A 71,478-nucleotide genomic window follows, 5' to 3' on the forward strand; every position below is an offset into this window, starting at 1 on the left:
TCCAGTGTACAGCTTATGGATTACAATGGCTTCCCCCCCCCATAACTTCCCTCCCACCCGCAACCCTCCCCCCTCCCGCTCCCTCTCCCCTTCCATTTGCATCAAGATTCATTTTCAATTCTCTTTATATACAGAAGATCAATTTAGTATAAAGATTTCAACAGTTTGCACCCACATAGAAACACAAAGTGAAACATACTGTTTGAGTACTAGTTATAGCATTAAATCACAATGTACGGCACTCAATCTTACTTCAAGAATGGCAAGGAAATGCCACTCTGAGCTTAAAGGTAATTATAATTTATTTATTTTCTAATTATTTGTGGAACCTTTATAAAGAGAGTATATTAGAAAATATTTAGAGGCGAGTTGTGGCACAGCAGGTGAAGCTACCGCTTCTGGTGTCATCCTCTCATATCAAAGTGGTGGTTCATGTCCTGGTGGCTCTGCTTCTGATCCAACTTCCTGCTGAGGTAACTGGGAAAGCAGCACAGAATGGCTCAAGTGCTTGAGTCCCTGCCACCCACATGGGAGACCTGGATGGAGTTTCTGGCTCCTGGCTTTGGCCTGGCTCAGATCTGGCTGTTGCAGTGAATGGAAGCATTCTCTTTTTTTCTGCCATCCTTTCAAGTGAATAATTCTTTTTTTTTTTTTTTTTTTTTTTAATTTGAGAGAGTTATAGACAGGAGGGAGAGAAAGGTCTTCTATCTGCTGGTTCACTCCCCAGATGGCTGCAGTGGCTGTAACTGAGCCAGGAGCCAGAAACTTCCTCTAGATATCCGACATGGGTACAGGGCCCCAAGCACTTGGGCCATCTTGCATTGCTTTCCTAGGCCATAGTAGAGAGCCGGATCAGAGGAGGAGCAGCTGGACATGAACGGGCACCCATTCAGGACACTGGCGCCACGGGTAGAGGCTTAACGCTGCAGTGCCGGTCCCATAAATAATTTTTTTTTTTTTGACAGGCAGAGTGGATAGTGAGAGAGACAGAGAGAAAGGTCTTCCTTTTTGCCGTTGGTTCACCCTCCAACGGCCGCTGCGGCCGGCGCATCTCGCTGATCCGAAGCCAGGAGCCAGGTGCTTCTCCTGGTCTCCCACATGGGTGCAGGGCCCAAGCACTTGGGCCATCCTCCACTGCCTTCCCGGGCCATAGCAGAGAGCTGGCCTGGAAGAGGGGCAACCGGGATAGAATCCGGCGCCCCAACCGGGAATAGAACCCGGTGTACCGGCGCCGCAAGGCAGAGGATTAGCCTGTTAAGCCACGGCGCCAGCCCCGTAAATAATTATTTAAAAAATAATTTTATAGGGACTGGCGTTGTGGCACAGCAGGGTAAGCCTGTGATGCCGGCATCCCACATGGTGCCAATCTGAGTCTCAGCTGCTCTACTTCTGACCCAGCTCCCTGCTAATGTACCTGGGAAAGCAGCAAAGACTGGCCCAAAGTACTAGGGCCTCTGCCCCAAGAACTTTCAGGATCCTGGCACAGCCCCTGCCATTGTGGCCATTTGGGAAGTGGACCAGCAAATGGAAGATCTCTCCTTCCCTTCCTCCCTCTCTCTACCTTTCAAATGAAAAATTTTTTAAATTTAAGAAAAACATAATTTGCTAAAATGCAATATTCCTTGCAAAACTGTATTTAAAAAAAGTATACTGTGCATGGATTTATAAGCATTCTCAAAGGCTTGTTAAAAAGCAAAAATGGTGGGGCCGGTGCTGTGGTGCAGCAGGTTAAAGTCCGACCTGCAGTGCCGGCATCCCACGTGGGTACCGGTTCAAGTCCTGGCTGCTCCACTTCTGATCCAGCTCCCTGCTAATGTGCCTAGGGAAGCAGCGGAGGATGGCGCAAGTACTTGGGCCCCTGCACTCACATGGGAGACCTGGAAGAAGCTCCTGGCTTTGGATCGGCTCAGCTCTGGCCATTACAGGCATTTGGGGAGTGACCAGTGGATGGAAAACCTTTCTCTGTCTCTACTTCTCCCTGTAACTCTTTCAAATAAATAAAATAAATTAAAAAAGAAAAAGTATAATGGCTTATGCACATAAGGTCCCTCACCAGAAGAGGGATGTGGTAGCCTTCCCAACAGCATGGGTGACACACAGTGCGTCTGTGACCCATTCCACTTCCAACTCTGACAGACTCTCCAGCATTCCCAAAACTCAAAAGGCATGATGCATCATTACAGCTCCAGAAGAGCCTGAGATAGCAGTCCAAAGAAGGAACCCATTCTCTAACAGCGGAGTCCCCTGAACCTGAGCTTTGTTCTTGACCACGGCCTACGGGCCTGTGGCAGGCCAGCCTCCTCCTCAAGCTGCATGGAGATCCTGGCAGCCCACTAGAGTAGCAGTGGTCCCAAAGGTGCTGGGCACTAGGCTGACATACAGCAGCCTTTCCTGAGCTCTACACAGAAGGATCTTCAAGGGCATCGTGGCTCACGGCCAGTCAGTGCGGCTGGGCTAGGATGAGGTTCTGTATGCCTGATCCATAGACACACTTCTGAACACAAGTCAGGTGAAACACTGTATCTTAACAATGCTAGGGAAACTTCTAGAACCATATAGATGCCCAGGCCTCACTCCTTACTAAACACAGACTGGAAGGGGAGTGGTTTGCTGGAGCCCAAGCATCAGTTTTTTTTAATAAATATTTTTTGTAGATTTCTTTTATTTATTTGAAAGATTTAGAGAGAGAGGTCTTCCATCCACTGGTTCACTCCCCAGATGGCCGCAAACGGCCGGAGCTGTGCTGATCCAAAGCCAGGAGCTTCTTCTGGGTCTCCCACATGGGTGCAGGGGCCCAAGGACCTGGGCCATCTTCCACTGCTTTCCCAGGCCACAGCAGAGAGCTGGATTGGAAGATCAGCATCTGGGACTCAAAACAGCACCCATATGGGATGCCGGCACTGCAAATCGTGGCTTTACCCACCACGCCACAGTGCCGCCCCCCCAATTTTTTTTTCTAAAAGCTCTCCCAAATGATCTTTAATGTGGTCAGAGTAGAGAACAGCTGAACTAAGTGCTCAGCCCATTGTTCTACAGGGTGCAGACTCAAAGGAACAGGTTCCTGCCCGTGACCAGACTCAACATGGTCTTAACAGCTTTCAATTTGCTTGTCCCCCAAACAGCTGTCAAATGCCAAAGACCATTTATTTCCACCCCTCATTTTAACTACTTTCAACAAAAGAAATAAGCAAGAATGCTCTTCTCTATTTCTCACTCTTGCTTCAAACACAAAGTGGTATACAGGACAGTAATACTCACTGGTTCACGATGGCTAGGTGGGGGCCGGTTCTGTGGTGTAGTGGTTTAATCATCCACCTGTGGCGCTGGCATCCCATACGGCCCTGGTTCAAGTCCTGGCTGCTCCACTTCTGATCCAGCTCCCTGCTGATGGCCTGGGAAAGCAGATGGCCCAAGTGCTAGGGCCCCCACACCTGTGTAGGAGACCCAGAAGAAGCTTCTAGCTCCTGGCTTCAAATGGACTCAGCTCTGGCTGTTGCGGCTGTTTGGGGAGTGAACCGGTAGATGGAAGACCTCTCTCCCTGTCTGTAACTCGGCCTCTCAAGTAAATAAATAAATCTGTTTTAAAAAAAAATGGCAAAGTTTGATTCCTTTCTCCAACCTGAAAGAGGCACTAATGAGCAATTATGGCATTGTAGGAAAGAACAAGGGATCTTTGAGTATTCAGACAGCATGGCACTAAGATCTGGGCATTCATGGTCTACTCTTGGTAAAATGACGGGTTAAACTCAACAGATGAGTAAAGCTTCTTTCTTTTTTAAAGACTTATTTTTATTTATTTGAAAGAGTTACAGAGAGAGGTAGAGACAGAGAGGTCTTCCTATCCACTGGTTCACTCCCCAGGTGGCCACAACGGTCGGAGCTGAGCCAATCTGAAGCCAGGAGCCAGGAGCTTCTACCGAGTCTCCGACATGGGTGCAGGGGCCCAAAGAATTGGGCTGTCCTCTGCTGCTTTCCCAGGTGCATTAGCAGGAACCTGGATTGGAAGTGGAGCAGCCAAGACTCAAACCGCCGACCATATGGGATGATGGCACTGCAGGCCAGGGCTTTAACCTGCTATGCCACAGCACTGCCCCAGCTTATTTCAAGTCATTTGATGGCAAGAAATAAACTAGTTTTCTTCCAGTATTTGATTTTATTCAATACATTCAGGTTGTAGAAACTGATGATTCTGAATTCAGAAAAAAATAGCACATGACAACAGGCAGTTGAACATTTTATCTGTATTTTTAACCTACAAAATGTAAAGTTTTCATAAAATACTTTAATAAATATATTAAGGCTTAAGGTAATCACTGTTTTGAGGGGAGGGTGTTTGCTTCCTAACCTACTAGTTTACATTCAGAATCTTTAAAAACAAAAATGTTTCCCATTTTACAGTGAATGATACAAAACATTAGCTTGTTCCAGTTTTGTTTTGTCATTTTACTCAACATATCTTCCTATTAGCTTCTTTCCTCCTGTATCTGATTAACAAAGAATGATATAAAGTTTTGGAAGGCTGAGAGTAAGCAGTTGGTTGGTGTGACCAGAAGTGCTTATTTTTTCAGTAAAAAGTGTTCACCAAGTCACCTGACCAGTTAGTAACGCAGCTTATAAATAAATAAAGCCAACATAAGAGGCTTAAAGGCTCAAGAACCAGCAAAAGCTGCAGAGGCAGGGAACGGTGCAGTGCTGGTGTTCACACATCACAAACCCCAAAACAAAGAGGGTACAAATAATCAGCCACCTGTAAGGAAGTAACTAACCCCAAGTCACCCCACACGAAATACCCTCCAAGGCCTCCTACAGGGATCCTCTCCTCACATCCTTGTGAGTGCTCAGCAGGTGCATCTCAGGAGAAGGCTGTCAAGGATATTCCTGAACACCTCTAGGTCACCCAAGCAGAACTGCAGCCGACCAGGTGGAATGCCACCCCATATCAATGGAGAGTCTCCTGCTACAAACTGATCTGGCAACGTTCGTCCCTCAGGCCTGAGCACTGTCCACCACGGAGGAGCACAGGAGCTTTCTCACAAGAGAAGCAAATGCTGACGGCGTGTCCAGTAGGAAGCGTAGACCCCGTGGCCCTCTACAGGGACTCCAGGACCCAGCTGCTGCTGGAGAGGGAAGAGACAGGCAGCGACACATCCCGAGGAGGGCCTCGGTCCCTCCCATCCTGGACTGCGCTCTGCTCCTGGAAATATTCCTCGTCCTCGTCGAAGAAGCCATTCTCCAGAGCGTAGGAGCAGTCCGGGCTGGCTGCTGCCTGGCACGCTCCCTTGTATTCCTGAATCGACTCGTACAGGCTGTAGAGTTGACAAAGCAAAGACATGTCCAGCTGGCGGAGGCCAACCTTGAGGGAAAGGGTGGGGAGGGAAAAGCAAGAAGTCAGCAGTGGAGATGGCTTTTAGCTGAACACGCAGCCAGCTGTCTGCTGGTGCCAGCACATTCCTTCCTCACAGTGAAGGACTCCTGGCATCACACGGGTGCTGCAGCTCTCCAGTTTCGAGGGCACGTTGATGGGGCTCTGTCCACACCTCAGACATTACTCAGTGCGTCCAGGACAGATCACACCTATGGGGCAGCGAGCCCAGCCTGTGAAATTTACCCCGAGCAGGTGCGCCTCAGTCTGGTGACCCCAACTGGTTTCACTTTGGATGCCAAGATACAGGTGTCACTTCCTCTGGCTACAGGAAGACCTACGCTGGCCTTCCCAGCAACTACGTTGGACCTGAGCCATGCAGTCATTCCAACTCCCAGGGCAATGAACTATGCTCCACCAGGAGCAGCAGCTCACCAGCCAATGTGGCATACTGTCCTCTGCAGCACCCACCTAGACCAGCTCAGCCCCCAGACTCTCAAGAGGGGCGTCAGAGGTCCCTCTCTTCCAGGCAGAGTCAACCTCCTCCCAAGCCATCTACGGGATCCTTCCCCAGAGCAACTGATTGAATACAAAGAGGCCTAGGAAGATGTGGAGCCTGCACAGTTGCTACTGGAAACTACTGTCACAGAAACAAATGGTGACAGAAAAACACTTACAGAAATCCTGTGTATTTGTTTGCCTTCAAGATCCTCCCTTGTCCACCTCCCATCCCATGGAAAAGAGCACAATCAGGACAGGAAATGCCTCGATTACATCAACTCCCAAAGAGAGAAGGGTCAGTAGTCATGCAGGGGACACAGGCATCACTGGACCATTTCGTCACTGTGCCAGCATCACGCTACACACTTAGACCAATGTCATGGGACCACCATTGTCTAGGCAGTCCACAGTTCACACAGCCTGTGACTGTACACTTGGAAATGCAGGACAGACTAACACATCTTCACCGTTCAGGTGCCTGAGACCCACTCAGGGATCACATTGAACATGCAGATGCGTATTGCACAGCTGTGTTTCCAACAAGCTCCCAGGGGATGCCACTGGCCCTACATCTGCTGTGAGCTGCAAGGGGGAAAAAAATCTCAAGATGCTGCAAGGCCTGCCTTCGGCTTCTTGACCCCCAAATGAGTTATTTATCACCTTGATGATGTGGTTGATTGAAAAATAGAATAATTCCTCTTCAGGGCTACTGAGAAGATTACATTAAATAGCAACCCATTATAGTAAGTAGTACTCAAGACATATGGGTACCTGTAGACATAAACACACACAGGAAGTGTTGCAGGATTTACAACAGTTATAATCACCAAAACGACTTTTACCCAGCAATAAGCATTCATTTTGGGACAAGATGAAGTGTTACATTCTAGGTTGCTCCCCATGCCCTTCCAATACCATAGATCTCCACATGAACACTGGCACTCTACTATAGCCTAAACAGACAACGAAGGACCCACTTGTGCTGGGTTTATTGGGCCTATTGTGCCAAGACACTAAGAGAAGACTTCCAGGTGGAGAGGTGGGCTCTGTTGTTGCTGAAGTGACTCCTCATGTTTCTAACATCCCTAAAGAAGCCTTCCACGGAGAGACCCTGGCCACAGGTCAGAGGCCTGGCCTCTAGGCCCAACTTTGCCATTCCCAACGGCATGCTGAGGTCCTTGTCCTCAACTGGCCTACAAAGATGGTTTAGATGGGCTCATTTACAGCTAGCTCATATACTTGGGGAGCTTCTGTAACAAAGTATTGCTTCTTTATCCTGATTGCAAGTGCCTGCCTGGAGAAACAGTTTGCTGGGCTGTGCTCAGAGGGCAGTCATGACTCAATGGCACCCTGCTCTCAGGGGCCAGAGTTGTGGCACAGCAGGTGAAACTGCTGCCTATGATACCAGCATTCCATATCGTTGTGCTGGTTCGAGTCCTGACTGCTCCACTTCCAATCCCACTTCCTGTTAATGCACCTGGGAAGGCAGTGTTAGACTGGTCCAAGGACTTGGGCCCCTGCCACCTTACATGAGAGACCCGGTGGAGTTCCTAGCTCCTGGCTTCATACTGGCCCAATCATGGTGTTGTGGCTATCTGGGGAGTAAACCAACAAATTAGAGATCTCTCTCTCTCTCCCTCTCTCTCTTTCCCTCTCACCCTTACTCTCTCTCCGTCTCCCCCCCCTCTCCCTTTCCCTCTCCCCCTTCCGCCCTCCCTCTCCCTCTCCCTCTCTTCCCTTTGCTCCCTTCCCCACTCTGTCACTCTGCCTTTCAAATAAATAAAAATAAATATCTAAAACAAAAAGCAGTGGCCAAACCAAGAGGTGTCCAGGCCACCACATCCTAAGTTAGACACAGTTGCTTTTTCTCCTGGTTAGAGTTTGAGAGAGAGAGACAGAGACAGACACAGAGACATGGTATGTGTGCACACATACCCATGAGGGAGAGTACCTGGCATTTGTGTTTAAAAAACTACTCAGATGATTCTGATGTTCAGGTCTAGTAAAAAAAAAAAAATACAGTGTTACTGACATACATATCTTTCTGTCTTTCCTGAGCTACTTACCTTTATTCTCAGGTAGGCACAGAATTTCACGCCAGCCAAACAGAAGACTACAGAACACACTCACTGCCTCTGCTGGGTTCTAAGCCTAGCCCCCGCAGGCACATGGTCTCGTGGGTCAAGCCCCTGCTTGGGATGCCCACGTCCTGTACTGGAGCACGTGGTTCAAGTCTTAGCTCTTCCACTTCTGATCCACCTTCCTGCTAATGCACACCCTGGGAGGCAGCAGGTGATGGCTCAAGTGCTTGGGTCCCTGCCACTGGTATGGGAGACCTGGATGGAGTCCCTGGCTTTAGCCTGGTTAAACCTTGGCTGTTATGTGCATCTGAGGAGTTAACCAGCAAATGAAAGATCTCCCTTTCAAGTAGATGAAAACAGATAAACATTCAAAGAAATTGCAACAAACAAGCCCTGGCCCTGGCCCTGACCCTGGCCCTGGCCCTGGCCCTGACCCTGACCCTCACCAGTCATGAGACTGCGGACAAGCTGCTCAGCTCCTAAAAAGAGCAACGGCTGCTGCCCTCCTTGTGGCGGTTATCACTTTTTTTTTTTTTTTGACAGGCAGAGTGGACAGTGAGACAGAGAAAGGTCTTCCTTTGCCGTTGGTTCACCCTCCAATGGCCGCCACGGCCGGCGCGCTGCGGCCGATGCACCGCGCTGATCCGAAGGCAGGAGCCAGGTGCTTCTCCTGGTCTCCCATGGGGTGCAGGGCCCAAGCACTTGGGCCATCCTCCACTGCCTTCCCGGGCCATAGCAGAGAGCTGGCCTGGAAGAGGAGCAACCGGGACAGAATCCGGCGCCCCGACCGGGACTAGAACCCAGTGTGCCAGCGCCACAAGGTGGAGGATTAGCCTATTGAGCCGCGGCGCCGGCCGGTTATCACTTTCATGATTTCTTTGCCACTCTGCTAGCATGCAATCTCTCACCTTGGGAAGCAGTGGCACATAGAGCAAAGCTCCAGGAACAGCAGCGCCCCATGTGCTACCATGTTCCTTCTCCTCCTCTGCCCATTCAACACAAAGTTGGAAAAGTAGCCTGGGGAAGGGCCACCTGGTCAACTCTGGTTAGAAGACAGCAGCACAGGATGAAAAGTAATCAGCTAAACTGCTTTGCAAGGAGATAAGCGGAAGCTGGAGACGCTCAAGAAGGAAAGGACCTTGGATGTCCTACCTCATACCCTAGAAAGCAGGGCCTTCCAGGCAAGCTCATTCCTTTGCAAACAGATGTTGTTATTTTATACAAAAATCAAAATCTCCCAGCCTGAAGGTAGCCCTTGATACCAGGTGTAACTGCTTAGCATGCAAATCTAACAGCAGTCTTCCCAGCCTACCCTATAAACATCTCTAGATCATTCCATCACTCCTACACCCTAAACAACAACAACAAAAAACCCTCTTCTCCAAACTAAATATACAGGCCCTTCCACTACTTTCATTACTAATGTTCTGGTCCACGGGTCACCAGAGTCCTTTCCTCTACAGTTTTCTCCCATTTTCCAAGATTCCTCTACAACATCCTCAGATCTCGTCATCTTCTAGAACTTGAAAGTGCTAAGAGTACTGACTGCCCTAAAAATACAGAATAAAGAAGTCTAAACAATGAGTCCATTTGAAATGAATCCTTTGGTTTCCTTAGGTTAACATCCCATGGAATGTTTGCCCCAGGAGAGTCTCTAGACAGAGCAACCATTGCTGTGGTTCCTTCTCCAAGCCACAGGCCCAGCTCCCGTCCCCGACCCTGCCTTCCAAATGTGTCCTAGCCTGCAGGGAAGGAAGTGCTAGATGCCGACTTGACAAACTCCAATGTGCTTATCTTCTCTAGGATTTAATTAAAGAAATATTAACTTTAATAAAGCCACACCCTCCTAATTTCACAGCAGTATTTGTTCAAAAAAATCACCGAAGACACTCACGAAGAACAAGATAAAGTTCTCCTGAGTCACTCTGACACCAACAGGGCTGGGTGATCCCAAGACTCAATGAATCACGGAAGTGGCAGTGAGTGACATGCTATCAGAACAAGCCTGATTTTCAGCTGTCTGGTATGGTTTGAGGTCAGCCCAGGTAAAAGCCTGGGCTCAATGGCTCTGAAACCTTACTAGGTTTCAAGGGCTCTGACTTCCTGTGATTCCATGTCCGGCTCCTGCAGACTTTTCTCCTGAAAATGCCAGTTCCCATCCAGGCCTACTTAGTACACACAGCAGGCAAGGAGCCAGAAGCAAAGAGGGTGGCACCCTGGCCACGTTGGTAGTGCAGCACCCAGATGACTCGCTTGGCTTCCTTGTGACCGGGTGGGACACTGGCCTGGAAACACACACACAGAGAACAGTCCTGCACACACCTGTTACACAACCAAACACATGACAAGCACACAGACGAATTGAACAAGGAGTTAAACCACATGCAGACACACCCACAGGCACGCATATGCCCGCACACAACCCAGCTTCTCCATGCCGCCTTCCTCGGCAGTACCAGAAACCCTCAAAGTTAACCAGGAGGACATGTGGTTAAGTGGCTCTGTGACAAACGTGACTTGCGGGCCAGGACATCTCTTCCTCAGCTGTGTCTGTTCAGTACGTTCACTGACTGCTCTAGAGCAAAGGTGAAAACCCTCAGGCAGCATTCCAGTCAGGCTGAGGCCCCTTGGCCCAGACCCCTCCAAGCCCAAGCCAATCCCACTGCCCCTGCTGCAGCCTCCTTGACCGCCTGGCCCAGCAGTTTCCCTCCTCTTGAAAGACAGTGAGGGGCTCAGCCACAGTGCTCTCCTTCTCCCTCATCCTCTCTGCCTGCCTTACAGCGTTTATCATACCCCACTTTACATGGCAGGTAGGCATTTGGGTCTCCTTTCTTCTGACACAGGACAAGTTTCTTTAATGCAGTGACACTGTTACCCTTCCGGGTCCCTTGCAGAGCAGATAGCCATTTGGTGACCTGGTGAAAATGCCTGGTCACAGCGATCACACACACCCTCCCCAGGAACACGTGGCTGCAGAGTGGCCTAGTGAGGGGAGATACTCAGCTCAGCAGAGGCCCAGCACACCCGAAGGGGCCCCTGCGGCAACTGTCAGACCACTGGGTGCTCTCCCATGGTTCCCATCATGTCAGGACTTGGGACAGACATCTGTCCTAGCGATAGCCATGGTTAGGAAACCCACAGCCCACACGGGAGTGCCTAGGTTCGATGCCTGGCCCTGGCTCCTGATTCCAGCTTCCTGCTAACGCAGATCCTTGAAGGCAGCAGGTAATGGCTTAAGTAGTTGGGTTCCTGCCACCCATGGATTGAGTTCCTGGCTCTCAGCTTCAAGCCCTCAGCCACTGCAAGCATTTGGGGAGTGCTCAGCAGATAAGAGCATTCTGTCTGTCTGTCTCTCTCTCTCTCTGTGTCTCTGCATCGCAAATAAATTAAAAAGAAAAAGAAGAGAAGAGCTAAAGACATCCAACTAAGCAGTGTCAACCCTGCAGGCCTGTGGATCTGGGATATGGGAGAGAGGGACCAGCCCAGAGGAATAAACTGCAGCACAGGATTAAATCACCCATGAACCATAATTTCTGGGAGCCGGCACTGTGGCGGCACTGTGGCATAGCAGGTAAAGCCACCACCTGCCGTGCTGGCATCCCATATGGCGCCAGTTTGAATCCCGGCTGCTCCACTTCCAATCCAGCTCTCTGCTGTGGCCTGAGAAAGCAGTAGAAGATGGCCCGGGTCTTTGGGCCCCTGCACCCACGTGGGAGACCTGGTAGAAGCTCCTGGCTCCTGGCTCCCGATTCGCGCAGCTCCAGCCATTGCTGGAGTGAACCAGTGGATGGCAGACCTCTCTCTCTGCCTCTCCTTCTCTCTCTGTGTAACTCCAACTTTCAAATAAATAAATAAATCTTAAAAAAAAAAAAATCTGGTCTTCCAGGAAAAGCCCAACCTGGCGAGCCCAGTAACAACTTCCACTGGCCCCACTCCAAGCAGGTGGCACCTGCCATCCCAAGGATGTAGCCTGGAAGGAAGGCTGGTCTCCTCAAAGACAGCTCTCATTTAAAACATTTTTTGAAAATTTAGAAGGCTCATTTATGAAAAACAAATTTTCAGCCCCTGCAATTCCTACTCCCTTATTCTAGACTTTAAACAGCAGAACGATCAGCTGGCTCCCATTGCTGCCGCCTGTTACTGGGAGTCCTTCCTCCCTCTGTTCAGGCTTCCTGCTTCCTTCCTGAGCATCCCCTTCTCTCCAGAGGCAGAGCTCCTGGCGGCCACAGCACTCCTAACAATGGCCCAAGCCCTGAGCACCCTGGAAACAGTTTCCTTCCACTTGTGATGTTAAACCTTAACAATAGGCTCCACACACAGGAACTTCAGACAGGATGGGGGTTCCCGGCTGAGTTTCACATCACTGAAGTCTGACTCCCTAGAGGCTTCCGTGGGGGTTCCAGCTTCGCAGTCCTCCTAACTTCTAAAAAATGTGCAGCCACAACATTTAAGACATTTAAGCCGCAACTATTAGAAGACAATTCAAATTTTTGTTGAATACAAAACATCATGAAAACTTTCTAAAAAAATTTTTTTTTTAGAAATAGCAAAAAGATTCTGTTTTATGTAAGGAACTAAAGTTGCAATAATTCACTAGGGTGCTTAAGCAAAAATGACTTCTCCGGTCCAGCATTGGGGCACAGCAGGTTTAAGATGCTACCATCCCATATCACAGTGCAGGTTTTAGTCCCAGCAGCTCCACTTCCAATCTAGCTCTTTGCTAATATACCTGGGAAGACAACAGAATAACACAGGTACTTGGGCCCCTGCCACACATATGGGAGACTGTGATGAAGTTCCTGGCTCCTGGCTTCAGCCTGGTCCAGCCCTGGCTGTTGCAGCCATTTGGAAATAAACCAGAGGATAGAAAATTCTTATCCTCTCTCACTCTCTTTCTGTCTCCTTCCACCCCCCACAACACCCCACCACCACCACAGTCGGTCTCAGTAAGTCACAAATGAAGTCAACTTTGAAATGATGTCCTCCCCCCGCCTCCCCCACCCTCTCCACCAGCCCAGTACAGTTCCTCAACCTAAACAGACAAGGTTTAAAAAACTATGGCTAAGGTGTAGAGAGGCAATCAAAACTAGCTAGTCATTTAGCAGAATGAGACAGCTCCAGATGCATGTAGAAAAGCTTCTAAGTCCACAGTTAAGCCCAAAAGTTCACATCACAGAAGAATGTTTGGAACATCTCACTGCCTGCATGTAGGCACACACACATGCAAGCTGTTTGCCGGAAGAGGAGATGTCTGTTAGCAGAACCTCCTGGGAAGTGAGACTGGGTGAAGGAGGTGATGCACACTACCTGTTCAATTTGTAGCCTTCTGTATTGCTTAAACATCTCCCTAAAAATGTGCTTCTCTTAATTTTAAAAACATGTATAATTGCTTCTTGGCCTTTTGGCCAAGATCAACTGTAGTATCTTTTCGTATCAATTTAAAATGTGTATAATAAAATAGATAATGGATGCACACTGCAAATAGGACTGCATACTTTTAAACCCTTTCTAAGAGAACTAAAAACCTAAGAGAACTAATCAACAATATCTGTACAAAGCCTTAAAATATCATACAAGTTTTTAATGAGCTAACTAGTTTATTCCTAGTCATTCACTGTAGAGAGAGAGAAAAATGTCACTGTGCACAAATACTTGCTCTTCGTCCTGGTTCTGTGAGATAGGTACTAAGTCTATGAAGATGAGGGAAAAAGAGGCAGGCATTTGGCACGGTGGTTAGGATGCCACTTGGGACGCCTGTGTCTCATTTTGCAGTGCCTGGTTTGAGTCCCAGCTCCTCTGCTGCTGATTCAGCGTCCTGCTACTGCTCACCCTGGGAAGCAGCAGACAGCAGCTCAGATGCTTGGGTTCCTGCCACCCAAGGGGCAGATTCAGATGGAGTTCCAGGCTCCTCACTATTGCAGGTATTTGGGGAGTGAACCAGCACATAGCAGATCAATGTCTCTTGCTCTCTCTTTCAAATAAAATGAAAATAAGTAAATGCAATTAAAAAAAAAAAAAAGCAGATGGGGAAACAAGCACAGACAAGGCCCTTGACTGAAACCAACAGCGGGCAGCAGGGCCGGGGGCAGCTCTGCAGGACTCTGGCCTGGGTAGCTATCAGCCTGCACAGCCAGCACAGGGAAGACAGGGACACCTTCATGTCAGCACTGGGTTAGCAGGAGGCTGGGATCCCAGGCGATTGCTACCTTTGGCCTTTCTGAATTTTCTGTTTCCCTCTGTACATACGTAACAACTGACAATGAGAATGTTTGCAGTTATCTTTTCTAAGATGTAATGAATGAGGAAGCACAATATACAGACGGCGTACTAATCTATTTCCGCAGAGACTTGATAAATGCCCCAGTCTAAACAAGGCGTCCAGTTTGCATCTGCACGACTGGACTGTAAACTGAAGAAAGCAGAGAGCGAATCGAATGTAACCTGATTTCAGATAAAGGATGTGTTGACAGAAGGCCACTGACCTGCATACTGTTTAGAAAGGGAAAATCAAAGAGAAAGCCTTCACCAGTGCTGATGTGGCAAGGAAAGAGCTATCAGCTCCGCGAGCTGGATAGAAATACCCTAAGGACGCTCCCCGGCGTGCTTCAATCCTGCACTAAGTGCACTTCCCACAACAGCAATGGTCCCCCCAGAGGGGAAGAGGCTCAGTGGCACTGGCACTGTTTGGCCAGCCTCACCCCCTGTGGATACTCCCCACTGGCCAAGCTGAGGACTAGCACTGTGGTGTTTCAGGGACAGAGGGTGCACGATGGCACCCTCAAAGGAAGCCAAACCTAAAGCCCACCCCTCCCCAAGGCCTCCCCACAAATTTCTCTACCAGGTAAAGATGGTCTGAGGTGGGTTTTCTGTTGACTGAACAACTGAGGCCATGCACACCCACACAGGGCCCACTCTGTACCTTAGCACATTCTTGTTTCTCTCTAACTCAAACTAGTTTTTAAAGGGTTAGTGTTTTAAAGTTTCTCAGATTTAATTTCTAGAAGGGTAACAGTGATAGGTTAACCCGAATAAACAAAAGCTCTGTGGGATCCTTAATAATTTTTAAGAGTATAAAAGGGTCCCAAGACCCAAACATTTGAAGTCTGTTGCTTTGCAGCAGGGAGTTGTGGCTCACTGCTTTGTATGAGTACAAACCACTTGAAGTTTCAATATAATTACAGTGCTTTGTTTTTATAATCAAAGAAAAGTGTATGAAGATATTTCTTAAAGGATAAAGGTGATTGCCTTTCTTCTAAGCCTAGGACAGAACAAGAGGAAATGGACTCAAGTCCTGGCTGCTCCGTTTCCAATCCATTTCCCTACTAATGTGCTTGGGAAGGCAGAAGATGGTCCAAGTGCTTGGGTCCCTGCCACCCACATGGGAGACCCAGACAGAGTTCCTGGCTCCTGGCTTCAGCCTGGCCCAGCCCTCACGGTTGCAGATATTTGGGGAGTGAACCAGCAGATGGAAGATCCTTCTCTCTCTTTCCCTCTGCCTTTCAAATAAATAAATCTTTAAAAAAAAAAAAAAAAGCCCACTGTCTGGAGCACACATTGTGATACAGCAGGCTAAGCCATTTGGGATGTTGCCACTTCATATGCTACATGACATGGGATAAAGTCCTGTCTCTGCTTCTGATCCAGCTGCCTACTAATTCACCCTGGGAGGCAGCAGAAGTGCTTGTGCCCCTGCCATCCACCTGGATGGAGTTCAAGGCTCCTGGCTTTGGTATGGCCTAGCCCCAGCTGTTGCAGGCATAAGGAATGCCTTTCAAATAAATGAAATTAATAAACTTAAAAACAAAAAAGACCCATTGTTCTAAAGATGCCCACTGGAGGCACACATTTAGTCCATCAGAAGCTGGCCTTAAGAAAGAGCTCTGCTTCCCATCCCAGCTTCCTGTTACGTGCTTCTGGCAGGCAGCAGACAGTGGCTCAAATCCTTGGTTGGTACCACCCAGTAGGAGAACGGAATAGAGTTCCAGGCTCCTGGATTCGGCCTGGCCCAGCCTTGGCTGCTGAGGGCATTTGGGAAGCGAATGACCAGTTGGAAGATCTTTCTCTTAGCATTTCACATAAAATGAAAAAAAAAATTTTTTTAAAAAGCTACACTTGCGGGGCTGGCACTGTGGCGCAGTGGGTGAATGCCCTGGCTTGAAGCACTGGCATCCCATATGGGCACCAGTTCTAGTGCCGGCTGCTCCTCTTCCAATCCAGCTCTCTGCTGTGGCCTGGGAAAGCAATGGAAGATGGCCCAAGTCCTTGGGCCTCTGCACCCGTGTGGGAGACCTGGAGGAAGCTCCTGGCTCCTGGCTTTAGACTGGCGCAGCTCCAGCCGTGGCGACCATCTGGAGAGTCAACAAGGGGATGGAAGACCTCTCTCTCTCTCTCTCTCTGCCTCTCCTCTCTGTGTAACTCTTTCAAATAAATAAATAAATCTTAAAAAAAAAAAAAAAAGATGGCAGCATTTAAAAAAAAAAAAAAGCTACACTTGCCAGGGGATTCCAATTTAGTCCCATCAAGGTGGCATGTACCAGTGCCATCTCACTAGTCAAAGTGATCAGTTTCAGTTCATAATTGATCATAATGATAGCATTAAGAGTCAAAGGGATCACATAAACAAGACTAGTGTCTGCTAATACGAACTGATAGAATTAAAAAGGAGAGAACGATCCAACATGGGAAGTGGGGTACACAGCAGACTCATAGAATGGCAGATGTCCTAAACAGCACTCTGGCCTAGAATTAGCCCTTAAGGCATTCAGATCGTGCTAAAAAGCCCAAGAGAGTATTTCAGGCATGGAAAGCCAAGACACTCTGGCAAAAAACAAAAAACAAACAAAAAAAACCAACCTAAATGAAAGATCTCTGTGAGATCCCAGCGGAAAGACCGGGCCATCAAAGGAGCTTCTTCTGAGTCTCCCATGCAGGTGCAGGGGCCCAAGCACTTGGGCCATCTTCTACTGCTTTCCCAGGCCATAGCAGAGAGCTGGATTGGAAGTGGAGCAGCTGGGACTCAAACTGGTGCCCATATGGGATGCCAGCACTGCAGGCTGGGGTTTTAACATGCTATGCCACAGCGCTGGCCTGGAACTACTTTTAATCTAGGAATAATCCTATGTATCTAGTGGTTTAAGAAAGCTTTAATAAGTGGCTTTAGCTGTGTGAAGATATAATAATACTAAAAATGTTTTATATCCTTTCTATGACCTACGTTGTACAAAATTTAAAATGGTATTGCAATTTTGCCTTGCTATTTAAATAAAATGCCATTTCATAGTCTTTTTAAAAATGAAACTACAGGGTCAAAAGACAGGCATACTTTGAATTTCCTGAATATTAATAAATTAGCTGCAAAGACACTGTACCATTTTGCATCCCCAAAAACATTGCAAGAGAGGGTTTATCTGTACAAACACTCATAATCACTGGCACACTTTAAGCCTTTGCTAACCTTTTCGAGACAATGGGAAAACTTACTGTTTTCATTTGCATGTCTCTGTGGTTATAAGGGATGTTAAACACCTTGCCATTTTTCTGTTAAGGGCACTTAACTTGGATACTTTACCTCCACTTCTGAGTACAACTGAGGGTCCCAGAAAGCTTTTGCCTAGGCATGTTACATGGGCTGAGATCATGGGTAATCTGAGAATCCAAAATACTCTGAAATTCAAAAGATGCTGAGTTCCACCACAATGCTCAAAAAGTTGCAGATTTTCAGATAAGTGATGCTCAAATCCATAAGACCCAGAAACCTATAGCACTCCTAGTCACAAGCATTTCAGATAAGGGTTATTCAGCAGACACCTGTCAACACTTACTTTATTAGATGTTAAAACTGGGAAAATTAATTCATCAGATCAATCCAGTCAACTCTGCACCCTCTCTAGTCCCCATGTGTACCTCGGCCATCTTCCCTCTCAGCCCAGCCTCTCTTGGCAGGGGATGGGCACTGCATTCACCCCAAAGGTCACCACTCCACTAGGGAGCTCTGGACAGGCAGTCTGTCTCACTAGATTCCAGCACTTCCCTTGCAAATCCTTAAACTCACAAGGCAAACATGTGCAAAACCAGGCTGGCCCATGGCTCTCCAGTGCCAATCAAGAGAGTGACCACAATGTGCTCACAAAGACAGAGAAGCCACACGTGTTGTGACAAATTTCTGTAGACCCTTGGGGCAGGCGAAGGGATTTCTGTCTCCAGAGTTCCTGGGAAAGAGTGGCCGTGTATGGGAAGTGTCTGTAGGGAAGGAGCCACAAAAGAATCCAGTGACCTTTGCAGGCCCTGCCTCATGCTCACGTGGAAACACGGGGAAGGTGTGGGCACAGAAAGAGCCAGGCAGCAGGCTGGGGCTGTCTTGAACATGGTGCCAGCAAAAAGATTTCATATCTGACCTGGCCTCAAGGCTGTTTCCCTGCTCCTGGAGTCTGTGGTCTGTCTGTCCAGTCTCCTCCAGACGATGCTGAAAATTTTGTTCAAAGGGCTGAAGTCTCCATAGAGTTTACATGGGCATTCCAAGAGCAAAATTGCAAAGCTTCCAATTGCTCTTGGTGGAAATGAACTGTTGGGGCCTTGTGGTCCTCTTCTCAAGCCCTCCCTACATCTCCTTGCCCACCTAACTTCAGAGAGCTACAGCAACAGCAAGGCAAGGCAAGCCCTCCCCCACCACCCCAAAGTGTGCTGATGTCCTTGAGATGCAGAAGTGCCAGGGCTATTGCTCCTTGAGTCCTTCTGTTCATGAACTAATATCCAACGTGACAACAGCTGGGCCATTTTTTTCATTTGCATTTAACAGGTGATTGTGCCTTTCTCCAAGAGGGAGGGGAAAAAAAAAAAGAGTTAGATACTTATGAGTTAGGCAAAGTATCAGCTTATAATACTCTACAGGTGCAAATAGATGAGTTTAAAGTAGTGTGAATAGTATCTTTTGATCCTTTCTATCTTCAAATCTTGGGACTACAATCACAAGCTCACTTGGAGATAGTCTCAAGTGAATGGATACAAGGATCCTGTGGTCTGTCCTTACCATCCCCCACCCCATCCCAGACACAGGCATGTCTTCGGATGCACACCGTTTTATATTTATGTGTGTGTGTGTATGTGTGTATCTTTTGCATTTTTTGGAATGGACACTGGGACAAGCATGGGGTAATCACAGCCTAAAAACCTTGAGAAATATTGCAGACAACCTAATTTTCGATTAACTGAGTCCAAGAACAGCAAATTCACACCATTCTTCCTTTCTGCTCCCGGTGCACAACCAGGTATAGATGTGCAAGTGTCTTCAGGGTCACCAAGCACATTATAGTTGATAGGTCCTGCACCTGTGCCTAAGTTAGCTTAACACACGGCAAACTACTGCTGTAGGCACCAGGATGACCCACAGAGGCAGGAGGGGAGAATCACACTGCTAAAGCCAAAAGGGTTGTTTATGGCATTTCTCATTTCCCAACTGAGGATCTGTAACCCAAAAGAGTCAAGTGACATCCTGAATTATATTGCCGATTATAATTATAATTATATTACCGATTTCTCACTCATGATGCTTGATTCGTGTATGTACTTCCCAGGTCTTAAAGCGCTAGCTAAAACACAGATTCTGCCTTCTCCCAAATTCTGATTCCACAGAAAGAGGATGTGGCCCAGGACTTGCATTTTACCAAGCAGCCTAGGGGATTCTGGGGCTGGTGATCCGTTCACTGGAGAACACCACATTACACCATGCTAGGGAAAGACCAGCAAAGAAAACGTAAGGACAGTGTTAAAGGCCATGGGACACTCGCTGGCTCCTTTGATTAACATCAATCAAGAACACTGCATTGGGAGCCAGTGCTGTGATCACAGATGTCACTTTAGATCTAGACCTTCCATAACCTCGTTCAAAGACTAAACCTTCTCTGGAGGACATTGTTTTCAAGCACAAAATAAAAGACCACGCCATTTGGGGTACTGGCCATTCAGGCTAACACTTGTCTCCTGAAATCCACTCATGGACAAGTTCATTAGATACATGTTTGTTGCTGAAACTAAAATGTGTAAAAGCTAATTATTGGCCGGCGCCGCGGCTCAGTAGGCTAATCCTCCGCCTTGCGGCGCCGGCACACTGGGTTCTAGTCCCAGTCGGGGCGCCGGATTCTGTCCCGGTTGCCCCTCTTCCAGGCCAGCTCTCTGCTGTGGCCAGGGAGTGCAGTGGAGGATGGCCCAAGTCCTTGGGCCCTGCACCCCATGGGAGACCAGGATAAGTACCTGGCTCCTGCCATTGGATCGGCACGGTGCGCCGGCCACAGCGCACCGACCGCGGCGGCCATTGGAGGGTGAACCAAGGGCAAAGGAAGACCTTTCTCTCTGTCTCTCTCTCTCAGTGTCCACTCTGCCTGTCAAAAAAAAAAAAAAAAGCTAATTATTACAAGTTTCAAAGTCAACCTCCTCCCCCTTAGATTCAATTCTTCATCAGACCGCTGCAGATAAGCAAAGTTCTGTGTAGACGATTCCTGCACAAGCAGGAGACCAAAATAACCAGCTGATGGTTTTCAACAGAAAAAAAAAAAAAGGCAAAGATGGCTGGTGCTGTGGCACAGCAGGCAAAGCCGTTGTCTACAGTGTCAGCATCCCATATAGGTGCCGGTTCGAGTCCCAGCTGCTCTACTTCCAACCTAGCTCTCTGCTATGGCCTGGGAAGGCAGTGGAAGATGGCCCAAGTCCTTGGGCCTTGCACCTGCATGGGAGGCCCAGAGGCAACTCCGGGCTCCTGGCTTCAGGCCGGCCCAGCTCCGGCTGTTGTCACCATTTGGGGAGAGAACCAGCAGATGGAAGACATCTCTCTCTCTCTTTGCCTCTGCCTCTCTGTAATTCTGCCTTTCAAAGAAATCAATAAATATTTTTAAAAAAAAAGGCAGAGATTCCAAGGCAAAGCTACTAGAACTTGCTGCTGTGAGAAGCAGGACCCAAGAATCCCCAGGGCTGCTGCTTCCTGCAGATCTCCAGCGCCCAGGACTGAGGGTCTTTGTCTCTGGACTCAGGTGTGCCTCAGGGATATGTGTAAGCTGAATGAGCTCCCCTCACAGAGCTGCTGGGTGAGATGGTCTACATAGAAGTCTACACAAGGAAGGGTGTACACCAGGGGGCCCACTGCATCCTGCAGCTACAAGCAGGGTTTGAAAGGCCAACTGAGATCTCATTGCAAAGCTAGCCATCGACTCAGAGATACAAACCTTTCCAATTGTGGAACCCCGAGAACAAAGTGCTTTTCTATAAAAGGGGTCTGTAACAGACACCTAGTATCTTGCCAGTCCAGCAACCCCTGGCTCCATTTTGAGGAACTGTCCTTTCTCTGAGGAACACCCAGTCCCGAACCCCATCCACATGATGACACCATCTTAATAAACTACAACCCTGTCCTTGGCTCTGTTGGCAGGCTCAGGCTGGCCAGGCTGGCAGACTGGCATTCACCACAGAATTTACAAACTGGAACTAAGAAGTGTGGCCAAGACTGAGTGTGCACACTGTTGGCAGCAGGTTCCAAAAGAGAGGAAAAGAGCAAAACAGTGGGGGCAGGGAGACTTCACTGCCCTGGGTTCCCCATCAGCCCTCATTCAAGTTTGTCTCTGAACCCAAAGTTATCAAAAAGTTCATGGAAAAAGCATATTATAAAAACACTATGGGGGCTGGTAAAGCCTGCAGTGCCGGCATCCCATATGGGCAAGTCCCAGCTGCTCCACTTTCGATCCAGCTCTCTGTTGTGGCCTAGGGAAGCAGTAGAGGATGGCCCAAGTCCTTGGGTTCCTGCACCCATGTGGGAGACCCAGAAGAGGCTCCTGGATACGGGCTTCGAATCAGCTCCATTGCAGCCATCTGGGTAGTGAACTAGATGGAAGACCCCCCCCCCCCACCTTTGCCTCTCTGTAGCTCTGCCTTTCAAATAGAGTAAAAAAACAAAAACAAAAAACAAAAACCAAACAAACAAAAACACTATGCATGGATTCCAGACGTTTTGGGACCAGAACAGACTTATCATTCCATTATTCCACTAACTTTGTGAAACACCCTTGTATATATCCAGCCCTGGCAAAAGCTAGTTCAGACTGAGTTTCATTACTAATATAGAATATTTGCTCATGAAAAAAAATAAGAAATAAGCTAAGACAAATAAGGGGAAAAAAGCAAAAAAGGTGTTTTCACTAAAAATAATAATAAGCTGAAACAAATCACATTGCATCAAGGATGCCTTTATATACCAGGTGTTTATAAGCTCTTCAACTCCTAGATATTTCCTGATGATCCTTGTATCTGCCACTGTACTTTCTTATTAACATACACCCAGTAAACATGTTGAATGGGATTGAAAAATATCCTCTGATGTAAAAATATTAATTTTTTTAAAAAGGTAAGGACATTTTTGGTGTGTAGAGCAATAACCATCTGTGTGACCCTCCAAGCTTTCCAAAAGGGAAGACGTTGGGGACTCCGAGTTGTACAGAATTTCGCAGACCAGGGGTTACTAGAGTAGGAAGTGTTGAAACTTGGGAGTGGAAGCCACACTCTCAGAGCAGAACATGATGGTATCAACCACGGGACACGGTTGTCCACGTAGGCTCTCCCCTCTCAGCCAGGACACCAGCTCCCCCTAGGCTCTACCCCAGCATCCTGGCTGTTTCTCCTCCCTTGGAGATTGTGTTTCCTCTCAGCTGCAACCACTCTCCAGCCCCTAGCGCCACAGTCTACAATGCTTAACTTACTCTTCCCCCTGAACCAGCCGTTCTTCCTTATTCCCCCAGGGCTGCAACTTTCCCAAAGATTGATGATCAGCTTCAAAACATTACTTACGAGGGTACTGCAAAAAGTCTGCATAAAATGGAATTAAAAGTTTACTTTGGTGCAGAAAAATTTTGAAATGGGGCAAGCATTTGGCCTAGCTGTTACAAGGCAAGTGCAAATGCCCACATCCACATCAGAGTCCTGGTCCAAGTTCTGGCTCCACTCCCAGTCCTAACTTCCTATTCATGTGCACCCTGGAAGGCAGTAGTGATGGCTCAAGTGGCTGGGTCCCTGAGGCCCGTGTGGGAGACCAGGATTGAGTTCCCAGCTTCATCCGGCCACTGCAGGCATATGGGGAGTGAACTAGTAAACGGAAGCCCTGTCTCTTGAATAAATAAAGATTTTTTTTTTTTTTTTTGACAGGCAGAATGGATAGTGAGAGAGAGAGACAGAGAGAAAGGTCTTCCTTTTTGCCGTTGGTTCACCCTCCAATGGCCGCTACGGTCGGCGCATCTCACTGATCCGAAGCCAGGAGCCAGGTGCTTCTCCTGGTCTCCCATGCGGGTGCACGCCCAAGCACTTGGGCCATCCTCCACTGCCTTCCCGGGCCATAGCAGAGAGCTGGCGTGGAAGAGGGGCAACCGGGATAGAATCCGGCGCCCCAACCGGGACTAGAACCCGGTGTGCCGGCCCCACAAGGCGGAGGATTAGCCTGTTAAGCCACGGCGCCAGCCAAATAAAGATTTTAAGATAAAGTATAAACAACTTAAAAAAATTTTTTTGAAATCCATGTTGTTAAGATAACATTTTCTATGAATTTTGTGAAGACCTCTCATATACATAGATTTCAAAATCTTTTGCACCAAAATATGCTCATCTTTAATTCCATTTTCCACGAAGTTTTTGAAGTATCCTCTTACACTGACTAGGAAAATGTCTGCAATGTTCTCCAAAAGCAAACCAGAACATGGAATATGACCTGTGTGTTGCGGGGAGATGTGTGCCCTGGCAGTAGGGGGCAATGGTCAAACAGCTTTGGAGCCAGACCGACCTAGTAAGATCTATGATCTTGTAAGAGTTAATGAGGCATCTCATTTTTTAAAAATATAAAATGGACTCTGAGTATCAGTCTCATAGGACCTTTAAAAGGATTAAATACAATAATGTATGGAGCTCATTTGCATTTTTCCTACATAAGGAATATCCCAAAATATTAACAGTGAAGCTCTTTAGGTGCTAAGACTGTAAATAATTTTTAATTGTTTTACTTTCCATAAAAAAGCTGAAGTCCCCTTTGATCCCTTTTCCATCACTTTTCCCCCACCCTAATGTTTAGTCATCAATTCTTGCAGCGTCTGCCTCAGAAAAGTGCTTTTTGGGGGCCAGTGCTGTGGAGTAGAAAGTTAAGCCTCCGCCTGTGGCACCCCAAATCCCAGCTGCTCCACTTCCGATCCAGCTCCCTGCTAATACACCTGGGAAAGCAGCGGAAGATGGCCCAAGTGCTTGAACCCCTGCACCCATGTGGGAGATGCACATGAAGCTCCTGGCTCCTGGCTTCAGCCTGGCCCAGCCCTAGCTGTGGTGGTTATTTGGGGAATGAACTAGCAGATGAAAGCTCTCTCTCTCTCTCTCTCCCTCTCTCTCTCTCTCCCCCTCTCCCTCTCCCTCTCTCATCCCCCTTTCCCTCTCCTTCTCTGTAACTCTGACTTTCAAATAAATAATAAGTTGGTCCTCTTTCTGGGCTTGCATGGGACTTTGGTTTTAAAAGGCATTTATACATTCTGCCATGACATCTAATTATGTTCCTTGTCACAAATCTGACCTCCAGCCTTCAAATTAAAGAGAGCAACACAACTATTCTGTAGATAATTCTGGAATGAACTCCCAGTTCTTATCTCACAAGGCCTCCCTGCGGAGAGCTTCAGTTTGGCCTGCCCATTGAGACTCCCAGGATCCCATGTGAGCAAATCGATTTAAAAAGCCAGAAGACCAGAGCACTTTTACAAACCTTGTGACATTTCTTTACAGGGACTTGTCAAGACCTGTACTCACATCTTACCTTTATCTCAGCTAAAGATCAGGCCTCCTAAAGATGGCTGTTTATTTTCCTTGAGCTTCAAATAGGCTCTGGCAGCACTCTGGTCCCAGGCATGATTATAAAGTGTGGCTGTACTTCAGTCACACCAGGAGGGACCTGGAAAAATACTTTAGGGAATGGATGATGACTCCCTGAGTTGTTTATAAAACCAGAGCCTCACAGGAGTGGCCTTGAGGTTTTCCTGCCTCTGGCTCATGTAGGGCATTTCAATAACTAGGGATGGGCCTTCCTCCCTCACCCCCATGTTTATGCTGTGTCTGAGTTCAGACAGTACACACACTGCATGCAGCGTTACTGAATTAAAATGCCATTCGCCAGCAACACCATTCTCCTGTCAACTAATGATTATTAAGAAACAAACATGGCTGGCTTGGAATTTAAGGGCTTCTGTAAGAAGCTTAGAAAATCTTTCCAAAGAGAAATGGAAATCACTTCAATGCCAGCTACAGCATGGGAAGACAACAGCTAATTGCTTATAAAGTCTTAAAGCTGCTTTCTGGACTCCATTTAAGTCTTAGTTTTCAGACCAGACATGCTCCTGAAAGGCATGCATAAATTGAATTTTTCTAAATAAGATTTTTAAATGCAGTAGCAACAAATTTTCGGGCAAATTTATTCTTAGGAGGGAAGCAACTTCCTGTATTAGATTTGCTAACATGTACCTGCCTAAGAGAGGAAGAGAATCTGGACTTGGTGGAAGTGGACAGCTGTTAGACAGGGTGGGTGGAGTGATCAGGATACCAGCAAGAAAGGAAAAAGTATTTCCGTCCCCCTCTGGCTCGGCCTGAGCCTGTGAGGGAAGGCTGGGGGGAGGCTCGCCGTCGCCCAAAACCCTGCCCCGACCCCGCTTTTGGTTCAGCCCTGCATCCTGGTCCCCAGATTCCTACTGCACTTTCCAAGGACTGCGAAAAACCGAGCCCCATTGTTTGGCGCCCTTACACAACCCCAAGAACCCACGTGGACTTCACCGAGACACGCAGGCCAACTAGCTCCCGTTTTTCTCAAGCGGGTTTGGAGAATCAGCTTTACCAGGTCGAGAAGGGTCAGGGGCACTCCGGCGCACGGCGTGTGCGGTCGCTCGCACAGCCATCTGTGGGCCGGGGCCGTCCCCGGGGAATCGGATTTGGACGCGGGCCGGGCTGCTCGAATCTGCTGTCTACACTCGTGGCGGACAAAACACAGTCCTCCTTCGGGCACGAAAACATAACCGCGCACAGCCCCCAGCCTCTCCGCGGGCAGGGACGCCTCTCCCTCACCGGGGAGCTGGGTTGCACGCGGGAGAGGGAGCACAAAGCCGCCGCCGCCGCTCCGCCCCGAGGCCGAGCGCGCACCCCGCACCGCGCCTCCCACCGCCCCGGTTTTCACGCCAGCTGGAACAGGACTCGGGGCGCTGGGTGTGCGGAAGCTGTCCTCGGAGAGTGAGGGTACAAGGAGGGCAAGTAAAAGGCGGGTTAACTTAAGAGACGGCGCGAGGGGCCAAGGGCCAAGGGGCCAGAAAGCGGTGGGCGGCCGGGCGCGGGGACTTCCGGAGCAGAGCGCGGCTGCGGGCGAACTTTGCCGGGACGGCGAGCCCGGCCCGCGGAGCCTCCTTACCATCTCCTTGCGGAGCAGCGCCAGCGCGGCGTCCAGGTTGGGGGGCTTGGTGGGCAGCGCAGGTGCCCGGCCCCCGCCGCCGCCGCCGCCCGCGCCCCCGCGGCTCAGCTCGTCCTGGATGCGCGACTTCTGGGCGTACAGCCGCTCCAGGTGGCGCCAGCCCCCCGACGCGCCGCCGCCCGACGCCGAGTGCAGCAGCCCGCTCAGACTCTTGGGCAGCGGGGGCAGCCCATCCACCCGCAGCCCCCTGCCCGAGCCCGCCGACCCCGGCGCCGCGCCAGCCCCGCTCATCGCGCCACGGCCAGGCCAGCCCGCGGCCGCCCGCACCCAGGACTCCCCCTGGCCGCCCCCTTCCCGGAGGCGCCCCGCCCACTTCCCCTCCCCGCGGCCCCGCCCCCTCCCTGCTCCTCCCACGCACCCTGCATCCCCGCGCGGCTGCCCGGCTCCGGCCGCGCCCCCAGCCCCTTGGGCCCCACCCTCGGCGCCCCGAGTTCCCTCCGGTCCCGGCCGCAGCCCCTCGGCGCCACTCAGCGGCTCTGTCCCCTCCACCTCGGAGGCCCTCCCCTGGTTCCCCAGCTCACGTCCCGCCCGTCTCCGCACTCTTTCACCTGTCGGCGCTCCTAGGGTGGCCGAACCCTGGTCCCGCTCCACTTCCGGCGAGGCAAGACCTGGAGCCAGTCCCCATAGCTGTCAGATCCGACTCGGAGGCCGGCTGGTGCAGGCAGTAGGGGATGGGCAGGACGTAGGGGCAGGAGTCCAGGGTGGGCCGCAGACCTCCTCCTGCCACATCGAACTCGCTGCCAGGCAGGGCTGGGGACCCCGGACGCGGCCAGGTCGCCCCTTCACTCTGAGGCTCCCTGGCCTCCGTGAGTGGCAGAGTCCAGCCGAACCTGCAGAGACCCAGAAGAGCGCCAGGCCCCGCTTTTGGACTTCAGGACACGAACAGGCGTCTTTCAGCCTGTTCTTGAACTCATGTGCAGTGTCCAGAAATTAGAGAAAGAGATTAAACCTGACAGTTACGCCCCAGATTAGAGGCAGAAAAGGCAAACAAGCGAAGGCGACAGCCTGACCGCGGGTGGAGAGCCCGTGCGTGCGGTGACCACCTATCCAGTGGGCTGCTTCAGTGCCCCACCCCCATGACTGGTTTTAACTATAAAGGGATCTGGGTCTTCTAAATCCATTCAATAGACACAAGGCGTTCTGAGCGCTTCAGGCACCAACATGAAAGCTTGCACTCTTGCAGACCCTCTCTCTTTAATCTGCCATCCCGTTGAGCCGCCCCAGAAGCAGTGGCTCTGAAATTGGCTCCATGTCCCTGTGGTGAGGCAAGCACTGTGATCTGAGGTCACCAGGAGGCCTCCCACCCCACCCACTGTCCTAGAAATTTTCCACCTCCACCCTGTGCCTTACCTTCCACGGCTTACCCAGTCACATTTCCAGTTGTCAGGTATTCATTCTTTCACCTGTTTAAGCACTGGTGTCTGCAGGAGTTACCAGTTTGCCTGTGTCAGAGTCAGGGAGAGAAGGGGCGGGAAGCATTTTGCCCTCTGATTCACGCCCTGGCATAAATTCCTTCCATTTCATTTGTCACCTTGCTGCCTTTCCTACAGTGCCTAACAGAAATCCCTCAAATCAGGTGATAGGAGACGCAGTTCTGGGATGACGCAATAAGGAAATCCTTGCGAAGCACTGGGCACTGAAATCATTTTGAAATCTGTGTTTCAGAAGATGTAAGCAGAGAGTTATGGCCATGTGAGTTCCCTGGAGTCAGGACTTAAGAAGGGCATGGGGCCCTAGCATTTGGGGAGTGAGCTAGTGAATGGAAGATCTCTCTCTCTCTCTCTCTCTCGCTCTCTCTATGACTCTGCTTTTTTTTTTTTTTTTGACAGGCAGAGTGAACAGTGAGAGAGAGAGACAGAGAGAAAGGTCTTCCTTTTTCTGTTGGTTTACCCCACAATGGCCTCTGCGGCCAGCGCGCTGTGCCGATCCGAAGCCAGGAGCCAGGTGCTTCCTCCTGGTCTCCCATGCGGGTACAGGGCCCAAGGACTTGGGCCATCCTCCACTGCACTCCCGGGCCACAGCAGAGAGCTGGACTGGAAGAGGAGCAACCAGGACAGAATCTGAAGCCCTGACTGGGACTAGAACCCAGGGTGCTGGTGCCACAGACGGAGGATTAGCCTATTGAGCCACAGTGCTGGCCGACTCTGCTTTTCAATTAAATGAATACATCTCTTAAAAAAAAAAAGAAAGAAAGAAAAGAGAGACAGTTTAGACAATGCCAAGCTCACAAATTAAAAGGTAGTCTTTACAATCTGGTACATTTTCACTGAGGTGAATATATTGAAATGAATGGAACTTTCTACAGAATTTCTGTGACAATGGCAAAGACTTAATTTTTATAAATCTGAAACGATTATGCAATAGACCAACAACTGTTTTGACATCCATGAAGAGTGTTTGCCTGCTTATTCAAATGTAAATAAATGTGAGGTATTTATGTATTTATTTGAAAGGCAGAGTGACATGCAGAGAGAAAGAGATCTTCCATCCACTGATTCACTCCCCAAATGGCTGCAACAACCCATACTGGGCCTGGGGGAAGCCAGGAGCCAGGAACTCCATGCCAGTGTCCCACCCTCATGGGTGGCAGGAACTCAGGTATTTGATGTAATGCACCTGGGAAGGCAGCAGAAGATGGCACAAGTACTTGGGCCCCGACACCCATGTGGGTGCTCCAGGTGGAGCTTCTGGCTTCTGGCTTTGACCTGGCCCATGCCTGACTGTTGCAGCCATTTGGAAAGTGAACCAGTGGATGGAAGGTCTCTCTGTGTCTCCTTCTCTCCGTCAGTCTGCCTTTCAAGGAAATAAAATAAATATGTTTTAAAAATTACAGTCCCCTGGGAAAGGAAGCATTGTAATGAGGGAGAAATCAAACTCTGTGGCAGTCCCAGGAGGGAAAGAGTCACTGCAGGGTTCAGTAATGGCGTAGCAGAAAAGGGGTCACTTAAATTGTGCTAGCAGTGTGACACTTAGAACATGAAGACAGATGGCAGAGGGTGGGAAGAAGCCGGGTTAGTTGGAAGGTGAACTGGAACAGTGGCTTTGACCTAAGATTCCGGGAGGGTTTCAAATTCCATCTAAGAAGTTCGGGTGGTTTTTCTTGGGCAACAGGAAGCTGTTGAACACTTGGAGTTTAGAAAGATCACGGTAGCATGCACATGTTGACTAGTTTGGGGCGCAGACTTTCCAGGCTGATGCATAGGTAAAAGGCTATTGCATCTTTGAACTGAGAATTAAGGCCCAAATTCCCTGGTGGAATGTGAGGGATAGGAGATACAAACAACCAGCACTTGGAACTTCATAAAGCACTTTCTTATAAAGCTTTTAGCATTCAAGCTGCATAACCACTAGGAGGTATTACCCAGAGTTCCATGGGACAGTGAGGAATAAGGAGCACTTAAAGGTAGTTGTTTGCCCGGGTTTGTTCAGATAATAAGGTCCTTGCCACAGGTCGTTGTCTTCTTGCTGGAGAGATGCCAGAGGGGAATCCAGGTAACTATTGGGTTGTGTAAAGACTGAACCAGAAACACTTGAATTAGAAGAGATCACAGGCATGCACTGGATGTAGCATTTAAGAAGCTGCACATCCCATGTCTGAGTGCCAAGTTCTCAGTTCTCATCTCAGCCCCTCCACTTCTGATACAGCTTCACACTATAGTGCACTGGGAGGCAGCAGGTGATGGCTCAAGTACTTGGGTCCTTTCCACCCACATGAGAGATCCCTTGTAGGCATTGGGGGAGTGAACCCTCTCTTTCTCTCCCTCCCCACCCCCCTTTCAAATAAAATGAAAATAGGAAATAAACAAACTTTCATTCATTAGCCTTTTGGTTTGAAAGAAAAAAATGCCACAGGGAGTGCAGAAACCTAGGAAATGTCTGGGGAGGATCTGCCATCCTGGATTTTTCAAGTGCAAGATGAGGACCTGGTGAGGAGGCTTAACCAGACAATAGCCTGCCCTTGGGGAGGACAGAGAAATGACTAGAAGGGTTCTCAGCAGTAATCAAATCTAATGGGTGAGGAGATGGCAGAGTGAGGTAGAGAATTAAACTAGTACATGTCAAAAATCAAGGCAAGAGGATCAGAAATAAATGGGCATGGAAAAAAAATGTAAAGAGCAGAAAACAGTGCTTCTACTAATATCACTCCCTCATTCACTCCCTCCCTTTTCCCTTTGCCTCTCCCCGTCTCCCTTCCTTCCACTTTAACCTGCTTTGGGCCAGGTAATAAACCAGGCTTGAAGATACTCTACATAAATGCATTGCTCTAGACAAATAAATTGCTTCACTATGAATGCCATACTTTAAGGAGCAGTCACTGTTTTTTTTCACTGAGGCACCAGCCTGTCATTACACGGCTGAAATGATTGCGTGGGTCACACTTGGTGAGATCGGCCACTAGTTTCAGGTCTTTCTCATTCTTGGGAAGGATTTTCCTCCATGGTAGCTTCCAAGTTAAACAGCATTTTGATATGCGTTCCTCCCCGTGAAAGTTCATACTTCTGCTCAGGTAATAGGTCCATGGTTAAGCCCTGCTCCCTGAGGGCGCTGGAATGGCCGTTTCCCCTCCCTTGGAAATAGCCAGCACATTCCTCTGATTTGTCCCACTTAGGGGTTGACCATTCCTATGTCTACCATGGGTCTTCTGTCACCACCTGGTTTTGAATTACTCTGCCTCCTGACTCACACCCCTCCAGACACATACAGTTTGTCAGTATTTGTCTTAAGTGCCCATGTGGATGTGAAACATTCCAGACATGCCCCAAAGTTCTCAATAGCACTGGGCTGTTTCCTCCGCTTTCACTGTTTAGCCTACTCCTTTTGAAGCTCAAAATCAAACTAGAATTTGAGGTTGACAAAACACATATCTGAATAATACTGAACTTTAATACAGCTTTAGTTTTAGCCTCTTTCCAAGTAAATTGCGTAACAGAATAACACCCTATGCCCATAATGGCTAAAATCGTTAAAAAATATGGGCCAACATGTTAAGACACAGCTTGCAACACCAGTATCCCATATCGGAGTGCTGGCTCAAGTCCCAGCTGCTCCATTTCCAATCCATCTCCCTACTAATGTGTCTGGGAAGGCATTAAAGATGGCCCAAGTGCTTGAGCCCCTGCCACCTATGTGGGAGACCCGGATGGAGTTTTTGGCTCTGGGCTTCAGCCTGGCGTAGGCCCGGCTGTTGCGGCCATTTGGGGAGTGAATCAGCAGATTGAAGATCTCAGTTTCTCCATGTCACTCTGCTTTTCAAATAAATAAATAAGTTTAAAAGATAAAAAGGATAGTAAATAGATCCCTGTTTAAGCTTAGGACATTCCTGGAAGGATTTGTAAGAAGGTGTTAATAGTGACTGATAATTTCTATAGAGTAGAAAAGGGAATTTTTAGAATTTACTTTGTGCTTTCTTGTACAATTATTTTCACATTGAGCATGTAATAAAAATTAGAAAGTTGTAATATAATTTTATTATTTACTAGATTTAGCTAAATGAATAAGTATATACCTCTTTTCACATGAGCTACAGTTAAACCGAAAATGTATTTTTATAAGAAAAGCAGAGCAGCAGAGAGAGAGAGGTAGAAACAGAGAGACTGTCTATCTGCTGGTTCATTCTCCCAAATGACTACAATAGCCAGTTCTGGGCCAGGTCAAAACCAGCAGGCTGGGCCGGTGCAGCGGCTCAGTAGGCTAATCCTCTGCCTTGCGGCGCCGGCACACAGGGTTCTAGTCCCGGTTGGGGCGCCGGATTCTGTCCCGGTTGCCCCTCTTCCAGTCCAGCTCTCTGCTGTGGCCCGGGAGTGCAGTGGAGGATGGCCCAAGTCCTTGGGCCCTGCACCCGCATGGGAGACCAGGAAGAAGCACCTGGCTCCTGCCATCGGATCAGCATGGTGTGCTGGCTGCAGTGCGCCGGCCGCGGCGGCCATTGGAGGGTGAACCAACGGCAAAGGAAGACCTTTCTCTCTGTCTCTCTCTCACTGTCCACTCTGCCTGTCAAAAACAAACAAACAAACAAACAAACAAACAAAAACCCAGCAGGCTGGGGTCGCAGGGGCCAAAGCACTTGCGCTCTCTGCTGCCTTCCCAGGCACATTAGCAGAAAGCTAGACCAGAAGCAAAGCTTCCTGGACTGGAACCAGCATTCCAGTATGGGATGACAGCATCACAGGTGGAGATTTAACCCACAGCGCATGGCACCAGACCCTTGTACCTGGAGTTTTAACCTAAATGTAATACTTTATCCATATTAAATTTTATCTTAATTCAGTATATCAAACCCTTTCTGGGAAAAGCTTTTTTTTTTTTTTTTAAGATTTATTTATTCATTTGAAAGGCAGTGTTAGAGAGAGAGAGAGAGAGAGAGAGAGAGAGAGAATTTTCCATCTGCTGGTTCATTCCCCAAATATCCATAATGGACAGAACTGGGCCAGGCTGAAGGCAGGAGCCAGGAGCTTCTTCAGGGTTTCCCTTGTGGATGACAGGGGCCCAAGCACTTGGGCCATCTTCTACTGCTTTTCTCAGTCCATCAGCAAGGAGCTGGATCGGAAGTGGAGCAGCTGGAACACAAACCAATGCCCATATGGGATGCTGGCATTGCAGGTGGTCACTTTACCTGCTGTGCCACATTGCTGGCCCCCCGGGAAAACCTTTTTGAGCCTTGACTCTAATTTAACCTTACCCCTGTCTTTCCCTGAATTATCTCAACTGACAAATTCATAATTACACTATTTGTGGGGACCGGCATTGTGGCATGGCAGGTAAAACCACTGCCTGTGATGCCAGCATCCTATATGGGCAATAGTGTGAGTCTCAGCTGCTCCACTTCCTATCTAGCTCCCTGCTAATGTGCCTGGGAAAGCAGCAGAAGATGGCCCAAGTGCTGTTCCACTTGCAATTCAGCTCCCAGCTAATGGCCTGGGAGAAGCCTCAGAAGATGGCCCAAGTGCTTGGGGCCCCTGACACCCACACGGGAGACCTGGAAGAAGCTCTTGGCTCCTGGCTTCAGCCTGGCCCAGCTCTGGCCATTGTGGGAGTCTGAGGAGTAAACCAGCAGATGGAAGAGCTCGCTGTTGCTCTGCAACCCTGACTTTCAAATAAGTAAATCTTAAAAAACAACAACACAACAACAACAACAACAGCAACACTTGTGGTGGTAATAATGGTAGTGCTTAATATCTTTAAGGACTTAATGTGTTCTGTGTACCATGGTTAGCATTTTACTGGTAGTATCTCATTTACTGTTCATAACACTCCTTTGAGGTCAGTATAATTATCCCCATTTGTAGGTGATGAAACCAAAGTTAAGAGAAGCAAATTAACTTGCCCATGTTCACACATGTAGTGTGAGAGAGCTGAGGTTTGAAAGGAAGGAAGGACTCTGACTTGATGCAGGTGTTCTTTTGTTGTTGTTAAGTTGTGATTAAAAAAAGTGCATGACATTGAATCTAGCCTCTTAGCAAATGTTTGTACAGCACAGTATTAACTGCACACACATTGCAGATCGCTTGTTCTTGCCCATGACAACCTCCTAGTCATCAATGAAAATGATAAACAGGATGAGGTCAGGGACAGAGACTTGTGCCAGAGACCCTCCTCCAATGTGACAACACTCTGTTAATTCACATTCTTTGGGTACACTCTGCTGTTTCTCAGCTATGGGATACCAAGGGATAAAATGCTTCAAACAGAGTTGCGGGGCCGGCATTGTGGCATAGTGGGTAAAGCTGCAGCCTGCAGTGCCGGCATCCCATACGGGCGCTGGTTCGAGTCCCAGCTACTCTGCTTCTGATCCAGCTCTCTGCTATGGCCTGGGAAAGCAGTAGAAGATGGCCCAAGTGCTTGGGCCCTGCATGCACGTGGGGGACCCGGGAGAAACTCCTGGCTCCTGGCTGTTGCAGCCATCTGGGGATTGAACCAGCAGATGAAAGACTCTCTCTCTCTCTCTCTCTGCCTTTCAAATAAATCTTTGAAAAAAAAACCACATAAACAGAGCTGCTCAAAATGATAGCTACAAAAAAAAATGATAGCCACTAACAACAAAAGGCTACTGAGCCTTGACATGTGTCTAGTTCAGATTGAGATGTGCTGTACATATAAAAAATACACATTGAATCTAAAGACTTCATTGGATACAACAGATATAAAGAGATTACTTTATCATCTGTTTATAACTGATTGAATGTTTAAACAGTATTTCAGCTATATAAAATATAGTTTTAATTTAATTTGTTTATTTTCTTTAATGTAGCTACTAAAAATTATAGTTACTATGAAGCGTACATCTGTGTCTCACATTCTATTTCTGTTGGACTGTATTGGTCTAAAATAAGTTCTGGACACCAGTGGCTTATAATACAAATATATGTATGCAAAAGCACTTTAAAACATAGAAGGCATTAGTGAATAATGTAAATACCAAAATGGAGTCCTACAAACAAACAAAACAGAGAAAATGAAATGAAAAAGTGCTATAGACTACTCTAGGAGTTCATAAATGGGGACCATGCATAGAGAATGACCTTGGAGACAGAGTTGGACTTCGCTGGGCCTTTAATGAATGAGTTAAAGAGATTAGATAGGGGCCAACCTGAGCTTTGTCGTTTTTTGCTACCAGAGCAACCTCGTGGAAATGGGAAGTGGGTGTGTGAGCTCCCCGTGATGAGTAGAGCTGAGGAACCCTGCAACCAGGTGGGCATCAGGAGCCTGGAAGGCCCTTGACCTTGCTCGTAGGCAATGAGAGAGCAATAGCAAGGTTCTCTTAGTGCCTGGATGATCAAATCTATTTTAGAGGACTAACATGGCTGAGGTACATAATAGATGCAGTGGAGGGGGGAGGGGTGGCCTGACACACCGCAAGAAGGAAAGAACAATTAAGATGCTCATGTTTTGGAAAGCCAAGAGATTCTGGCAAAAAAAAAAAAAAAAAAAAAAAAAACCTAAATGAAAGATCTCCACGAGTGAGATCCCAGTGGAAAGAACAGGTCATCAAAGAAGGAGGTACCTTTCTCTGAAGGGAGGAGAGAACTTCCACTTTGACTATGACCTTGTCTGAATAAGATCAAAGTCAGCGAATTCAAAAGGCTTCCATAGCCTTGGCAACTCATGACTGGAGCCTAGGGAGATTACTGATGCCATAAACAAGAGTGTCAAATTGTTAAGTCAACAACAGGAGTCACTGTGCACTTACTCCTCATGTAGGATCTCGGTCCTTAATGTGCTGTGATTTAATGCTATAACTAGTACTCAAACAGTATTTTTCACTTTGTGTTCTGTATGGGTGCAAACTGTTGAAATCTTTACTTAATATATACTAAACTGATCTTCTGTATATAAGAGAAATGAAAATAAATCTCAATGTGAATGGAAGGGGAGAAGGAGCGAGAAAGGGGAGGGTTGTGGGTGGGAGGGAAGTTATGGGGGGGGGAAGCCATTGTAATCCATAAGCTGTACTTTGGAAATTTATATTCATTAAATAAAAGTTTTTTTAAAAAAAGAAAGAAATGAATAAATCTTAAAAAAGGAATGTATCAGAATATAAATGTGAAGAAAAATGCAACAGTAATTACTTATATAAAGTATGATTTTCAAAAAAAAGATGCTCATGTTTTAGTCTATGCTGGAGTTCAAGCCGACCGCTAGACCAAGGGCCTGGTTGTGAAGAGGGAGAGGAAAGCAGGGACAGGACAGGTGTTTTTTAGAACTTAGAGTACTTGATGGTTGGCTGTGTACAGAGATTTGAGAATTATCCTCAGAGACTATCTATTCATGCTCGCGCTCTCTCTCTCTCTCTCTCTCTCTCTTTCATCCTGAATGAATGAGACTGTCATACAAAATAAAAGTCATCTAGTTTGACAAGGTTCAAGTTAAAACAAGCCATTCAAAAGCCCCTATTCACAATAGCCAGAATTCACAAGAATGCTTGGGTTAGGACACTGTTGGCAAATAACAAATAACAGCTTCATTGAAGCTAAACATTGCAGAGTTTCCTCATGTGGCATTGCTCACTATCTAAGTGAATATCATTGAAGGGGTTAAAATTTGCTGAACAGAAAGTAGAGGAACACTGAAATCTCTCAGCACACATCGGCCAGGAATCTGCACAAAGAGGGAATTGGTCTGTAAATAGAATCAGGAGCACCAGACAGAATTAATTTGGACAAAGTCATTAGTGTTGCATACAGCAGAGTGAAAGTGAATTGTGCTTTATTCAACTCTACAGATTAACCGAACTGAATGCCATGATAAATCCCATGCAGCAAAGAGCAGTGTGGTCCAGAAAAGAGGTTGCTACTGTTTTTATTCTTCTGGTGGAAGGTTTGGTACCAAAGTTTAGTTAAACAGTTTATCTGTGCAGTCACGCTGAGAAAATTTATTGTAATTCAGAAATAACTTTTAAAGTAATGGCCTACCTGTCACCTATCCTAGAGACCTTAAGATCGGCCTTTTTCTTTGTTTGTTTTCACCTAATTAGTTCACTGACTTTTAATTACTGTTTACCAAACATCTACTATGGTATAGTAGATGGTTGTAGTAAGGGCACAAACAAACCAGCCAACAGTTTCTCTCCTGAAGAGGCATAGGAGACAGCATGTAAACTCCTAAGTTAAATATACATACAGTCTTCCTTTGGTCTCAATGGAAGCTTGTTTCCAGGTCACCCTACCCCCAACGCACATGCACACACAGATGGCAAAAGTCACAGATGTTCAAGTTTCTTGTACTTTCAAATGATGCAGTATTTGCATATGACTGATGTACCTCCTCCCATATACTTTAAATCATTTCTGGTTTATTTTTAACACCTAATACAAGGTAAATGATATGTAAATAAGTGTTATATTGTGCTGTTTGTGGAATAATAATTTTTAAAATAGCATGTGTTCAATAAATACAAAAACTTTTTCTGAAATTTTTTTAAGATTTTATTTATTTATCTGAGAGGTAGAGTTACAGATAAAGAGAGGGAGGGACAAACAGAAAGGCCTTCCATCTGCTGGACTCCCCAAATGGCCACAACTTCCTCTGTGCCTCCCATCTGGCTGCAGGGGCCCAAGCACTTGGGCCATGCTCTACTGCCTTCCTAGGCCACAAGCAGAGAGCTGGATTGAAAGAGGAACAGCTGGGACACAAACCGGCACCCGTGTAGAATGCTGGCATTGCAAGTGGAGGCTTAGCCCACCACACCACAGCATCAGCCCATTTTTCTGAATATTTTTGATCTGCCATTTGTTGAATGGGTATAAAGGATCAGTGGGAATTAGTCCTGTGAGTGAAGTGGGGTTCCCCAGAGGCAATGGCAGGGCACTGATTGCCCAGGTGGGGGCATTTCTCCTCCTCTTTATTCACAGGTATATACTTGCTGATTCAATATTTGCAAATTCTCCTACTTGTCAAACCTTATTTGTACCTTTGAGATTAATACTGGTGGAACTTCTGCGGCCACATGTGGACGGACATGTACTGAGTGGCGGCAATGTGGAGCTGCCCATTGCACACATCCCCAGCTGTGACGGAACAAGGCAATGCTTTGGCTTCTTTCAGCTCTCAGACTATCGATAAGTGCCCTCTTTGCAGTCTATTCTGGCATCATGTTTTTCCCATGTGCATGTTTTTAGTTGGTGATGTCACTATTTTTATAATGATCCCCAAGTGTAGTGCTGAAATGCTGCCCAGTGTTCCTAAGGCTACAAAGTTTCTGTGCCCTTTGTAAAAACAAGTGTCTTAGATAAGCTTTGTTCAGCTATGGGTTACAAGCTGTTGGCCATGAATTCAATGTTAATGAATCAACAGTATATGTTGATTAAGGTGCTATAGGCAGAAATACACATAAAACAAAGTTAGCCATGAGGGGCCTTCAAAAAGCAAATTAAATGTGTATTAGGAGAAAAACTGTGCATGGATTTCAAAAAATTTTGCAGCAACATATCTTTTAATTCCACCTTTGTACAAAGACCCCCATTATTGACAAAAATGTGTGACTACAGGCTCACAGGAATCTAATCTAGGGATGACTCCCTAGGCGCAGTAGTTCAGTATTCACTAATTTGGTGTTTGTGGAAATTTCATGGAACATAACTGCTGCAAATAAGTTGAGTGTATTTTAGAAAGATCCACTTTGCAGAGTTGTGATCAATAGATTTTGAGCTTTCTGTAGTGCTCTTACAGCAGTTCATCTGAAAAGAGAAGGGCCTGAACCAAGATACTAGCAGTGAGGACCCATCTGTTCATTCATTTGGTAACTATCTGTGGGACTCCCCTGTTGGCACTATGCTAGATACAGGGAGTAAGGCAGAGCATAAGGCAGGGAAACCCCTTTCCTTGTGAACTTTGCTAATAAGAGGAGTGGAGAGGAGAGGCCAGACTGGCAGATGCTAAGGGTATAGAACTAGGAGTGGCTGAATAGGTGTTGCTCTTCTAAAGTACATAACATTTTATTAAGATTTAAATGTTGAGGCCGGCGCTGTGGCATAGCAGGTAGAGTTGCGGCCTGCAGTACCGGCATCCCATATGGGTGCTGGTTCAAGTCCCGGCTGCTCCACCTCCAATCCAGCTCTCTGCTATGGCCTGGGAAAGCAATGGGAGATGGCCCAAGTCCTTGGGCCCCTGCACCCACATGGGAGACCCGGAAGAATCTCCTGACTCCTTGCTTCAGATCGGCACAGTTCAGGCCATTGCAGCCAATAGGAGAATGAACCAGCAGATTGAAGACCTCTCTCTCTCTGTCTCTCCTTCTCTCTGTGTATAACTCTGACTTTCAAATAAATAAGTAAACCTTTAAAAGAAAGAATTAAATGTTTAATTTTTTAAAAAGTGTTAATTATAGGTAATACACAGAATAAAATAAAGATGGATTAAAATCTTACTGCTCATAGATACCCATTCTTTGCACCATGTCATTTTCGTTGAGCACTTTCTCATACTTTGTCATTTGGTCAACCCAGCCACCAATGAAGCAGATGGATTGTATATTATTAACCACATTTTATGGATGAAATTAAGTGGCCTGCCTAAGGGCACGTTGCTTAATGGCCAGGAAGCCAGATCTGGGATCAGATGCTCTGAGGGCACACGCTTCCGGGCCTAAGGAGCTGCTGTTCCCTGGGAAAGTGTGTGCTGTGAAACAGCATTCACTCAGCTTTTCCAGCGAGGCAATAAAAGGCCAAAGAAACATCTTAACGGTAACTAGCAACCATTCTGGCCTTCAATCATTAAGCAAACCCTCTGAAGAAAGTGAAGAGAATTGCACTCGGAATGAGCCATCTTTCCCTGAGTTGGAGACTGGGTTTCATTTCACTTTCAGGTAGTAGATTTTATTTTATTATTTTTAATGTATTTATCTTATTTATTTGAAAGCTACAAAGACAAAGATCTCCAATCTATCGATTCACTCCTTAAATGCCTGCAACAGCCAGTGCTGGCCAGGCCAAAGCCAGGAGGTCTCTCACACGGGTGACAGGGTCCCAACTACTGGAGCCATCACCTGCTGCCTCCCAGAGTGTGCACTAGCAGAGAGCCAGAAGCGGAAGCAGAGGCAGGACTCAAACCCAGCTGCTCTGATACAGAATTAGGACCTGTCAAGCAGTGTCTTAACTGCTGTGCCCAACAACCACTCCCGGCTGGATTTTAAAAGAGGGGGATACTCTAGTTTATACGCACACATTTATATAAAGTTGACTTCCAATCTGTGAGAGAGCAAGGAAGTCCACATCAGAAATTATACTGCAATAATTAGAGACTGTGACTAAGTAAATAATGGAGGTAGGGATCCAGAAATTTATATGGAAATCTCAAAAGAATAAAGAGTTTTCCCACTAATGTTTTAAGTTGATTCCTTAGGAATTGTATCCTTCTTTAAATTATTCTTTCGGCTCTACCTCATGCTTTCCAGCCTTTGCAATCAGCAGAGGCAGTCCTTGGCAGCCTCACTCCTCCCCTGCTGCCCTCGTCGGTGCCTAGAGCCTGAAACCTTTCCTCACTGTAAGGTTGTCCTAGCCGCACAGCAGGTCAGATCCACAAGGGAGACAAAAAACATTTGTCTTTTGCTTCATCCTCACCCACTTTACCATCCTTGTGTTAGGTAGGAAGTCAGATATGAGCTTATGTGTGTAACAGGCCATATGTCCAGCATATGCATCTGCATCTCAAAGTCATCCCGATAATGTTTCAGGGGCAGCCCCGTATTCACATCCTGCCCTGCCCCCTTCTACCTGATAACCTGCCAGGTGGAGGTCCCCGCCCCTTCTGCCTGACAAATCTTCCACAGTCTCCCGGATGCAGCCCAGTATCTGCATTTCAAACACCCTGCTCGGGATCCCGATTCTCTAGGGGGTCCTGCTCACCCTTTCTCTGAACCCAGGATGGCACCAGCTAGCTTTCCTCCTGTCTGATACCTTCAAGGGAAAACTCAGATAGGAGCTTCTTAATATTTATAGCCATAAAATCCTTTGTTTCAGGAGGAAATGTGTGAAGACAAAGACCTATCTCCTTAAACACCCCCCCCCACACACACACACACACACACCCCGGCCTCAACCAGACGGCCCTCAACCAGACGGCAGGCTCTCAGCCCTCTGCCTCTCTGCTGAGCCGCCCGCCTGGTCTGGCCAGGTGTAATCTCTCTACTCAACCATGTAACCTCGCTCCTTCCCCACCGCCTGAGCGACTGCACTCTCTCTCAGGTCCTGTCTGGAGAGGTGCCCATCCGTTTTCACAGATGTCCCTACCTTAATAAACTTTGCTACTTTTTACTTTCCACTACTCTTTCTCATGCCTGAATTCTTTCTTGCATGAAGACAAGAACCCTCCATTCTCCAGTAACACCTGTTTTATTTTTGAATTAATAAATTCATATGAGCATGGAGAGAGAGAGAGCAAGAAAGAGAGAAAGAGATTCCCATCAACTGACTCCCTAGATGTTCTGGCCAAAGCTGGGAGCCAGAAACACATGGGTAACAGGGGCCCAATTTCTTGAGCCATCTTCACTGCCACCCAGGGTCTGTATTTGCAGGAAGCTGGAGTGAGGAGCCAGAATCCAGTACAGAATCATCCAGTACAGAATGGAAGCATGCAGGTGTCAGCTGTCAGCTGTGGGAGTCTTGACCAGAAGCTAAACCCCTGTCCCCTGCCTTTCTTATTTTTTTTTTCTTTTTCTTTTTTTTTTTTCTTTTTTTTTACAGGTAGAGTGGACAGTGAGAGAGAGAGAAAGAGAGAAAGGTCTTCCTTTGCCGTTGGTTCACCCTCCAATGGCCGTCGTGGCCGGCGCACCACGCTGATCTGAAGCCAGGAGTCAGGTGCTTTTCCTGGTCTCCCATGGGGTGCAGGGCCCAAGCACTTGGGCCATCCTCCACTGCACTCCCTGGCCACAGCAGAGAGCTGGCCTGGAAGAGGGGCAACTGGGACAGAATCCAGCACCCTGACCGGGACTAGAACCCGGTGTGCCGGTGCCACAGGCGGAGGATTAGCCTATTGAACCGCGGGGCTGCGGCCTGCCTTTCTTATTTTAAAAGAAATTTTCTTCCTACACAAAGCACAATAAGCAAAGAAATGAGCAGCAACTTTATGTAGGGCCTGATATTTACATATAAAGAGGGAAGTGGGTGGATCGCCAAGGCTTCCACAATGGGGATGCTCTCTGCTCTGATTCAGTGTCTCCATACCTCACTCTCTGATCTGCTGTAACACTTACCATTCCTAACTGGGATTTCTGCTGAGGTCAATGTGGTTACTAAAAGTGTTTGTCTGTTCTCTTTGCATATATTATCCTCTTATCTCTAACTAGCCAGCAAGCTCTGGGCAGATCTTGCTGATAGAGTTTTCTAGAAAAAGTGAAGGCCAGGAGTCCAGCAGGTTAAGCCTCAGGCTGGGAAGCCTGCGTCCCATATGGACGCCTGGAATTGAGTTCTGCCTCCAGTTTGGATCCAGCTTCCTGCTAACAAGTCTCAGGGCCAGCAGATAATGGCACAGCTGGTAGGTTCCTGCCACCTTCAGGGAGACCTGGATGCAGGTCCTGGCTCCTAGCTTTGGCCTGGCCCAGTTACAACCATTTGGGGAGTGAACCAGCAGATGGAATCTCTCTCTCTCAACCTTTCAAATAAGCAAAATTTTAAAAAGTTAATCAATAAATAAAAAGTGTTTTAAAAATACAGATAGAGTGAATTTGTTACAGAATATTTTCCTGATTCAGTGTTTTTTTTTTTTTTGTCACTATAATACACTAAATCCTTCACAGAGCATTTACTTTTTAAATTTATGTTATTTTTTTCAAGTGACATATAATAATCATAGAGATTTACTTCAACACATGTATACAGTGATCAGTCAGGGTGGTTAGTATTTCTATCACCTTAAACAATTATTATTAATTCAAGTATCCTATGATGCTATACAGAACACTAGAGCTCTTTTTTTTTTTAAGATTTATTCGTCCATTTGAAAGCCAGAGTTACACAGAGAGAAAAAGAGGCAGAGAGAGAGAAGTCTTCCATCTACTAGTTCACTCCCCAATTGGCCACAATGGTTGGAGCTGCACCCATCTGAAGCCAGGAGCCAGGAGCTTTCTTCCCATGTGGGTGCAGGGGCCCAAGGACCTGGGCCATCCTCCACTGCTTTCCTAGGCCACAGCAGAAAGCTGGATTGAAAGTGGAGCAGCTGGGTCTTGAACTGGCGCCCATTTGGGATGCCAGCACCGCAGGTGGTGGCTTTATCCACTATGCCACAGCGCCGGGCCCCAGAACACTAGAACTTAATTTTTCTATCTAACTGTATCTGTTAATAAACCTCTCTGTAGCTGCTCATCCCTTGACCTTTCTCAGTCTCGAAAGAAGTTGCTATTCTCTACACTTCTATGGGATCTACTGTTTTAGCTTCCACAATGAGTAAGAACACACAGTACTTATCTTTCTATGCTTGGCTCATTTCATTTAACATAATGTCTGGGCTTACTGATGTGTTAGAATTGATAGGGTTTCATTCTTTTGTATGGCTGTGTATACATACCACATTTTCTTTATCCATTCATATGTTTGGGAATACCAAGATGATTCCATAGCTTGGCTGCTGTGAACAGTGGTACAATAATCGCAGGACTGCTGATGTATCTTTGGCATACTGATTTCCTTTCCTTTGGACATTTATCCAGTAGTGGGATGGCTGGATAATGTGGTAGTTCTTAGGTTTTTAAGTTTTTGAGGGACTTCCATACTGTTTTCCATAATGGCTATAAGAGTTAATTTCCATTCTTAATAACAGTGTATAAAGAATTCCTCTTTCTCCTTTTCTCCACTAACATTTGTTGTTGTTTGTGTTTGTGTTTTATTTTGTTGAAATGCAGAATGACAGAGAGAGACAGACAAAGAGAAAGATTCCATCCACTGGTTCACTTCCAAAATGCTGGTAGCAGCTGGTGGTAGGCCAGGCCAAAGCCAGAATCAAGGATTTCATCTGAGTCTCCCACGTGGGTGACAGGAACCCAAGTACTTGGACCATCATCTACTGCCTTCCCGGGAGCATTAGTGGGAAGTTGGGTTGGAAGTAGAACAGCCAGAATCCCAACCAGTACTCTGATAGGAATGCAGGCTTCCCAAGCAGTGGCTTAACCCTCTGCACCAAAATGCCTGCCCCATTTGTCTCTTTGATGATAACCATTCCAACTGGGGTAGGTTGCTGTCTCACTGTAGTTCTGATTTTAAATGTCCCTGATGATCAGTGATGCTGAGCATTTTTTCCTAATACTTGTTGATCATTTGTATGTCTTCTTTTGAGAAGAAGCTCCTGGCTCCTGGCTTCGGATCGGTGCAGCTTCAGCCATTGCAGCCAATTGGGGAGTGAACCAGCGGATGGAAGACTTCCCTCTCTCTGCCTCTCCTCTCTCTGTGAAACTCTGACTTTCAAATAAATAAAATAAATCTTTAAAAAAAAGGGCAAATAATTTGAGTAGCTTTCAAATAAATAAATATATCTTGAAAATAAAAGAAAATCTAGGGAATGAAAGAATAATTGTACACTACATCTGATGAAGTTTAATATTCAGAAAATATAAAGGATCTTTACATTTCTACAACAGAAAAAGCAATTCAGGTACCAAATGGGAGAAGAACTTGAATAGGCATTTTCCCAAAAAAGATGTACAAATGGCAGATAAGCACATTAAAAGATGCTGGTATCAATAGTCACTAGAGAAAAGGAAATAAAAAACAAATATGGAATGAACATTTGGAAAGAGGTTAAGATGCTGCTTGCGACTCCCACATCTATGTTGGAGTGCCTGGGTGTGAGTGCTACCTCTACTTCTAGTCTAGCTACCTGCTAACGCACACCCTGGAAGGCAACAGGTGATGGCTCAAGCAATCGAGTCCCTGCTACCCATGTGGGGGATTCTGATTGAGTTCCTGGTTCCAGGCTTCAGCCTAACCCACCCTGGCTGTTGAGGGCATTTGGGGAGTGAATATTTGGGGAGTGAATTGGCAGATGAAAGATCTTTCTCTCTCTCTCTCTCTCTCTCTCTCTCTCTCTCTTCCTTTCAAACTACAATGAAAATTGTTGGGAGCCACTGTGCTAGGTTCCCTGTATAGGCCTTTGTTTAGAGTGACCTAACCTTCAACTGTGTTTCTGTAAGGAGGATTCACTAGAAAATTCCATGTGTACAGTTCACTGATGTGGTTAGCGCCTGGCCATCTGGCTTCAGTGCTCTCTTTCTTGTACCTTGATAAGCATATCTGCTAGCTGTGAGACCTCGCTGTAACTCCCTTTCTCAAATTGATACTGATTCCTGTGAAATTATTCCTTTGAACTATGTTGTGAGATGACACCTGCTTGCCCTCGACTGTTACAATCCTTGCCTTGTATTATATAAGCTGCCTCCTTCTCCAATAAAGTGAGACCTCGATCAGAATACTGTCTTGGTCTCCCTTCTCGTGTCTGGTTTGTCTCTCCATTCAGGTCTGCCCTCCTCGTGTCCTAGTTGATTACCCTGCGGGCCGGGGCAGAAAATAAGTAAGTAAAAAATATATATTATATATATTTAAGCCCACAATGGGATACTGCTTCACACCTATTAGGATGGCTGTTCTACCAGCCAGGGCTGTGGCTCAACAGGTTAAAGCCACGGCCTGCAGCACGGGCATCCCATATGGGTGCTAGTGTGAGTCCTGGCTTCAAAGGGAGAAAAAAAACAACGCTGCAAAGACTTTGGTTAAGAACAATCCAAAGAAACACAATATGCCAGATACGCTAGAGATCCTTCAAGATTTGAACAGTGTGAAACTTCAGGCAATAAAGAGGCCAGAGCAAGGTGTAAAACTCAAGCCAATGGATGCTGCTGACTCTGGTGTCCTCATAGCAGGGGCTCTAAAAAAGAAATTTGCCTGTCGGTATCAAAACCATAGCGGCCGGCGCCGCGGCTCACTAGGCTAATCCTCTGCCTGCGGTGCCAGCACACCAGGTTCTAGTCCCGGTTGGGGCACTGGATTCTGTCCTGGTTACTCCTCTTCCAGTCTAGCTCTCTGCTATGGCCCGGGAGTGCAGTGGAGGATGGCCCAAGTGCTTGGGCCCTGCACCTGCATGGGAGACCAGGAGAAGTACCTGGCTCCTGGCTTCAGATCAGCACAGCACGCCAGCTGCAATGCGCCAGCCGTAGCGGCCACTTGGGGGGTGAACCAATGGAAAAAGGAAGACCTTTCTCTCTCTCTCTCTCTCTCTCTCTCTCTCTCTCTCACTGTCTAACTCTGCCTGTAAAAAGAAAAAAAGAAAGAAAAGAAAAACAAACAAACAAAAAAACACCATAACCAAGGTGAAGTTGAAGGAGTTCCAAGTACAAATCAGAGTCCCCCTCAGAAACAGTGTTGTTTGGGCCACGTATATTGAAGTCTACAGGAAAAATGAAGACTTCAATTGAAAATGTCTCAAACTCCTAACAGACAATATGCTGAGAAAGGCTATCTTGGATTCAGCTGTTGGTTTGTGAGGGCTGTGTTTGGCTAGTAGAATTCAACAGTATTTAGTAAATCCTGACTTTAATATTCAGTAGTTTCCTTTTTTAACCTAATTAGAAGATGAAGCGGGGCCGGCGCTGTGGCCTAGCAGGTAAGGCTACTGCCTGCGGTGCTGTCATCCCATATAGGCACTGGTTCGAGTCCTGGCTGCTCCATTTCTGATCCAGCTCTCTGCTATGGCCTGGGAAAGCAGTAGAAGATGGCCCAAGTCCTTGGGCCCCTGCACCCACGTGGGAGACCCGGAAGAAGCTCCTGGCTCCTGGCTTCGGATGGGCACAGTTCCAGCCGTTGCACCCAAATGGGGAGTGAAACAGCAGATGGAACACCTCTCTCTCTCTCTCTCTCTCTCTGCCTCTAACTCTGATTTTCAAATAAATCAATCAATCTTAAAAAAAAGAAGAAGAAGAAGAAGAAGACAAAGCAATAGCAAAAGCAGTAGAAGTTTGGTTTTGCTTGTATAACATGGTCAGTTCTGGAACTCTCCATAACATTGCAGGTTCTGACCTGCAGCCAGGATGTTCAGGTATCCAGTCTTACAAACTTGTAAGATTTCAGAACATTTAGAAAGGACATTTATGAATGTTACTGTGCATTTTTTAGAAAAGATCTATTTATTTATTTGAAAGAGCTACAGAGAAAGAGAAGGAGAGACAGAGAATCCAAATGCTGGTTCACTCCCCAAGTAGCCACAATGGCTAGGGCTGTGCCAGGTTGAAACAAGGAGCCATGAGCTTCTTCTGGGTCTCTCACGTAGGTGCAAGGGCCCAGGGACTTGAACCATATCGCACTGCTTTCCCAGGCCATTAGCAGGGAGCTGGATCAGAAGTGGATCAGCCTGAACTTGAACCAGCACCCAAATGGGATGCACTTGGGATTGATACCCCAGGGAAGCAGGTTACAGCTGTTTGATTTATGGCTCGGAAGTCCTGTATGAACCCACTGCTGGCTGAAAGCCCCTGTCCACAGGAGCCAGTGAGACTGGAGAATACTCTTAATTGTCTCTAAATTATTGGCCTGGGGAAGTTAGGAAGATCCTGCAATATGTCAGCATGAGGAATTTACCTCACTGAGATGAAACATATTGTGGAAAAGGACTCTGACTAGAAGCCGGCGCCGTGGCTTAACAGCCTAATCCTCCGCCTTGCGGCGCCGGCACACCAGGTTCTAGTCCCAGTTGGGGCACCGGATTCTATCCCGGTTGCCCCTCTTCCAGGCCAGCTCTCTGCTATGGCCCGGAAGTGCAGTGGAGGATGGCCCAAGTGCTTGGGCCCTGCACCCGCATGGGAGACCAGGAGAAGCACCTGGCTCCTGGCTTCGGATCAGCATGATGGGCTGGCCGCAGCGGCCATTGGAGGGTGAACCAACGGCAAAAAGGAAGACCTTTCTCTCTGTCTCTCTCTCTCTCACTATCCACTCTGCCTTTCAAAAAAAAAAAAAGAACTCTCACAAAATTATAACTTCTCTTTGGAAACCTTATACCCTTCTTAAGCTAAAACCATGAGGTTGTTAGGTAGAATTAGATTTAGAGGTCCCTTCGTCTTTATTACAAAAAGTCGTGTGTTGGCTAAGCATACAATCGTGGGGAAGTGTAAGATTCTTGAGGCCATGGCTAAAAGACTTGAGAAAAGTAGGAGCATGCCTGAGTAAATCCCTGGGGGGTACTGGTCTACCTGTGTTGTTAATTTCCCTGGATAGCACAAACAAGTATGAACTATTTTGTTCAAAATGGACACTGAGAAAAGCAGACACATTTCTACAACTGTTAAATCTGCAGCCTCAGGAGGCAACAACATGACTTTTTACTTGGGATTGATACCCCAGGGGAGCAGGTTACAGCTGTTTGATTTATGGCTCGGAAGTCCTGTATGAACCCACTGGATTTCTTAACAGGGAGGGTGGGAGTGTTACATGGATTTGTATCAGCCATGAATGATTAATTTTTTTATCTTTTAGGCTTTTGACTTTTGTTTTTAAGTCCTCTTTTAGCCTCCGGTTTTACAGGACCTTGTGAAGTTTTGGATAGAGATTTAGATAACTCTATCTGAACCTTAATTGCTTTAGCTCCCAAATCCTGCCTGTATCTAAATTGTTTTTGTTTTGTTTTTGCATGACCTTGATATTTTCAATTTGGGCTTTATTTGGAGAGCAGGGTAACAGTAAAGCGATATCCAAACTAGCTATATCATCTCATTGTGAATAAGGGAGTCCTTGGGGATTTCAAGGAGACTTCAGGAAAAACATTTAATCTGGCATTTTATCTGCACAGCAAACTTACTTCTCAAGTTCGTGCTGCAGTGGCACAAGGGGAAAAGAGTAACCCTTCGTTAAAAGCTGAGGGTGACTCGGGTTATTGGCTGGGACACTGGGGTTGTCAGAGAATTCTTAGATACCCACCACCTGACTAGTTTGCTGATTCCAAGGGAGATGTTTGTAACAGTGGTAGAGTTAACAGTCTATTTATAGCACAGAAATTATTTAAAACAATAAAGTCTCAATTAATATTTAGAGAAAGTTCTTCTTATGGAGCCTAGGGGTAAAATAAGAAATTCAGCGGTTAATTCCCTGTTAGAGCAGTTTAATTACTCTCACTTCATTTTTTCCCCTTAATTTTTTTAATTGACATGGGACCTTTTTTTTTTCCTTTCTTTCTTTCTTTTTTTTTTTTTTAAAGTTCTTCCTACTTGTATCTTTGCCAAGAGATTTTTTCCTTTGGGAATTAATGACTGGGGGAACATTCACCTGTTTTGGTCCGTAATTCCAGATATTGTAGAACCTCAAAAGCTGAGTCTGCTCATCCAATGACAGGCAGCAAGCCAGGCACCATCACTGGGGTCATGGGAGGAAGTAGGTGTTTATTTTCAATGTGCAGAGCAAGGAGGGGGGCAGCTGTCACTGGATTCCCAGACTCTAAAAGGGATTAATAACGGAGAATCTTCAAGATTAAAGTTGGGATGGAGAAGCACATGGATCTCCAGTTGGTCTGCACTGGTCAGCATCAGAGCAGACAGCATATTCTCCTGAGATGCTGTGATGGCAAAGTGGCCTCTGGTCTGTCTGAGGGCTGTGGGTACTTTGATTGTGAACTGGAGTTTCTGTGAAGCATCTCGGGAGTCTTCGCATCAGGATGTTAACTGTAGAAGTGATTATTAAATTCTGAGTCTTGCACTTTGGGGTCTTACAGGGCCATGCTGGCTCCTGTACCACTGCCTTCATTTAGTGAGTTAATCTTGAGTAAGGAGTTGGCTTGTAATCAAAGTGGAGAAAGAGGGACTGCAGGCTGAGGGAAGGGCAGGGTGCCTTCAGTAAAGTCACCAGGATGAGGGCTCCTTTTTTTTTTCTTTTTTTTTAAAGATTTATTTTATTTATTTGAAAGAGTTACAGAGAGAGGTAGACAGAGAAAGAGGTCTTCCAACTGCTGGTTCACTCTCCAGATGGCCGCAATGGCTGGATCTGCGCCGATCTGAAGCCAGGAGCCAGGAGCTTCTTCCAGGTCTCCCAAGTGGGTGCAGGGCTCAAGCACTTGGGCCATCTTCTACTGCTTTCCCAGGCCGTAGCAGAGAGCTGGATCGGAAGAGGAGCAGTCGGGACTAGAACTGGCACCCATATGGGATGCTGGCGCTTCAGGCCAGGGCTTTAACCCACTGTGCCACAGCGCCAGCCCCAAGGGTTTCAAGAGGTTGCTCAGCAGATTCTGCAAAGGGACAGAACTAAACGTTTTAGGCTTTGAGGGCTTTAATGTCTCTGTTGCAAGTATTTGACTCTAGCTGTGAAAGCAGCCATAAACAATATATAAATGAATGAAGGTAGTTGTGTCCCAGTGAAACCTGATGAATATTTGCAAAAATAAGTGAAGGACCCGAGTTGGTCCATGTGCCACTGTTTGATCCTCAATTTATTCTGAGCCTTATTTTGTTTTGTAAAGTGCTCATGAGGAGGCAGGTGTTTGGCCCAGTGGTTAAGATGGCCATGTCCCACATTGCAGTACCTGATTTGAGTCTCAGCTCTGGCTCCTGGCTCTGGCTTCCTGCCAATGCTAGACCCTGAGAAGCAGCCATGATGGCTCAAGTAATTGAGTTCCTGATTAAATTCCCAGTTCCAATTTTGGATCCTGTTCAGCCCTGACTGTGGCAGGCATTCAGGGGGTGAACCAGCAAAGGAGAACTCTGTCTCCCTATCTATCTCTCAAATACATAAATAAGTAAAATTTTAAAAAGTAAAATGAAATGTCCTTCAGGAACTAGAAGTCTGGTAATGGGACTCTTTCCCTGGGTTTAGCTTATAAATTAAGTACCGTATTTCCGGAGTGAAGGCATTTACAAAAGCAAGAAGAGAATGTGGTCTTGCACCCTGTTTAACTGAATCAGTTATTCTAACAGGTTCCCCTCGCTTTGATGGAGTCTTCAGGATTTCTGTATATAGACCATATCATCTAAGAACAGGAATAATTTTATTTATTTATTTGAAAGGCAGAGTTACAGAGAGGGAGAGGCAGAGGCAGAGACAGAGAGATAGCTTCCATTCCTGGTTCACTCCCCAAATGGTTGTAATGGCCAGAGCTGCATGGATCTAAAGCCAGGAGCCAGGAGCTTCTTCTAGGTCTCCCACACACAGGTGCAGGGGCCCTAGGACTTCTACTGTTTTCCCAGGCCATAGCAGAGAGCTGGATCAGAAGTGGAGCAGCTGGGACTTGAGCTGGCATCCACATGGGATGCTGGCATTGCAGGCAGCAGCTTTACCTACTACACCACAGCACCAGCCCCAGAAATAATTTTACTTCTTCCCGTCCAATTTTTCTTGCCTAGTTGTTCTTAATGGAACTTCCAGTTCTACCTTGAGTAAGAATGGTAAACGTGGGCATTCTTGCCTTGCTTTGATCTGATCTTAGAGGAAAAAGTTTTACTCATTTTGTTAGTCCAATGCAGTGCTTATACATCTGTGTATTGGGTTCCCTAACTTACCGATTGGGCTGGCTCACCACAAACCCAAAGTATGTGTAGTTCCCAGAACGAAGGATTTGGAGAGGAGATTTCTCAACAAATATGTCACAAATATAAAAGATAGAGGCAACTGGCAGCATTGATAGTGACAGGGCAGACTTCTACCATGGTTTAAGCTTTTTCAAATCTGACCTGATGGCCAAAAAGTTTCCAAACAGGATTTTTAGCCTCAGGTACTCAAAACTAGCATGGAAAAAAACAAAGTAACACTGCAGAAAGGTTTTTTTTTTAAGATTTTATTTATTTATTTGAGAGTTAGAGTTACAGACAGTGAGAGGGAGAGACAGAGAGAAAGGTCTTCCTTCCGTTGGTTCACTCCCCAAATGGCCGCAACAGCCAGAGCTGTGCCGATCCAAAGCCAGGAGCTAGGTGCTTCTTCCTGGTCTCCCAGGTGGGAGCAGGGGCCCAAGGACTTGGGCTATCTTCCACTGCTTTCTCAGGCCACAGCAGAGAGCTGGTTTGGAAGAGGAGCAGCTGGGACTCGAACCGGCATCCATCCATTTGGGCTGCTGGTGCCGCAGGTGGAGGCTTAGCCCATTATGCCACAGTGCTGGCCTCGAGGAAACTTTTTAGAAAGATTTCTTTTTTAGGAACAGCTTTACTGAGTATTTTAGACTGCATATTTGTGCCCCTGCTCCTTCTAAAATTCATGTGTGAAATCTAATCTCAGAGTGGCGATAACAGGAGGTGGAATCTTTGGAGAGAGCTCAGGTCATGAGGGTGGAGCCCTCATGAATGGGACTAGCATCCTTTCAAGAAGAGTCCAGGGAGCTAGCCTGCTGTCTGTACCCTGTGAAAACACAGCAAGAAGTCGGTAGCCTGCACCTAGAAGACAGACCTCACAGAGCTGAACTATGCTGCCACCCTGATCTCAGAGTTTCAGCCTGCAGAAGTGTGAAAAACCAATTTCTGTTGTTTATAAGCCACCCAATCCATGATAGTAATTTGTTTTAGCATCCCAATTGATTAAGACATCGAGGTATAAGTTATACACCATTTTACGTATACAATTTTTTAGTATCAAGTAAATTGAAAGAATTATGGAGTAATCACTACAATGCAATTTTAGAATGTGCCATCATCCTTCATGTCCATTTGCAGTCAATTCATAGTCCTACTCTTAGCCCTAGACAATCACAGATTTATTCTCTGTTTTCATGCATTTACCTATTCTGGACATTTCATGTAATTGGAATCATACAATGTATGGCCTTTTGCGTCTGACTTCTTTAATTTAGCATTTTTTTGGAGATTCATTTCATAAGGCTTTGAGTGGTGACCCAGGATGAAGTTTGATAGGATGCTGGTCTAAAAAGGAGTCTTCTGAACTTCTGTCTTCAGGGTCAGCCAGGAGCATGCGATATCAGGGCCTCACCTGACCACTTCCCTATGAACTTTCTTCTTATATAGACAGGCAACAGATTTGAAAAGCAGAGTCACAAAGCAGTGCTGTCAGTGGGAAAGGCAGCTTTCTACTAGAATTTCCTTTTTTCAGATCTGACCCAATAGTCAAGAGTCCTAAAAAGGGATTTTTACTCAGGAAACAAACTCAACATTTGTGGAACTCAACAAAAAGAAATCTGGGTTGTTATTATTATCTGACTCATAGTAAGTGCTAAATAGATGCTGGCTGTTGCATTAATTTATTTTATAGCTGTTGACTGCCTTTGATACAGAATGCTCTGTGCTAGAATTAGTGCTAAGAAGCATAAAACTAGATCTAGCAAAGTAAGGGAGATAGGTAAACAAACAAATGAATATAATTGGGTGTCTACTATGTAGAAAGAAGCTACTAGGAGAGAAGACCCATGAGACCCAGGCTGGAGGAACCAGAGGTTTCCTGGAAGAAAGGAGAAGGCTTATAGTCAGGTGGTGGGAGCATCTTGTATTATGCCAAGATCCAGTGAGTGCAGAGAGGTGTTGCCTGCTGGGAACTTCATGAAGTCAGCACGGCAGACACAAAGAAGGCTGGGTGAACAGGGACAAGAGAGGACAACAGAGATCTACTGGGGCTGGGTTTGTGTACCTTGCTAGAGAATTTGAGGGGTGACTGAAATATAATCACAGCAATGGGATAATTAGATTTGTGAATATTATATTCCAGGCCCCATACCAAGTACTTTACGTATGTTATCTTATTTAAGTTCCTTAATAAGGTCAAAAGTAGATCCTACTTTACATATGCAGAAACCAAGGCTTGAAGAAACTAGGTACCTTGTCCAAAGTTGCACAGTTGAATGTAGACCTGCCAAAGCTCATGCTCTTTTTTTTTTTTTTTTTTTTTTGACAGGCAGAGTGGATAGTGAGAGAGAGAGACAGAGAGAAAGGTCTTCCTTTTTGCCGTTGGTTCACCCTCCAGTGGCCGCTGCGGCCAGCGCATCTCGCTGATCCGAAGCCAGGAGCCAGGTGCTTCTCCTGGTCTCCCATGGGGTGCAGGGCCCAAGCACTTGGGCCATCCTCCACTGCACTCCCGGGCCATAGCAGAGAGCTGGCCTGGAAGAGGGGCAACCGGGACTAGAACCCAGTGTGCCGGTGCCGCAAGGCGGAGGATTAGCCTGTTAAGCCACAGCGCCGGCCAAAGCTCATGCTCTTAACCCTGATACAGCACCTAGGTTAGCTTTTGGCACTCCAAGGGAGCACTGTTGAGGGCAGAGTCTAGAGCAGGAGTAACACGGATGTATTAGCATATGTTTCAGAAGTCTTAAGGAAGCTGAACCTGTAGGAATTGATAAATTGAATAGAAGGGATGAAAGAAGGGGGAAAAAAAATAACTTCAGGAGCTGGCATTGTAGTATAGCAGGTAAGGCCATTGCCTGCAATGCTGGCATCCCATATGGGCACCAGTTCATGTCCCCGCTGCCTCACTTCCAATCCAGCTCCCTGCTAATGTGCCTGGGAAAAGCAGCAGAAGATGGCCCAAGTCTTTGGGCCCCTGCTACCCACATGGGAGACCCAATTGAAGCTCCTGGTTCCTGGCTTCAGCCTGGTCCAGCCCTGGCTGTTGGAGCCATCTAGAGAGTGAGCCAGTAGATGGAAGATCTGTCTCTCTCTTTCTCTCTCTGCAACTCTTACTTTCAAATAAATAAATAAACTTTCTTTTAAAAAAAACTTCCAGATCTGCACTGGGCAGCTAGAGGGATGATGGTATCATTTGGTCATACCTGGACTATACGCAGAAGAGGACTATAAGCAAATTTTGGAGTAAGTTAATGGTTTCTATTTGGTTCATGTTCAGTTCCAGTTACCTGCAAGACCAGTAAGTGGAAGAATGCCCTCAGAAATCTCCACATGTAAACTCAGAAGAGAGATAGCAGCTGGAGAATTAGATGTAGGAGATAGGAGGCTGGCCATGGGAGGTAGCAGGATGTATGGAAGAGAATAATGACAACATACCAGGGAGCAGGAGCCTTGTCATAAGGCAGAAGTATTTTGAATTGTTGATTTCCTGGACAATGGACCATGGAATTGGTACTACAATAGCACATGCGGTAGTGAGTCAGATTCCTTTTCTTCACTTAGGTTAGGAATTTCTTAGTTCACAGAGTGAGTCAAACAAGACATTCTATGTCATAATGAATAATTATAATGCTACCTTATGTGACCCAATCTTCTTTTTTTTTTTTTTAGATTTATTTATTTATTACTTGAAAAGCAGGTACACACAGAGAGATCTTCCATCTGTAGGTTTACTCCCCAAATGGCAGACAGCCAGGGTTGGGCCAAGCCACAGCTAAGAGTCAGGAACTCCATTAGGATCTCCCACATGGGTGACAGGGAAGCAAAGACTTGGCCATCTTCCACTGCTTTCCCAAGCACATTAGCAGGAAGCTGGGTCCGAAGTGAGGCAACTGGCACCTATATGGGATGCTGGTGTTGCAGGCAGTAGCTCAACCTGCTGCACCACAGTGATGGCCCCATGATCCTACCTTAAAACCTTTGTTTCGGGGCCAGCACCGTGGCTCACTAGGCTAATCCTCTGCCTGCAGCGCCAGCATCCCATATGGGCGCAGGGTTCTAGTCCCGGTTGCTCCTCTTCCAGTCCAGCTCTCTGCTGTGGCCCAGGAGGGCAGTGGAGGATGACCCAAGTGCTTGGCCCCTGCACCCATATGGGAGGCCAGGAGGAAGCACCTGGCTCCTGGCTTCGGATCAGCGCAGCACCTGCTGTAGTGGCCATTTTGGGGGTGAACCAATGGAAGGAAGACCTTTCTCTCTGTCTCTCTCTCTCTCTCACTGTCTATAACTCTACCTGTCAAAAAAAAAAAAAAAAAAAAAAAAAAAAAAAAAAAAAAAAACCAAACTTTGTTTCTAAAGACATATGGACCTAAATAGAGCAGTCTCATGAAGAAGGGGAAAAAACAAAGAAGAGCCTCTGGCATGTGAGAACATGCTGCCAAAAGACAGATGTTTTATTTAGACCCACAAACAGCAACTTCTGAGCCCAGAAACCCACTAAATGGGGCTGGATGCTGTGGCATAGCAGGTTAAGCTGCTGCTTGAGACACCAGCATCCCATGTTGGAGAGCCAGTTCAAGTCTTGGCTGCTCTACTTCCTGCTAGTATGCCTGGGAAGCAGCAGATAATGGCCCTGATGCTTGGGCCCCTCACACCCATGTGGCAGACCCAAATGGAGTTCCTCTCTCCTGGCTTTGGCCTGGCCAGCCTTGGCTGTTTTAGCCATTTGAGTAGTGAACCATGCATGGATTCTCTCTCTCTCTCTCTCTCTCTCTCTCTCTACCTTTCAAATAAATGGACCCACTAAATGCTTTCCTCCACATGTTTCCATGAACAGAAGTCTTAAGTGCTTAGGGAATTTAGTTACCCTTTGTTCATCATTTCTGTGCATTAATTTATGGAGTCTCATGAGGTCATTAAATAAGCATCAGATGGGAAATTATAGCTCATGGTTTCTGTAAACAGAACTCTCCAAATAGAGTAGAAGATGTGGCCAGTTCCCACTGGACAGACAGAGAAGCCTCACCAGGCATAAGCAGAGGTGGCCCGGTGGGTTTCTGTTTCTTTTTTTCTTTCTTTCTTTCTTTTTTTTTTTTTTTTTTTTTTTTTTGACAGGCAGAGTTAGACAGTGAGAGAGAGAGAGAGAGACAGAGAGAAGGGTCTTCCTTTGCCGTTGGTTCACCCCCCAAGTGGCCGCTAAGGCCGGTATGTTGCAGTCGGTGCACTGCGCTGATCCATAGCCAGAAGCCAGGTGCTTCCTCCTGGTCTCCCATGTGGGTGCAAGAGCCCAAGCACTTGGGCCATCCTCCACTACACTCCCGGGCCACAGCAGAGAACTGGGCTGGAAGAGGAGCAACCGGGACAGAATCTGACACCCCGACAGGGACTAGAACCCGGGGTGCCGGCGCTGCAGGCAGAGGATTAGCTTAGTGAGCTGTGGCGCCGGCCAGGTTTCTGATTCAACACTCTAGCGTGGTCTTTTTTTTTTTTTTTTTTAATATTTACTTATTTATTAGAAAGCCAGAGTTAGAGAAGGAGAGAGAGAGAGCGAGAGAGAGAGAGAGAGAGAGGTCTTCTATCCACTGGTTCACTCCCCAGTTGGCCGCAATGGCCAGAGCTCTAGCATGGTCTTTATGTCAGAAGGAGCCAAAGTCAAAAGAATTGTAAACATTTTCCCTGAGTATTATGTGCTACATTTTATCCCCCCAAAATTCCTGTTGAAATCCTAACCTCTAGCACTTGGAGATAGGGTCTTTTAAGAAGTAATTGAGGGAGCCAGCACTGTGGTGTAGGGAGGAAAGCTGCCACTGGGAGTGCTGGCATCCCATATGGGTACCGGTTTGAGTCCAAGCTGCTCCACTTCCAATCCAGCTCTCTGCTATAGCCTGGGAAAGCAGTGGAAGGTGGCCCCAGTCCTTGGGCCCCTGCACTCATGTGGGAGACCCAGAAGAAGCTCCTGGCTCCGGATTGGCCCAGCTCCAGCTGTTGGGGCCATTTGGGCAGTGGACCAGGGAATGGAAGACCTCTCTCTGCCTCTGCCTCTCTGTAACTCTGCTTTACAAATAAATAAATAAATAAATCTTTAAAAAGCTGAATGAAAATGAGCTCATTAAAGGGCCCTAATTCAGTATGACAAGTGTCCTTCTAAGGGGAGTAGATTCAGACCTAGGGAGTTACAAAAGGATGATCATTAAGACAGAGAGAAGGCAGGACCATCTGCAAACCCAAGAGAGAGGAGTCTGGAGAAACCAACCCTTCTGACCCTTTGATCTCCACTTCCAGCTGCCAGAGCTCTGCGCTGATTCTCACCATCTGTGACTGCTGGTTAAGCCACCCCATCTGTGGTGCTTTGTTAGGGAAGCCTTGGCAAGCCAATAACTGAATAACCAGGATCCTGTGTCTGCATGACTACCGACCAAACAATGGCTGGGTATGAGTGGAGAATTCTAGCCTGCAATGTTGAGTGGAGAATTCTAGCCTGCAATGTTTTCATGGTGTGAGCTGTAAAAGTGGATCCCACTCTAGAAATGGCTACCTTCCATCCTTGTGTGATTACAATAAAGGCAATGCTTCAGTCCAGGATAGAGACAAAGTTGCTTTCAAGGGAAGAAAGGAAGCAGTCACTTGACACTCCATCTGTCAAAGATGGCAAAGAAAAGCCCATGTGTTTGCAGTACACCTTGCCTTCTGCCTGGATCTTTTTTTGGGTTTTTTTGGTCTAAACTTGATAACCTGGCACCCCCAATCTCAGTGTGCCATTGGCAAGCAGTTGCTGACAGGGAAAGGTGGGTAGATCTCCAAGGCAGGTGAGTAGGAGTAGGGAGGCAGGAAGGTGAATAAGGACCCAAGATACTCACTACCAGCCCTGTCCACAGGCCTCTCCAAAGCAAAACCTTCTCTCAGCAGTGTTTGCTGAAAGAGAACTCTCTTCTGCCGTAGTGAATTAAGGGCCTTTCAGAAGTAAGCAGGAAGAAATTTAGTTAATTTTCTTTCTCGTTTAAACTTGTTTCCTATGGAATATTCAGCGAATTGGTTTTATAAAACATGCATACACTTCTGGCTCTCTGGGTTTGTCATTTTGGACTGTGTCCTTATTCTCATTTTCTTGCTCTTGTCCTTTCTAACTTCCTTCCTTTCTCCCTCCCTTCCTTCTTCTTTCTTTTAAGCATTTATTTATTTATTTAACAGACAAGAGTTACAGAGAGAGAGAGAGAGAGAGAGAGATCTTCCATCAGCTGGTTCACTCCCCAGATGGCTGCAACGACTGGACCTGGACCGATCCCAAGTCAGGAGCCAAGAGCTTCTTCAGGGTTTCCCATGTGGGTGCAGGGGCCCAAGCACTTGGGCCGTTCTCTACTGCCTTCCCAGGCCATAGCAGAGAGCTGGATAGGAAGTGGAGCAGCCGGGTCTCCAAAGGCTTCCATATGGGATGCCAGCACTGTAGGCAACAGCTTTTTCTGCTACCCCACAGCACACAGCCCCGCTTTCTTCTTTCTGATGGGCAATAGCCAGCTAGTAAGTTTAGCTCTGCTGAGCTAGAAGTCACAAGCCCGCATGAAATCTTATCCTCCTACATGTCAATCAAAACACCCCCTTTCCTAGGATGCATCTGCTTCATCCAGGACCTAAGGGGTGGATGCCAGGAAAATATGGACATTGAGCTCCATGTACAGGTGCCATATAATCCCCAGGTGGCGTCACACCTGGAGAAGACACTGCCCCATCTCATATAAAAATTGTTACTACTTTTTGTATTTTATACATGTCTGCACTTAGAATGCTTGTCTAAGTGCAAGGCAAGAGTTTGGAGTGAAAATTAGTCCACCCGTTCTCATGTCACTTTCCCCCTCTCTCCTGCTTCCTGCTCTCTCCCTCCCTTCTTTCTTCCCTCATCTTAGGTAGCAAGGTACACATTAGCTTAGGTGTGTGTAGAACCAAAGTGAGAGTTTCTGTGTATTTGAATGAGGGAGGAAATGGAGAAGCACCCTGGAAGCAGACCAGAACTTCCTTGGCAAAATTCCTGTTAGGTGGGTCCAGCCCTCCCCTGGGGTCAGCTTCCCCAGGGCTATTAGGTTCAACTGTGTTGATAAAGTCCTGGGAGGAATTTTAGGAATCTCAGGGCCAGAAAGCCCTCTACCCACTAAAATCCCAGACAGGGAAGGGGGAGGAGAAACGGACCACACGCATATCTATAGAAACTCCGGTCTGAAGGCAGACTGGGCTCAAAGCTCTTCCTGAAATGCCTGTCTGTGATGTCAGGTGTATTCTCTTCAATTAAACTTTATCTCCTCACTCACTGCTACTATTCCGTCCCAGGTCTGAAATTTGTTTCTTTGCACCAAGACAAGAACCTCTGGAACAGCATCTCCATTCACTTTCACACTCCCTCTTGCTCTCCTTCCTTCCTTTCTTGTCAAACAGGGGCTATATTTAACATCCCCATTCAAAAAATGCAAGATAATCCACCCTGCTAAGCATCCAGCTGCATTAGCTGTTAACCCCAATCTTGCCATAGATTGTATCCAGAAGCGGGTCCCCTGAAGCAGGGTGGGAGCAAGGCGAGGCCCACCACAGCCACAGAAATCCCTCATCCATGAACTAGGGAAGAGCAGGGGACTCCATAGAGGAAGCTGCCGAGGAATACCTTAAAAATTGTTTCATGTGTTTTAATTTTAGTTTATTTAAATATTTATTTGTTTGAAAGGCAAGGTGATACAGAGAGGGAGAGAGAAAGAGAAAGATATCTTCCATCTGCTAGTTCACTCCCCAGTTGTCTGAAATGGCCTGGGCTGATCCAGGCCAAAGCCTCTGGGTCTCCAAGTGAAGTAGGCAGGCATACAGGTTAAAATTGATAAGGTTGTCAGCTGGAAGACCACACCTTCACCACGCCCCTGTGTGACCTCATGCCCCTACTTGGCCACACCTGAGTGCCCACTGGCCAATCAGGGTAATTAGCCACTCCCCTTTGAGAGTGGATTAAAAGCCTGGGACCGATGTGTCTGCCCTGTCCTCCTTCCTCTTCGCCCTGGCCTCTTGCTAGGAGGGGGCTGGCTGTAGCCCTGCGCCTTCATGGCGCGTGGTCTTCGGGCCACCCGCCCTAGGCTTCCTGGCTTAGATGCTCCTCCATGTGGCTGGTTCCTGGTGCTCTGTATGAACCCAGATTTACCCCTCTCTCTCTTAGATAAAGCCCTCACTCTCCTACGCATCTTTCACACTAAATAAAAGCTTAAAATGTACCATGCTGCCTTGTTCATTTATGCCGGTATTTAGAATTCTCTAAGTATTAGGCAAGAACTCACTTGGGCTTATTAATACTGGGGATTCATTAATAAGCATATGGTGATATCGAATGGCACCCCAAATTCCGATAACATATGTGGTACCCTAGATGGGACTTTAGGGGAACTTTAAGGGGCCACAGTCTGATACATTTTTAAGGGGTCAAATTCTGATATCACAAGGACGTGGGCCATCGTGCACTGCTTTCTCCGGCACTTTACCAGGGAGCCGGATCAGAAGCAGAGCAGCTGGGACTAGAACGGAGTAAGGCAGAAGCTACCTTAGGGCCAGGAGCTGGAAGCCACAGCTCCCCTGCCCTATGTAATTCTATCCACCTAGCTGTCAGATTGTTACAGGTAAACTGAAGGAGGAGAAAAGATCACCTTGGTCCTTTGTCTCATGTGGAAGAATTTCCAAGTGGACAATGTTAGGAAAGTGGCTCAGTTTTATCTATGGCGCGATCTACACCCTGATTTACATCCTATGCCCCAGCTGGCCGCCATTGCTGGAAGCCAGGTGGCCACATGGCCCTACCGAAGTTGTCAAGCTCCACCCCCATCCTAAGGGGATTCGCTATTCCTGCTTCCCTGCCCGCCCTCGGGCAAAGTTTTGAAAGGACCTGTTCCTGAACACGTGCTCTCCTGGCTCTTCTCCCCTGTTCTCTTGGCTCCTCTTTTCTGCTCTCCTCTCCCTCTCTCGTCTCTCTTCTCTCTCTTCTCTCCTCACTAGCTCCTCCCCTCTCTGTTTCTCTCTGATACTCTCTTTCTCTCTCTTATCCTTCTTCGTCCCTCCCTCCAGTCTGCTGGGTTTTCCCCAATCAACCCTTTCCCTTACTCCGGTGTTTGGTGTGCTTTGTGACGGCCTAACAGACAAGGAAGAGAGGAAAGCAAGATTTATTTAAGTCAGAAACCTCCAGCCAGAATACCTGGAGGGGCTCCAAGAGAGACAAAACCCGAAGGGGTTGGTGGTATTGGATTTTTTTCTTTTCTTTTTTAAGATTTATTGTATGCGAAAGGCAGAGTTACAGACAGGTAGAAGCAGAGAGAGAGAAATCTTCCATCCCTTTCATCCACTGGTTCACTCCCCATATGGTTGCAATGGCCAGAGCTGGGCCAGTCTTAAGCCAGGAGCTTCTTCCAGGTTTCCTATGTGGGTACAGGGGCCCAAGCACTTGGATCTTCTTCCACTGCTTTCCCAGGCACATTAGCAGGGATTTGGATCAGAAGTGGAGCAGCCGTGACTGGTAGCTTTGGGATCTGCAAGGAGGGAAAGCCTATACTTCCGGGGAAGAAAAGTCCTTGTCAAGGTCCCCGCGGGTGCCTAAAGGTCAACCAATGAGCATCAGACCTGCCTCAACCTTTAACCCCCACACCCTGTATCTATAAAAGGAGCTCTCCCAACCTCTGATGCGCAACTTCCCTGCCCCCCCCCCCCACTCTGTTGCTGTGTTGGGACTGGGGAACCTCTCCCGGTAGTGGAATCCCAATAAAAGCCTGTGAATTAATTGATTCGTCTGCCTGGGAAGATTTGTTACGCACCGGACACCTTGTAGATGGTGCCAAAACCCGGGAGCTGAGGTTGTGTGCCTCCCCTTTCTGGGTTCGAGGCCCCCTCACTCCTTGAACCTGTCTGGTGCCCCAGGCTGACTACGGACCACGCTCCACCAACTGTAAGTAACTCCTCCCTTGCTCTCCCTCCCTCCTCTGGGTTGGCCCAGTCTCTTCGATCTCCGGCTAGCTCTCTGTCCGGACAGAGACCTCCAAATCATGCGCACGTGGGCTCTGTTCTCCACTGTTTAGCCTCCCAGCGGCTGTGGAGATGTCCCGCCACTGGCTTGGCCCCATAGAGGACTGATCTCTAATCCATCTACTGAAGTCCAGGACAGGGGACGCCTTGACCGAATTTCAGTAGATCCGGGCTACCGGGAAGTCCATGGGATCTGGCCAATCTTGAGGGTGGGACTCAAAATGCCCTCTGGCCTGCCTCCTAAAGAACTTGAAGCAACTGGGACTGGCCCAGGACCTACGGCATAAACACCTAATCTTCTACTCCAGCCAGGCATGGCCTAATTACCTTGAGAATTTCTGCCTCAGGGAGAGAAAATGGTCAGAGGTCCCCTATGTCCAGGCTTCCTGAAACCTCCGCTCCCGTCCTACTCCCTTCTCCCCTACTTTCCTCTCTGCCTGCTCCACGGCCCAGGTCTTGCTGGCCAAGATCGGGCCCCCACCTCCTAAGGGCGCCTCTTCTGTGTTACTGCCAAACTCTTTACTCCCCACCTTTTCGGACCCTCCTGAGTTCCTGGGGACCCCACAGCTAGCCAGGAACCTCCTGCCCGCCCCCATATGTGCATTCTTCCGCCCCCACTGCCATATCCTGCCCCTCCCCACCGCCATTGCTGGAAGCCAGGTAGCCATGTGGCCCAACCACCAGTGTCAAGCTCCACCTCCATCCTAATGGGATGCTCCTGCTTCCCTGGCCGCCCTCTGGCAAAGTTTTAAAAGGACCTGTTCCTGAACCGTGGCTCTCTAGCTTCCTCCTCTGGTCTCCTTTCTCTTCTCTCTTCTCTCCTGCTCACTCTCTCCTCTCATCTCTCTCTCTCTCTTCCCTCCTCACTAGCTCCTCTCTCTTGTCTCTTAGACTCTCCTCTCTCTTTTTTTCCCTTCTTTACCCCACCCCTCCGGTCTGCTGGTTTTAGGTCAAGTGCCTAAGCCCCATGTGGCCAAGTGAATATGACATCATGGGCCTAAGGTGTTCTCGGGAAAAAGGCAACTGTAACTGTAAAAAGACACTGAGTTTGAAGGAATTTCTCTTTGAATCTAGGAAGATCACTACTTTGAAAATATCGCTTTGTAACTTGCTGAACTTATTTTGCAATTTATTTTAACAGGTTTCCGGGCAATCAGAACTCAGTGAAACAACAATGGGTAATTAGTACTTGTTTTAGATGAATGCAATTTTAATTGAATTCAGGTAGCGATATTTAATATCAGCATCTTAAGTCATTTAGGTGTAACTGCTAATTTAAATTGGGTAAAGGCAAGTGAAATATACATCTAAATGTAAACTTTTGTATACTCAGCATGTTCTATAAAAAACTATTTGGGTTAGTTTATAAACTGTCTATAAAAATAGTTCAATATTGCTTAGAGTAACTTAGGCTGAAATTTGATACATTACTTTATTTAAAAATACCTTAATTTTGAGATTTTAACAGGTTATTTCAAAACATAAATCAAGGGAAATTGGCAGATGGAAAACATCACAAGTATAGAAATGTGCATTTGGTAAGGAAGGTTAAAAGGAAAGAGTTGTTTTGAATAAAGAAAGGACAAGGTTTGTAAGATTGACTTCATCCTGATGGCTAGTTTACTCTAGACTGCAATGGAAATGATGGGATGTTTCAAGTAAGTTGAAGAGGGTGTGTGGAAGTCACAGAAGGTTATGGAAGAATTCTTGGATCTTAATGAGAAAGCCACAGAGGCCTAAAGAGTTAAATGTTCTGTAAAATCCTACAGATGCTTTCAAAAATGCTATGTGAAGTAAGCAAGCGCCTCTTGTTGAGTTTATAATGAGTTTAGAATTTTAAACGTGGCAACTGAAAGTCTTTTGTCATCCACAGTTTTATATGTCAGATTTGCTGCTCATAAAACTAATGCATTGTTGGTTCTGTGCTTAGCTGTCCTCCTATAGGTTCTGATGGACTTTTTCCAACCACTTCTATTGTATTCAGTACTTTGGGACGGCGCTGTAAACAGATGAAGCCAATAATGTATTATAGGTTCCAACTGAGAGAAAGTATGGTTAACTGAGGTTACTAAGAGCAGAAAGTAATTCGAATCAATTGGTAAATTAAAAAACAGTTAAAGAGTTTAAAAAATTAGTATTGAAACTGCTATATTTGTTATCTAATGATTGAAACTGCTTTCTAAGTTTTCATTTGATATTGCTATTGTCAGTAAGTGATCTGGGACTGGCACCCCCATTTCTCTATTCTAAGTCCAACTTGTTCTCTCATTTCTCTATTCTCTTCAAGGTAGGAAACTAATTCTATTCTGAAGGAGTCTCCAAGGTGCACAGTTTGATTTTTAGATTAGAAATGGGACTTGAGCACCCCCTTGACTTGCATCCTCTGGTCTGCTTTAACAAAAATCAGGAGGAAAAGAAAGCTGGGCATCAGAAATGGAAAGATAGGTGGCAGCCTATTAATGGCTGTTCTGTACAGTGATCTGCCCTCAAGGAGACCCAACAGGCCAGTCCACTGCAGTGACTTTCAGTGTGGTAAGCCTGGGCTTCAGCAGAAGTCAGCTTATGAAGAGCCCTGGCAGCTCTGCGAGCCAAGAGTTGGATCACTGGAAATGGACCTGCCCTGGAGTTGAAGGACTTCAGGTCAGAGCCACAGATCTTATTGGCTCTAAGCTGAAAAGCCCTTCACTCAGCCCAGCTTCCAAGATGACCACCGCTGCTGAGAGGTGACAGCCAAGTAGGGTCAGCAACACTGCAGGCAGAACTGTAAATTTCCTGTTAGAGATGCTACCTGCCTTTACCTGGCCGGCTCTCCTCCCAGGCCAGGTAGGTAATGGAAGTCAACAGGGTGCCTTCCCCAAGGAGGTTCACACCTCCCTTAGGATGTACCCTATGAAGAGATAGGTCTGGGCCTCTTAACTTACAAAGCCTAGAGCCTACCAGATTATTATCATTCCCGTTGTGTCAGGTTCTATTTGTCTCTCAATTGGATCTTATTCGTGGCTTAGACAGCACCTTTCTTGGGTCCTCTAGTAATGACTCTGTCCTTTGTTCTACACCCTGTCTAACCCACTTGGGTCTCATTCCTTTATAATAATAACCTCTACTCTAACATCAATGGCTCTGCCCCCAACCTGTGTGTACTGATGGTCCTCTCCCCCACTTAATTTGTATGATTATTCAGAATTTCTTTACAGACAAACCCCACTACCTGCAAAAGTTGAGTGGCCTTTCCCGGTCTTGGCTGGGATCAGATTTAAGCCACATCCATCAAACAATCCTCACAAGGGTCCAGGGACCCCCCATTTCCTCTCCTCTATGAAATCCTTTCATTACCTGGTTAATGCCACTCTTAGGATCATCGGTTGCTATTCTCACCCTGACTTGTATACTACAGTGTCTGTTTAAGTGTTTACAGCAGGTGATAATGGAATGAACCAAGACCTTCAGCAACCAGGCAGTCAATCAGATGCTTCTCCATCCATACGTGCCTGTCCCTGCGGAGCCCCAAGATACCCCCAGCGGGCCCCTGTAGATGACGTCCCCAGTCAGCAGGAAGTAACCAGAGATTCATTGTCGCCCCCTTTCCTAACATCAAAAGGTCGGGATGGTAGCTTTGGGATCTGCAAGGAGGGAAGGCCTATACTTCTGGGGAAGAAAAGTCCTTGTCAAGGTACCCGTGGGTGCCTAAAGGTCAACCAGTGAGGATCAGACCTGCCTCAACCTTTAACCCCACACCCTGTATCTATAAAAGGAGCTCTCCCAACCTTTGATGCACAACTTCCCTGGCCCCTGCTCTGTTGCTGTGTTGGGACCGGGGAACCTCTCCAGGGAGCAGAATCCCAATAAAAGCCTGTGAATTAATTGATTCGTCTGCCTGGGAAGATTTGTTACGCGCCGGACACCTGGCAGTGACTTGGACTGGCACCCATATGAGATGTTGATGCTGCAGGTGGTGGCTTACCCAAGCACAATTTAAAAAGAAAGAAAAAAAAAAAACCTGACAATCAGTTAACAATCAGTTACAAGGCCAGGACAAACCCATCTAAAGGCCTGATTTGTAATCTTATTTGCCCTGTCTGGCTTGCTCCTGAAGAGCCATTCGGGAAGAGGTGGCATAGGTAACTTGTTTTCACAATAAACTGGGAACTCAGAAGGGTGGAACCCATTCCCTTGCTATTCTGGAAGCTCTCGAGGAGTAGGGCAAGCACTTTTGTTTTGCTAAAAGCAACTTTTGGAAAGAAGTATGCAGTGGGATATGGCACCTTGCTGAAGGTAACTTTTGGAGGAAGCAAGCATTTTGCACCCTCACTTTCCACTGGGACGACTCACAAAATAACCCCTATCCTATCTCCCTTCACCTGGGACTTGGGGAGATACCACATGTGCTCCCTATAAGTCCCTGTACTTAGAATGTTTATCTAGGTAGAAGGCAAGGACCTAGAATAGGAACCCAGATCCCAGCTCTCCCACAGAAATGGTGGTTGATGGCGGCTCGGCTCACTGTGCCACCATGCCAGCTCCCACAATTAAGTTTAATACGTATGCTAATGACACATAGTAATTGTACATGTTTCTGAGGTACAGGAAATACTTGCCAAGTACCTCTTTTCTTCTGCTCTGACCATTTTGTCCAACTAACATCCTGGGCCATGTTCAGTTCTAACCTAAGCATTATAACTGTCCTAATTGACTTCTGAGGCGGAATCCTTCTGTTTGGGCCCAGGTCAGCCTTTCCCAGTCTTCCCTGAGCAGGGTCTCTGTTCCTATGATAATCTGTCCCGTAACTAACTAGGCAAAGGGCCAGTGGTGGAGAAAATGCCCCCCAGGGATTGCCCCACCCCAAGCTCCCTGAGGAGTGAAGCTGTTATCAAAGAGAATCCCACAGGAGGTGGAGGGGGGTAGGGTGGGAGGAAAGGGCGTGGACCAGTTATTGTGCCGAAGAACAAAGAAAACAGCTGGAGGTGTGGTCACTCCTCCCCTAGGAACAGATGTTTCCCAGAGAAGCTGGGGCTGCACTGGTGTGAACCGCAAGCCCTGACAATCAGACCCATCTGGGTAGAGTCCTTGTTCAGCCACTTGCTGTCAGTGGGGTGGAAGCCAGGGCACTGTTGTCAACGTGGAACGAGCCACAGAGCTGCCAGCTCTCCAGAGCAGACTTTCCTGGGGACAAGCAGGGGATTGCAGTGTGGCATCAGGGTCCTCTGCTGGACCACCCGCACATCCAAGGGGTTGAGACTCAGAGTGAAACTGTTTTGCTTATCAATATTTCCAAAATTAATAAACTGTGTGGGTTCTCGCCGTGTATTCAGAAAAAAATTCTGAATACTGGCTCAACTACACCAGGTAGCATGGTAAGTTTTTTAAGCTTTTTATTTAGTGAGAGAAATGCATTAGAGAGTGAGGGCTTAATCTAAGGGACAAAGAAAAGCCTAGAGACTAAGTTGGGATCCATACTGAGCAGAGAGCAGGCCAGGAGCCAGGCACAATGAGCATCTGGTTATGAGCAGCCACAAGCAGCTTAGCAGTGTTACCAGAGAAACAAGGGTTCTGGTCTTCACGCAAGAAAGAATTCAGGCGTGAGACAGAGAGCCGTGGAAAGCAAAATAGCAAGGTTTATTAGGGCAGGGACATCCAGAAGAACGGATGGGCACCTCTCCAGACAGAACCTGAGAGAGAGTGCCCAGTCGCTCAGACTGGGGGAGAGCGAGGTTACATGGTTGAGTGGGGAGAGTACACCTGGGCAGGCCAGGCGGGCGGCTCAGCAGAGAGCAGAGGGCAGGGTGCGCAGTCTGGTTGAGGCCAGAGCGGGGTGGGGGGTGGGGGGTGGGTGGGTGGGGGGTGGTGTTGGGTTTAAGGGGATGGGCCTTGCCTTCCCACCTCTTCTCCTGGAACAAAGGACTTTTTGGATGTAAATACGATAAATTCCTTTCTGAGTTTTCTCCCTGAAGTTATCAGACAGGGGGAAGCCTGGCTGGCAAAGCCCGGGTTAGAAGAAGGCTGGGCAGGACGTTTGAAGTGCAGATACGGGGCTGCACCTGGAAGGTTATGGGATGACTTTGAGATGCTGGACCTAGATGTCAGTTCCTTAGGCCTTTGTCACACACACATAAGCTCATTTCTGACTTCCTACCTAACAGCAGGAGCAGCGAAGCAGAGACGGAGATGCGCACAGAGATGCATGCAGGGCAACAAAGGGGTCCAGGGCAGCGAGGGAGAATAAGGGGCAGGCCCACCATGCTCCAGGCCTTTTATCTACTTCCAAAGGGGCGTGGTTAATTGGTCTGATTGGCAGGTGAGCATACAGGTGTGGTCAGGTAGGGACAGGAGATCACACAGGGGCGTGGTGAAGGTGTGACCTTCCAGCTCACAAATCTAATCAATTTTATCCTATTTGCCTGCCTACATCAAGAGAAAGCTTTGAAAGACACAAAAGAAGCCCACGTGAATTGGGTTTTTAAAATCTTAATCTATTTTGTTTCATCATAGCTGGCTCACTCTTCCAGTGTGGGTGAGACAGGATAAAAACTGGACTCACACACTCAAGCCTGACCTCCTTCCCTGTTACGTATCCCTCTCCTGACCTGACTTGTATTCAACTCCAGCTCTAGCTCCAAAACAGTCAGGAGCAAGGAGCACCCAGACCGTACCAGCGAAGGACTCCCCACTTCCTTGTTAGGGACTGCCCCCCTGCCCCCTTGCATAGCAAGAATGGTGCAGTGCAGCCTTCCTGGTAGGGTGGTCCTGAGCAACACCACATTTTGAGTTTGCCTTGTGCAAAAGGAGGAGCTCAGCCTGTACAGAACAGGGTGCTGGGTGCAAATAGAAGTGCCATGAGCCAAGGGGCACGAACCAGAACTCCATGCCAGGCCCAGATCAGATTGCTGTGTGCCAAGGGGGAGCCATCAAGCCTCCTTGTCCAATGAAAATCTCTGTTCAGCTCCCCTCGTTGCGTCAGTCACTGGCACCTTGCCATGTGTCTTCCTTGGGCTTAAGCATAAGCCCCCAGTAAGTCTTATCTGGGTTGCCCATTGGTGTGCTATCAATTTCTGTTTTCAAATGAATCAGATGATCTGGAGTCCGTATCACCCAGGAGCTGGGAACTCAATCGAGGTCCTCTATGTGAGCGGCAGGGACTCAGCCCTGGAGTCATCACTGCGGCCTCCCAGGATGGGCATCAACAGGAAGCTGGAACCAGGAGTGGAGTTCAGCCAAAACTCCAGCCGAGGCACTCCATTATGGGATGCAGGCATCTCAACCTGTGTGCTGACTGCTGTGCCAAACACCTGCTGCACATAAACTGGAAGCAAAGACCACTGGTCACGGGGGCTTTCTTGCAGGAGTTGGCATTAACACCATGGGTGGAGAAAGCCACTGTTAGGCAGGTGTCCTTGTGTGAGCAGCTTATCTGGAATAATGCAGGTTTGAAGAATACTTAGTTCCTTTCATAGGCATACACCCAGGAGGGCCCCTTCTTCATGGCCTCCCACACCTTAGTGTTAGAGTACGAGAGGCTCCATTTTGATACTGTTAGCAAAAGAGGTGCAGATTGATGCCTCCTCACACAGGGCACCAAAAATATTAGGAAAAGAGACACAGAATAGAGAGGAGGCAGTACACAAATCTACAGCCAGACTAAATTTATTCAGAGAAAATAAATTCATAGAGGTGGGCGACCAACTGCTGGCGTGCACATTGGTGGAACACGTGGCAGAAGGCCCCAACTCCAGGGGCTAGGCCTTTTTATATTTTAGGAGGGCTAAGGATGGGGGTGGGGTAGGGGGCAGCAGGCAGAGGTGAATTCCTGAAACAGGGGGCCCGAGCAACTGGTCTTTCAGGTGGCTGTGTGGGGCCTTGGGAACCTGGGAAAGAATGCTGGGGTGGGGTGTGAAGGCAATAGGGTGTGATATCCAACTGAGATTCAAGAGCAAGGAATACATTCCAATGTCTATCTATCTTATGTCTGTTCCATCACTAACAGTCACACTGTGTAGACATTAGTCTTAGCCCCACACCCACACCTCACCTTCCATTTGTGCATTGGTGCTTCTGAATCTAAGTGGATGTTGTGAGCACAGAAAATCCTGGTGAAGACCTGGGGGCCTGACCTCAAAGAACTGGGTCAAAGTGCACAACTACTGCCAGGAGATTGAGACCCTTCACACCCTACCTGTCACTACTGGTCATTGCAGGGAAGCTGGAGGGCCACCACTTGGCAAATCCATGTCATGTGCGCAGCTGGCATGCACAGTATGTGTACCCCCACTAAACACACATAGGGCTCGAAAGCAGTAACAGAGGGGCTTGCAAGGGAGCCAGGCCGAAGCCAGGAGCCAAGAACTCAATCTGGGTCTCCCACATTAATGGCAGGGACTCTAGTCCTTGAGTCATCACCTGCTGTCTCTCAGGGTATGCATTAGCTGGAAGCTTGAATAGGGGGCAGAACTTGGACTTGAACCCAGAAAACCTGGTAGGTACTTGGCCAGATAAGTTGGGAGAAGCCAAATGTGATTCTTACCTGGCACAGAAGCTGGGCCCCTTGACGGCAGCATCCTAACTATTGAGTTTACACCAATCAAGACAGAACATAGTCTCTGGGGGTGTATTTTATCAGAATTATTATTGATTCAAACCAGAGGAAGTTCAGGGCTTATGGGCTAATTGTTGTGATCCTTAATCACCAACATGGGTTGATAGGGGCATGACAAGATTTGAAGACCCCAGAAACATCTTTGTTTTACAAACTACTTAGCAAAACTGATGTTCGAACCCTCACTTGAACCCTCATGTCTGCTCCCTGTGGCTTACAGTCCAGAGAGGATAAGAGATGTTATTGACTGGGATGCCAGGGACCAGCATTTTGGCACAACAGATTAATCTGTCACTTGCAGCATCTGCATCCCATCTCGAAGCACCAATTAGAGTCCTGGCTCCTCCACTTCCTATCCAGCTTCCTGCTCATGTGCCTGGAAGGCAGCATATAATGGCCCAAGTACTTGGGTCTCTACCACTCAAGAGGGTGATCCAAAAGAAGTTCCTGACTCCCAACTTCAGCCTGGTCTAGGCCTGG

At 47.2% G+C, this 71,478-nt stretch overlaps 1 protein-coding gene and 1 pseudogene across 1 annotated transcript; one reads left to right on the forward strand and one right to left on the reverse strand.

Annotated features, from left to right (window-relative positions):
* Nucleotides 1-4,145: 4,145 nt before the first annotated feature.
* FAM89A (family with sequence similarity 89 member A) lies at nucleotides 4,146-26,680 on the reverse strand. Its single transcript, XM_062211371.1, has 2 exons — nucleotides 26,390-26,680; nucleotides 4,146-5,353 (listed from the first exon to the last, which is right to left on the reverse strand). Exons 1-2 carry the CDS (start codon nucleotides 26,678-26,680, stop codon nucleotides 5,090-5,092), a joined length of 555 nt encoding a protein of 184 aa, XP_062067355.1. The 3' UTR covers nucleotides 4,146-5,089.
* LOC133774077 (U2 spliceosomal RNA) lies at nucleotides 13,330-13,452 on the forward strand (annotated as a pseudogene).
* Nucleotides 26,681-71,478: the final 44,798 nt, after the last annotated feature.

This window comes from Lepus europaeus, chromosome 14 (assembly GCF_033115175.1).
Source record: "Lepus europaeus isolate LE1 chromosome 14, mLepTim1.pri, whole genome shotgun sequence".
NCBI classification, from domain to species: Eukaryota; Metazoa; Chordata; class Mammalia; order Lagomorpha; family Leporidae; genus Lepus; species Lepus europaeus.

Coding starts and splice junctions, on each gene's coding strand:
- FAM89A (XM_062211371.1), bottom strand. CDS start 26,680: ATGAGCGGGGCTGGCGCGGCGCCGGGGTCGGCGGGCTCGGGCAGGGGG. Junction 5,354..26,389: donor CGCTGCTCCGCAAGGAGATG/GTAAGGAGGCTC, acceptor CTTTCCCTCAAG/GTTGGCCTCCGCCAGCTGGA.